This window comes from Solanum stenotomum, chromosome 7 (assembly GCF_019186545.1).
Source record: "Solanum stenotomum isolate F172 chromosome 7, ASM1918654v1, whole genome shotgun sequence".
Taxonomy (NCBI): Eukaryota; Viridiplantae; Streptophyta; class Magnoliopsida; order Solanales; family Solanaceae; genus Solanum; species Solanum stenotomum.
The window spans coordinates 6,018,756-6,090,844 of NC_064288.1; the positions used below are offsets into that span (position 1 = coordinate 6,018,756).

The 72,089-nt window shown below is 32.2% G+C and overlaps 6 protein-coding genes and 1 non-coding gene across 7 annotated transcripts in view; 3 read left to right on the forward strand and 4 right to left on the reverse strand.

Annotated features, from left to right (window-relative positions):
- The first annotated feature begins 293 nt into the window (after window positions 1–293).
- LOC125871323 (NADH dehydrogenase [ubiquinone] flavoprotein 2, mitochondrial) lies at window positions 294–7,881 on the forward strand. Its single transcript, XM_049551912.1, has 10 exons — window positions 294–476; window positions 571–603; window positions 712–777; window positions 1,770–1,886; window positions 2,224–2,301; window positions 2,384–2,489; window positions 2,643–2,689; window positions 7,206–7,283; window positions 7,386–7,451; window positions 7,539–7,881. The coding sequence occupies exons 1-10, from the start codon at window positions 411–413 to the stop codon at window positions 7,647–7,649; spliced, it is 768 nt and encodes a 255-aa protein (XP_049407869.1). The 5' UTR covers window positions 294–410; the 3' UTR covers window positions 7,650–7,881.
- Window positions 7,882–9,404: 1,523 nt separating this feature from the next.
- LOC125870812 (transcription factor UNE12) lies at window positions 9,405–13,965 on the reverse strand. Its single transcript, XM_049551343.1, has 6 exons — window positions 13,292–13,965; window positions 12,414–12,521; window positions 11,899–11,964; window positions 10,686–10,751; window positions 9,936–10,013; window positions 9,405–9,829 (listed from the first exon to the last, which is right to left on the reverse strand). Exons 1-6 carry the CDS (start codon window positions 13,646–13,648, stop codon window positions 9,596–9,598), a joined length of 909 nt encoding a protein of 302 aa, XP_049407300.1. The 5' UTR covers window positions 13,649–13,965; the 3' UTR covers window positions 9,405–9,595.
- A 2,592-nt stretch (window positions 13,966–16,557) lies between these two features.
- Window positions 16,558–34,742, reverse strand: LOC125870776 (uncharacterized). Its single transcript, XM_049551288.1, has 17 exons — window positions 34,438–34,742; window positions 33,511–33,613; window positions 32,771–32,840; window positions 32,599–32,637; window positions 32,397–32,514; window positions 32,254–32,311; window positions 24,152–24,216; window positions 24,007–24,013; window positions 23,831–23,891; window positions 23,535–23,594; window positions 23,426–23,445; window positions 23,274–23,339; window positions 19,439–19,606; window positions 19,085–19,342; window positions 18,800–19,012; window positions 17,387–17,658; window positions 16,558–16,994 (listed from the first exon to the last, which is right to left on the reverse strand). The coding sequence occupies exons 1-17, from the start codon at window positions 34,527–34,529 to the stop codon at window positions 16,862–16,864; spliced, it is 1,803 nt and encodes a 600-aa protein (XP_049407245.1). The 5' UTR covers window positions 34,530–34,742; the 3' UTR covers window positions 16,558–16,861.
- A 17,876-nt stretch (window positions 34,743–52,618) lies between these two features.
- On the forward strand, window positions 52,619–54,206 carry LOC125871003 (3-ketoacyl-CoA synthase 2-like). The gene is made up of 2 exons (XM_049551571.1): window positions 52,619–53,203; window positions 53,276–54,206. Exons 1-2 carry the CDS (start codon window positions 52,658–52,660, stop codon window positions 54,062–54,064), a joined length of 1,335 nt encoding a protein of 444 aa, XP_049407528.1. The 5' UTR covers window positions 52,619–52,657; the 3' UTR covers window positions 54,065–54,206.
- A 465-nt stretch (window positions 54,207–54,671) lies between these two features.
- Window positions 54,672–55,769, reverse strand: LOC125871193 (protein ELC-like). The gene has a single exon (XM_049551793.1). The coding sequence runs from the start codon at window positions 55,735–55,737 to the stop codon at window positions 54,688–54,690; it is 1,050 nt and encodes a 349-aa protein (XP_049407750.1). The 5' UTR covers window positions 55,738–55,769; the 3' UTR covers window positions 54,672–54,687.
- An 8,868-nt stretch (window positions 55,770–64,637) lies between these two features.
- LOC125871955 (U5 spliceosomal RNA) lies at window positions 64,638–64,754 on the forward strand. Its single transcript, XR_007447070.1, has one exon. It is a non-coding gene; the product is annotated as a U5 spliceosomal RNA (small nuclear RNA).
- A 5,626-nt stretch (window positions 64,755–70,380) lies between these two features.
- Window positions 70,381–72,089, reverse strand: part of LOC125871676 (uncharacterized) — a 2,778-nt gene continuing 1,069 nt past the window's right edge. Inside the window, exons 2-3 of the mRNA XM_049552318.1 lie at window positions 71,904–72,089; window positions 70,381–71,326 (exon numbers count right to left, since the gene is read on the reverse strand). The exon at window positions 71,904–72,089 is cut by the window's right edge and continues 7 nt beyond it. Coding sequence (XP_049408275.1) covers window positions 70,620–71,326; window positions 71,904–72,089 — 893 coding nt within the window. The 3' untranslated portion in view covers window positions 70,381–70,619. The remainder of the gene's footprint in view (window positions 71,327–71,903) is intronic.

Below are 72,089 nucleotides of genomic sequence, written 5' to 3' on the forward strand. Positions count from 1 at the left end.
AACTTACAAGTTACAATTTTAGATAATGATGTATAATTTTGTACATATTAAACGACAATCTAATATTCATCGATTTCAAGTGCTATATTTGGCCAACTTTTTAAAAATATGAACAAAATCTTAATGATTGCCTAAAAGGGACATTTTGTGTAATGATCCCCAAATCAAGTTAGTTACCCAACCCACTATGAATTTAACCAAAGCCCAAACAGCCAAACATATTGTGGCCCAATGATACGATAGCCCAAATATAGTCCTTATAAATTCTAATGGGCCTGCCGGTTTAAGGCCTTGATCAGGACACGCGAACAAGGAACGTGTGTGTGGCACGCAGAACATTCATAGTGAGACTTCCGATTCTCCATTTTCTCCGACCACCGTCTGCTCGGAGCAATCGCCGGAGACTAAAAATGTTCGGTCGACTCGCTGCCCAACGCCTGAACGAGATCCGAACGGCCATCCGCCGAACTACTCAGGTCTAATCTTCATTAATATATTTTCCTTTTCACTTTGATAGATTGGTTCTTCCTGCCTTTCAGTCTAAATCTCTTCTATTTTTCGGTTTTACAGGCATCGCGATCTTTTTCCACTGCACTCAACTATGTGAGTTGTTGTCTAATTGTAATTTCGGAGTTCTGAGTTTAGATTCGAAATTTGAGTATTCAATTGCGTGTTTATGTTTTTATTTGTTTGGATTTTTATTGTACGCAGCACATTGATACACCGGACAACAAGCCGGACCTTCCTTGGGAGTTTAATAATGCAAACAAGGAAAAGGTTAGCATTGCTTATTATCCCCAAGAATACCAAAGACATACTTCTTTGTCATATCACTTGCAACATTTTTTAGAATTTATATCAAAAGGTTGAATCTTTGCTATGCCTGTTCTGTTTTTCTTTCAATTTTGTGTGTGGAAATTGAGAGCTCTTATTACCAGGATTTATGGCATCTCCTTTACTAAATGTTTCAAACTTTTTTGAATCAGAATATGCTTTCTTTGTATGTTTTGATGAAAATGTATTCCGCTGTAATCTTTATCTGTATTATAATCTGTGTAAGCTATTTAAGTGCCTATCTAGTCTTTGAATATCTGAACTTGGTTGAAAAATTGCATGAACATAATCTAGACTGACTCAAGTTTTGAGCTTGGCTGCGAAATGAATAACAGCCCTTTGAAATGATGTACCTTACACCATAAATTCAAGCTACATCTGTATGAGAAGATTGTCTAATTGAGCATTCAAACTTAGTTCTCATTTGGAAATGAATGGGAGAAAAGTTATTATTCTTAAAAGAACCTAATGGTCAAGTCGGTCCTGCATATCCAACCCAAAGAGAAGGCCGGAGAAGGAATAAAATGTAGAGAGACAATCACAAATAAAAAGAAAATACTTTCAAAGATAGTAGGTTATTAATGTTGTTGTTCAAGGCAAAATACATTCCCTGTTTGTTGCTTGGGCCTATTTTCATCACGTTATTCAGTAGCACTGCTGATGCATTGACTCCAAAATTGCAAATGTCAGAAACATCTTCTTCTGTAGCATTCTTCAGCAATTTTTAGAATTTACTAATCGAAAAAATAGTACGAAACTTCCTGCATCATAGAGATTTTTGAAATGGCTTTTGAATGTTGATTAGCTTCAATAATTTGATTCCAGAGGATTACCATAGTAGTGTACTTAAATTGAATCTTATGCATCTCTTTAATTGGTAACTATTTGCTTACCTCTATCTTAAATCCTACTTAATCCTCCCGTGCAATGTGCAGGTGAAGGAGATACTGTCTTTCTATCCATCCAACTATAAACAATCTGCAGTGATTCCTTTGTTGGATCTTGCACAGCAGCAAAATGGAGGGTGGCTACCTGTTTCGGCGATGAATGCAGTATGTTGACACTGTTTGGATTGATTATCAGCATTTTCAACGGTTACCACTATTGAATATTGAGATTATTTGGTGCACTTCTTTACAATTTATCAGCATTTGATTGCTAGAACCAATTCGGCTTTAGTTCTTGCCATTATTGTATTGTATTATTTGTCATATGTGTATTAACTTGATATTTGTATTACTCCCTTACCCTTGTTTCCTTTGTATACCCTCAAAGTAAGCTCACTGTAATTTGCCGTTCCTTAATTAGGGTTTATTTGTTCTATGATTTTTCCACCTATGTCTAAACTGTCATTTAAAAGTATCTAATCTAATCTTCTAAATGTTTAAGGTGGCTAAGGTTATTGAAGTCGCCCCAATTCGTGTATATGAGGTTGCAACTTTCTACACGATGTTCAACAGGACAAAAGTGAGTAGTTTGTCTTGACCTTTGGCTAGTGCAAGTGCAGGAAATTTAGAGCCAATCTTTACTCAGTTTCTTGTCCCTTTAGGTTGGCAAATACCACCTTCTGGTTTGTGGCACAACACCTTGTATGATCCGTGGTTCAAGAGGTATCGAAGAAGCTATACTGAAGCACCTGGGAGTAAAGCGCAATGGTCAGTTTTTTGTGGTGATTTTTACAATTATTTTGTTAGCCTTTTTGATAGTCCTAATAATACTGCTTGATCAAAAAATAAATAAATTAGTCCTAATAATCCTATTGTTGAAAGATGTTCTTATTCTGGTTTATGACTTCTTTATGTATGCAGAAGTAACCAAGGATGGCTTATTTTCTGTTGGTGAGATGGAATGCATGGTGAGTCATTTTTCATGTATCTTATTGATGATGACCTTGATTCTATTTGGTGGCCTTGACTCCTACATGACAGCTTTTGTGAACTTGTTTAGGCGCATATGCTTTCCAAACCTAAGATCTGATGTTGAGATTGGTTTGTTATGCAATAAATCACATGACCATGCTTGTGAGTTGTGACTGATAGTAACTAAATTAAGGAGTAGAAATTGGCTTATCTTTAGTGTTGGATGGCTACTTTAGTTAATTGTAGTTTCAAGGCAAGTGTAGTAAGACACCGGAGATTTTCTCAGCTTGTGGCCTTGGTTATAGTTGTTCTGATGATTAATGTATCTTGTAGATTCGTATGCATATGCACTCTTAATCTCGAGCAAGCCTGCTTTAGTGGCATTTTGAAAGAAATCTTGATATTAAGATGAGGATTGAGTGTCACTTCCAAAACCCAGTTGTTTAGGAATCTAAGGCATTATCAACTGATCATGATTAAGTTCATCTGACACGCATTCCACGGGCTCAATGGAAAGGATCTTTAAGTATTCCTGTCTAATTTTTGAAAAGATTCCCGGGGTTACTACAGTTATATTAGAAGGGTAGGGTGGTCTCCAGAAAACACAAAGATAGATGATATTGTAAGAAGCCAATTTCTATCACTTTTCCTCTCTAGTGCTCAAGTTCATATGCAGAGGCGGAGCCAAGATTTTAATTTAATTGGTTTTGGATTGTAGAATGACAATTTCAAGTGTTAATAATTGGGTTCTAAATTTAATATATATATATATATATACATTTAATGATTTTCTTAACACAAAAATAGTGTTTGAACACAAACTATTGGGTTTGGCCAAACTCATATATAACTTCTACCTCCGCTTATGTTCTTGTGCATGCATGTGTACCAAGAGTGTTATGAAATGTTTAAGTTGAACTGAAGTGAGATCCTGTAATGTTCTGATATTTGTGGTGCTAAACGAAGATTTAATATAACCTTGTTTTCTGATAAGTTCAAGTTTTGTTAATAACGTACCAAAATGGTGTAGGAATTACAACAAGCAACAAAAAAACTATCAGGTAACCCCCCGAACAAACTAAATAAGTCCATAAACTGGTCCATATTTTCAATCATATTACCATTACACCAAAAATATGGTTGTTTGGTACGAAGGAAAATGTTTTCCATGAAAATGATTTCGTAGAAAGTTTTTTCTTGGAAAACAAGCGGGTTTCTTACTTGTTTTCTAGCTTTTGGTAAGTAAGCAAGAAAATATTATCCCAAACATTTATATGTCATCAAAAAAACACTATGGAGGCGGAATGGAATAGGGATTGGGGGTTCAGGGGTGGTGGGCGGTGGGATGGTCAAGGGGTGGGGGTTGGGAGGATTGGGAAGAGACAACAAACTTGGAATGCCACTAATGCACCTTATTTTCCCTACTTCCATTAGGGAGGTCATTTTTCTCATTTTTAAGGAAATTGTTTTCCTAGAGAAAATATTTTCCAAACATTTAGACCAACCAAACATGAGAAAATTGAAAAAAAAAATCTGGAAAAATGTTTTCCTCCATACCAAACAGGCAAACACACCCTCACATTCTTAGTTATGGAAATTTGCAATCTCTCGCAACCTTGGTTCCTTTCCAACCATATAGTCCAAAAGATACAGGATGGAATTGTTCTACAAATCTGCCTCATGTTTCTAGGCATCCATCGACTTTGCCAGCACTCCATTGAACTCCTGATCTTAAGAGGCATTACCCATGAAACACGAATCAGTCAAAAAAGCTCTCAGCATTCCCTGGAGGATCTGCAGTGCAGGAACAAATGTTCCACTGATCCCAAATCTTCTTCACATACAAAGCATCTGCTATCATAACCCCTCTTATGCAAGTTATTCCGAGTTAAACAAGCCTTCCAGGTGACAATCAGCTAAAACAGGCTGCTTCCAACCTGATTTATCTGCATCTGCACATCCCACATTCATGGTCCTTAGGTTACTTCACTTAGGTACTAGGCATATACCCTTGGTCTACAAGGGTACATTGGACTCTCGTCTAGTTTGGCAGGCAGGAATATATCCAGTGACAAACATAATTTGTCAATGAATGATGGAAACTGGCCTCCTGACAACCTAATATGATAACCCACATAAATCTGTTATTATGAATTAGAACTCCAACATATACAGTAAGACCTCTATATAACAACCCCAAGTTTTCTTCGGAGCCAATTTTTTTATGTGGCATTTTACTTCTCTATGACAGTAACAAGTAACAACCATCATTACAATGACACTCTCTGTGAAGTTAACCCTCTATAGAAGGCCTTAAATCAAATATTTATGTACTTGCTCCCTCTTTTGCAATTTATGTGATGCAATTTTCCTTTTGGCATGTTCCAAAGAGAATGATACATTTATATATTTTGAAGCAATTTAACTTTAAACTTTCCATTTTGCCCCTAACAAGATGATTTATAGCCACACAAGTATATATAACTTGTCATAGATCATTAGTTTCGAAAGTCTGTTGAACTGTGTGTCCAATCAAAGTGCATCACATAAATTGGGTGGAGGAAGTATTATTTTATAATAATTACAGAAACACAATCTATTTTTTTTTGGAGACGTGACTGTAATAAATTTTTTTAAGTTCCAAAGAGGAATTTGGAATGTCAAAAACTCTTGTGAACTTGAAATGAGATTCGATCAAAACCTGGAAGAATTTGATTTTCAAATAGTTTTGAATTATCATCCTTAGAGTTGAAGTTTTTATATGTAGAACTTGTTATGGATTTATTAATATTGTATTAGCCTTTTAAATTTTTAAATAATGACATATGAATATCTTTAAAAAATTTAAACTTAAATTGATTTTTCTTTTATAACATTAAAAAAGTTCGAAAAAAAGACGTTTTAAACAGTTTTTGTTTGTAACAACCAAATTAGATCTAAAGGTCAAATGTTGTTATAGGCATGTTATAGGCAAAAAAGGGTTCAAATAAATGAGGTTGTTATGAAGAGGTTTGACTGTAATGATGTGCATGGAGACATGGTCAAACACACGATGTATGGATGGATACATAATTAATTCCACCTATACCTAAAGTAAAGTGACAAGAAGTCTCAGATCCTGTGGAAAATGAATTCTTTTTTAAACCTGTGAAACTAGCAACTTGTTGAGGAACTTCATTTTCCTCATTGCCCTTTGATGGTTTGGTCCTGGTCTAATTGGGGCCACTAAAGCCTTGAATTCATGGATTGTTGAGAGGATGCCTTGCTTGGTTGGATGGTTTTAGATACACGTGAAGAGAAAGATGTGATGGGTAGGGACTATTTGAAGTCAGAGAACTCATCTTACTATTAATTAGCCAGTTTTCTCAAACAGTATTCTCCTATTTATGTTTGTCATGGTGAAGTTTGACTAGATATTTATGATAACTAAAAATACTCCAGGGCCACTGGGGGATGGTTTGGAACTCTATGGATAATTTAAATTGGTGCCGACAAATAACCAATTCGCAAACTTAAATACTAGGATTTTGTTTGCGTCAGAGTTTGAAAGTCCCTAACCTACACTTCACAAGCTGCACTTTTACCACTAGACATAAACATCAGAGTCTAAATCTGGCTAGATTAAGTTTGTGCTGTTACATGACAGAATATCATTGTCGCCAATGCATTGAGGTCTGTCCAGTGGACCATGTTGAGACCTGAATTGGGTGTCTGAAGGGGGGGAACTTACTATTAATTTGGAACCCTGGAGAAGTCATGAAAATTATAAGGATATATGAATATGACACACCAACGAAAAAGCATGGTGGGAAAGACAAGATTGTCTCTGCTTTCTATTTTTTGCTGAATGTCAGTCTAAAAACCTATTTTACACTAATTTAGGTCCTCCTAACCAATCTTGTAAAGGCATAACCGCATAAGGTATGATTCTGGAATTGAAACAGTGGAACCTACTGTTAATGACAAGATATCTTATCCATAAGAAGACAATTTTCAATACGCTTAAGAAATAATAATTCAATACTAGAGGAATAGTATAGAGAGCATGAAAAATGTCAACATTATTAAAATTGCTGTTCAGATCCTGCGGAGATTTGTTCTCTATATGAGAATGAGGATTTAATGGTTAGGCTTTAGCTATTGCTTATGTTGAGCAAAAGGCATCAGAAGATGCCAAGCTATATAAAAACGTGCAATGTGGTCATTAACTACAGTATACAACTATCAAGTCCTCCATACTTTTCTCCTTACACTGGTGGCCCTTGTAATCTTGGAAGCTAAAATTGTCCTTGGGGAGGAGGGGGTGGTTTCTTAAACTATCGGGAAGGCTATTAGTGTTGTTTAAACTACTGCGACATCCTTCTTACTTTCCATGAATTGGAGACTCTTCAGTAAGGAACCATTGATTAGGTCATTAGATGCTTATATTGGTTCCAGAATGTTGAACACCATTCAAGTCATTGCTTATTTGATATATAACTGTTTTAATAATATGCCTTATCTTTGTGGCAGGGGTGTTGTGTAAATGCTCCAATGATGACGGTGGCTGACTATTCCAATGGATCTGAAGGATATGCTTACAATTATTATGTGAGTTAATACGTTAATCCTGTTTTGATCACTTGTTGTTCAATCTTGTACTAATAAGTTTAAGTATTTGGAGCTCAATTGGTCTTCCCTTCCTTTCTGCAGGAGGATCTCACTCCAAAGAAAGCTGTAGAGATTGTTGAAGCATTCAGGAAAGGTGAAAAACCACCGGTAAGATGACTATAAGTTGCATAGACTAATTTTATGTGCATAATGATATTACTACCTTGTTGATTGGCATGCTTTTTTATGTTTCAGCGTGGCACACAGAACCCTGGTCGTGTCAATTGTGGACCAGAAGGAGGAAATACTACATTATTAGGTGAGCCTAAGGCTCCTCCTTGTCGGGATCTAGATGCTGCTGAATAAGTTTCTTGTTGTTCAGTTTTTTAATAATGCAAAACAATTGATGGAGAGACACATCCGATGTCATATGCAGTAACTTACCCACTGCATTGATGTTTAAAGATTGTTTTCTGTCTGTCAGTATGATTACAGGTAAAACTGATTCTTGTTTATTTTTATCGGTTAACTCGAACTGGATCCAGTGAAAGTCCTTTGTTTTGGGTCAGGATGTCATATTTTGCCTATAATTGGTTTAGTACAGAATGGTTAGTTTACAATTAGGAAGTTTGATTTAAGAAGCCAGTAGCTTTTCCAATCAGTACACTCTAATGCTGAAGTGTATTGGGAGCATTGGCAATGTTTTTCGGTGTTTTGGATGTGAAAAGAGATTTTCTACTGAATAAAAAAATTGGAACTTGCATTCAAAGCTAAATTCTTATTTTCCCTTTTACTTGTGACTATATTTAGATTCAATTTTCTTGTTTCACATTGACTGTAAAATTGGAGTCAAAGTTGCTATTCTGAGAGTTTGATATTGCATTTATACTTTCGTTAGTTAGTTGAAAGGCGGGGCTAAGATTGGTTGGCTCCGTTTGGTTTCATGTAGTATCAGTTTTTGGTTTTTAAATATGCTAAATCAAATAACCAAACCTATAAGATATCTTTTTTATTGGTTATTGATTTATCGATTTTTGGTCCATAATGATTTGATTTTTGGTTTAACCAATAAGAAAGTTTAGTTCAAAATCAAATAAAGAGTATTTTACAAACACTTAATCCAGATCACATTTATTAATCAGCCAACATTTCAATCTTCCCAAAGTCTTTGATGAAAGTTGTTTGTTGAAATTTGAGTCTAGTAATTGAGAGTCCAAGTCAAATAACTATCATCAGATAGGACCAACCCAAAAATATTATCCAAGTTATTATTATGATAACGCAAGAAAATACTATATTGTATAAAGCAAAATGGGAAACAACTTTCCGTCAGAGCCGCCTTTTTCATTCTCTCTCCAATTATGCATCTCAATAATTATTCAGGAGAAAATTTAGAGAATTAAGTCAAACCACTTTCACAACCCAACCACACACGCTTTCAAAATAATACAAAACAAAAAAAAAAACTTGAAGTTAAGAACTTTTTTTGGACTATAATTGGTTGGAAATAGGTTATCTCAAGTTCAATTAATCTGGGATAAGTTATTTCATCATGTATATAAAATAATTTATCTCATCATTAAGATATAAACGGTGAGATATATAATTTTAGAACTGTCTAATACCTCCAACCAAACAATCTTGCATTTTATCTCTAAAATTATTATCCCTTATGCCTAGTCCTAAAATCTTATGTCATGGGACAACAAAATCTAGTATTAGAATTAATTTGGAACAACTCAATTACTTTGCTACTTCCTTCAACAAGTGGAAAAAAAAAATCATTTCTTGTTAAATTTTAATCTCCTATAAAGCTACTATTGTTACCACTAGCACTGAAATAGATTATTAGTTAATGTGTCAGTCTTAAAGGGCCCCAATTTCCACTAGGAAAACATAGAGCCCCCACCACAAGTGCTTCTACATCCACCACTATATTATCCTAGTCCCACCATTCATTTTCTTCTCTTTCACACTTAGCATGAAGAGAAGTTTGACAATTTCTTTTACTACTTGAATATATCAAACAACGACAACTTACTCAGTATAATTAAGATAATCTTTCTCCGTTAGACTCTCAGTTCAAGTAAAACATATAAAAAATTAAGTATAAGAGCTGAAAACAAAACTACTTGAATATATCAATGATAGAAAATGGTTTACTTTATACATAAACATTAAAAAAAAAAAACCCTGTTTCTTTCAACAAAAAGCTAAAATTACTTAAATAGATAAAAGTAGGAACCATCCACTTCAAGAAAATTCTTAAGGTCATTAGCATGTTATGTCACCTTTTTCTATAAGGGTGTCATCTATGAAGGAGGATTTGTTTCTGGCTTAACAAGACTTGATGTATCTGGTGGTTGAGAGTGATAAATTGCTGATGCAAGAGAAATAGGCATTATACATAGTGCCTTAGACTGAAGAAATTGCATTGCAGCACCAACATTTTCTTCCATAAGTTTAGCCACTTGCCTTTCTGTGCCATCACTTGACCACTTTTCCCAAGCTGGTTGGTTATTATTTCCACCTTCACTGCTCTCTTCCTAAATAAGACAAAGCCACAAGGATAAAAAGTATTAAGAAATTAATAAAGTGGACAAATCTTCCAGAAAAGAAGTCTAATAAGTTTATTATAATTAAAAAAAGTACCTCTACTGATGATATTGGAATGTCTGTAACAAGTGGTGCTACTGCACCAGCTCCTCCTAACCTACTCATGCTCAACACCTGTAGTGTCAAATATAATTTTTAACTTAGAAAAGTACCAAAATGTTCAATAATGCAAGGAAAAAAGTATTGATTCAAAAGGAGGAGAAAATCTAGTGCTATACCCTCTAAAGAGGAAAGGTAACTTTTCCATGATGTGAGTGGGAGATCCTTTATGGCATTTCTCATTTCACTATTAGTTTCTTTTTCAAGTTTAAATTATTTGAGAGGTTTCCATCCAGCAAAACTTCCTTTCAACACGAATATCCGGAGGGAAACTGTTTACTAATCAATTGATTTGAACAGATAGACATCGAATTCAACTAACCATAAGGAAAATGCTGCGCAGAAAATGACATGGGAACATTTCTTGAATGAAATGAAAAGCCATTGAAAAGAGCAATGCAAAAGCACAGTGAAAGAATATTCAGTGGAGAGTACATTTTAAAGAATTTTATGCAGAAAATCCAATCATGCCAAGATGCTAGTTTCTGCACCTTGGAAGTATTACATTCATGACATATTTTTTTAAAAAAATTAATAAGTAGCAGTTACATGAAGCTCTGAGTATTATCAGTAGTACCAGAATGCATTTCTGAAGAACCTTCACAACCAAAATCAACATCGATAGGTTCAAAATGATTTAGAATGACCCGTGATTGTAACTTTCGAAAAGATTCTATGTTAACTCACCTTCACTTGCAGCCGTAGGAATTTGACATAATCTACAATTTCATCAAGCATTACAGCTCTATCAGTCTGCAAGACCAATGAACAAAGGAAACAGTTGATGACTACTGATATGACAAACTTAACAGAATGATACAGCATAGTAACTACAACATGCCAAACATTGTTAATGCTTTAATTTATTGCACCAGAAGAATTAGAAATGGGTGGTTGAACGTTTGCATTAACCTATAGATGCATATAATCTCTCAAGACCTTCTAAAGATCACTTGAGATAAAACATACATAAACCTGTTTTACTTTGTCCCACAATCTCTGATGGGGATGTGGAAGTTATAGAATAATCAAAGAAAATGATGCAGCACCGTTTTTACCTATTCATAGATTTTGGTCTACTAATAAAATAAAAGATCAAACTTCTTTTCCGTGACATTTGTTGGCAATTTCAAAGCACAAGACACCTTGTTTAAGCATGCATAAATTAATTCTCGTAATAATTTTCATAACGACCATCATTTCTATCATATTCTGGTTTGGCTTCTGCGTGAATCCAAACTCCCTTAATCATCAACAGTAGAACAAGTGGACTAAACCAAATTGAAGATCTGCTTCAGTTAACGTGTCGAACTATATGGAAATAAATTCTCTTTAACCAGTAGATCTACAACTATGTCTTCTAATAGTGATTATCAAACATGAAATAAGGACCACAATATAGGTCATGCAGTATCCTCATAATACGATGCGTATCAGCTACTCTGTACTAAACTTTATGGAAGAACAATAGCAGAAGGAAAAGTTACCTAATGAATCAACTTCGACTTTTTACATTCTTTCAGGCAGACTAAAAAACACGGGAGAAAAGTTGAAAACTGTACACATGGGAAAGTCATATCCATGTGACCCTACTATTTTTGAAAGAAGTCTCTTTTGGTTTTTCATTTTGAAGTCCTTATTGCTTCTCTATCAATAAAATAGCATCATAACTTGAACAAACTGAGAAAGTTGAAGGAGTAGTGATTTTAGTTTTTCATTAATTCTGCAAATATTGCTCCATCAAATTCCTGAATTCTTTGGGTACGTAGGCACAAGCCCACAAAAGAAAACTGTGAAAAGAAAGGGGTCTCAATGTTTAACCCTCTACCTTTCTATCTTTTTAAAAGGATGCTCACAGTAAGTGAAGCATAGTTCAGTATATAGAAGAAAGAAAACTAACCTTATTGACACTGGGAACCAACTCTTGCAATGCTCTAATTCTTTCTGCTATCCTCTCTCTACGTAACTTCAGGAAAAGAAAAAAATCAGTTAGAATGGTAAAGTAACAGCAACTGAATACTAGGAAACAGGCCTTTATACATAGTACTCAACCTTGCACCGATGCTCAGAACTAGGATGTTATTCTACCTAGCATATTACTGAATTCTACAATAACACATTTTTGGCAGCTTAGGAATTATCAGTGTAGTATCAGAACATCTTATGCTCGTTGAAACTATGTATAACCCAAAATAATATGAACTCTAGATGATCTCCAGTGAAAAAATTAGTGTTGCACTTTGAAGAGCTTAATTCAAGCTCATTCATTTACTGTGGACAGTTGCAATCAAATTAAGAGAAGGGATATTATTTTTCTTCTGTCCAAATGCTAGAAGCAACAGAAAAATATTCCCCTTGTTAAACAATCTGAATAACTTTAGAATACTCTTCGCTGCAAAAAGAAAAAAAACATACCCTCTCCGCAATGCTGTGTGGATCAGTAGCTTGTCCTCGCCTAGCTCTCACCCTTGGACGTATTGCAGGGGGATGCGGCATTGAAGGCATGGGTTGTCCATGAAAACCCTGTAAAGATAGAACCTTGTCATTACTTTTGATTGTATTTCAAGGAAGCAATTGGTAAAATCACTTAGTAAATGGCCAAATTTCTTCATATTTAGATCTCGGACCATGGTTTTGCTTACATCACCTTGAATGGAAAAAAATATTGTTACATGTCAATCCCCTTTTTCTAGGCGAGTCTGCAATTCCAATTTTCTAAAGCTAGCAATAGTAGTCTTAAAATGAACAGCCTACATGATCTCTAGCTTGAATACACAAATATAAGCCTTATTTTTAAAACACCTCATTCTTAACTCCAAATTATACTGGACTCAGGCAGCCAAGTCCAGAAAAGGAAAAGAAAGTCAGAATTGAATGTCCCATACACCACCACCATCAACAACATACATAGTATAGTCCAACCATTGGGGTATGGGGAGTGTAGAGTTTACGCAGACCTTATCCTACCTTGCTAGGTAGATGGAGAGGTTGTTTCCAATAGACTCTCTGCTTAGGGAAAGCAAAAACACAACTTCCCATATACCAAGCACATACACATATCCCAGAAATAAGGTAGAGTTAACATATGGTAGTTTCAGGGGAGAAACAAATTCAGAAAAAACAAACAACTTTCTAGTGAAAACTTCTTAGGTAACACTCTACACCGATTTGCACAAAAAAGGAGATAACTTTCCAAGAAAAACTTACAGAATGTCACAGTATAAGTTTTTATATGGCAACCAAAAAGAAATCAAGAAACTAAATAACCAAGAAAAGATATAAGTAATAATTACAGGTTTGACAGAAGAAGAAGCTCTGCTATCAACAACATCATCTCTAAACCTCCTTCCAGGTGCTGAAACATCATCCATCTTCAAGAACCCACCTTTCCCTTGTTCTAAACTCAACCCTAAAGGAAAAGAAGCACCCCCACCATGACCATGGAACCCCCCACCACCTAACCCAACCCCAAGACCCACTCCAGTAAACTGACCCGACCCATCACCGGAGTTAAGCTGGAGCATCATCGCCGGCGGTATAGCTCCGGCATCATTTCCCGCCAAATTAGTTTCTGCTCCATTGTAAGCAGGAAATCCCAAGATTTGGTCAAAGAAATCATCAGAAGGTCCCTCAGAAGGGTTGTTAGCCATAGCAGAACTATAAAGATTCAATCTTTCTTGGATCGGAGCTGTTTTCGACCACCTTAATTTCTCAGAAAAGCATTCAATTGAACAAATACTACTTAAAAAAGTGTTCTTTACAAGTAAAATGATAAGATGGTGTACAAATTAGTACTCTCACAAGTACTTGTTACATATATATATATAGGCAAAAAATGGAAATGGAAGTGTGTGTTTTGGGTGTTTGTGTGTGTTGCTACTTTCTAAAGAGCAGTGAGAGCCATGAAGAAAATGAAGGAAAGGGTGTCACCTAAAGCTTTGCTTAAATATATTGTGTCATATTGTTTGTTTCAATGGTGTCGCTAAAAGCAATTGTTTAAATATTTGAGAGAAGTATTTTGAAAATATTTCTTAAATTTGAGGCAAATTATTATTTTTATTTTTGAACTATTGTAAGCTTTAAAAACATTTTTCTATTTGATTAACTAAATTTGTACAGCCTGATCTACTACCTCACATAGCAAGTGTTTCAAATTATTGTAGAAGCATAAAACTCTTAATAAAAAATCGAGAAGTGTTGAAAACACCACTAAATTTGGTGAAAATTCAGGCGTGTATTTAACATAAGATTGTGATGTATTTAAGTTCAGTTAGTCAAGTAAAAAATATTTTTAAGATTGTTAATAGTTTAAAAATGAAACTAATAATTCACATCGAATTTAGGGGGTGTTCTCGCGTAAGAAAAGTATTTTTTTTCTTTGTTAAAAAAGACTAGCTTAAATATATTCTCTACTGTTTCATGTTTTGTATATTTATATAATATTGGAAAGAAAAAGACATTCAAGTGGGACTAAAAAAGTTGTAAAAATTAATACTTCTATGACTTTTGCATAAAGATGATATGAATAAACTAGGAAATTATTTAAACTCTTTTCTTTTGATTTGTGGATTAGATTATCTCAACATTATAGTTTTAAAACTATAATATTTGGATTAATTTATTTCACCTGAGACTTGAGAGATGGATAAAATAATCTCAAATTTAATGCGATAAACAGTATATATGTGATTAAGTTTGAGATAATTTTTTTTGATATGTTTGATTAACGATATAAATATCTAATATCGTTAACCAAATACACTATAAATTTTATTGCAAACTTAAACTTGGCATATCATATCCTATCCTGCATATCAAACAATTTCTTTTACTTGAAAAGCATTTTTAGAATCTTGATCATTAATATATTATTGCTTTAATACTAATAAAAATATTTTTTCAATTAATTAATCAAACATAAATTATTTAGCAAATTTATTTTTCCAAATAAATAAATTTTAAAAGTTAACCAAACAAACTAAAAATTTGTTAGTACAATTTTGAGTTATTTATTAAAAATAAAATTAGAAGCAAACAACTAGTATGACCAAAAATTACATCCATGCCAAGTGGCACACTAGATAAATTTGAGAAAGTGGTTATAAAGTTGTACATAAACTAATAATTTGATGGAATTTGACCTTACTTGTTTGTCCTAAGCACTTCCACTTTAACTAAACCTCTACTTTATTATCTATTAGAGATTAGTGTTATAAACTAACTCATGTATAACATCTTTAAAATATGCCAACAATACCTAACTCAAATTATTAAAAGTTGATGACCTTACCAAATCACATGGGAGTTACTATACTGTTATTATAATCACTCATAACTAAGCAAAACATAATAATAATAATAATAATAATAATAATAATAATAATAATAATAATAATAATAGAGAGTTCGTTAATAGATAAAAACTGACATAAGAACATGGATGAATTAGGTAAGTAGCTATTTTTAACACCTCCTATCAAATATTAACCACTATTTCAAAAGTTCTTAATAAACATTTAACCATATTCTTTTGACATGAATAAAATTTGGATGAAAATATCCCCAACAAAAATATGAAACAAGTTCAACATTGCTTGAATATGAAGGATTAACAAGTTGAAAATACAAGGAACGATTCACCGGGTTCAAGAAATTACTTGAATTTCAAAATCAAGAAAGGATTCAGGAAGTCCAAACCTTTATAAGTTCAAAATCAAGGAATGATTCATACGTTCAGTTTTTTTTTGTATGCCAATAGGAATATTTCCACATTAAAATATAACTATTTCCCTGCTAAAATTCAAACAACTGCTAAAAGCTCGTAGCAAATCCAAAAAGTGACTAAAAGATACATAAATAGAGAGAAAATAAAGACCAAAAATGCATTTCCTTGAGGAAAATATGCAAGGTTTTTACATAATTTTCATGTTTGTAAACGTATTCATGCAGTCAAATTATTATGTATTATACAGTTACTGAGCTAATTGAAACAAGCTATCGTTTTTAAATATATGCTAATTAATACAATATCGTTAACATTTAACATTATATATAGACTCAGCCTGGATTATTGTTAACAAGACATTTTAGGCATCTAGTATCTAGTACCAAAGAATCTAGTTTTGCTAGAAAATATATAACATTACTGCTTTTTTGTAATTTAATCTCTTTCTAATCAAACATTTATGTCACTAGCACAAATGAATAATTCCTTATTAATAGAATATGTGCTTCCTGGATTGTATAAAAGAACCATCAATAATGACATTCAACAAACATATTCTGTTTAAAAGGATCTTAACTTCTTTAAATGAGATATTTTATCATCTCTTAACTTTATATCTTGCAACATTTCGACATAGCATTGGACCAAAAAACAAGTATATAATAATGTATGAATTGTGTTTATACACAAAAATGGGCTAAAACAGTAACAAACTCAGAATATGGGCTAAAAAACTTACTTGCAATCAAGGTAAAATATCAGTGATCTCACAAATCCCCTTTAACACCTAAGTATATGTGGCTGCTAGTATACACAACCATTAAAACTAAAGTCATCATGTAAAATTCTCTGACTACATCTTATAATTGTTGAAAAATAATTACTCCAGTTTTACAGTAAAAGTTAATGAATGATAAAGATACAGATATTTCCAACTTTTACAACAAAGCTCAAGAACCTGTTTAGATCTTCTTCTGGTTCTCACAACATATTGAACTGGGGTATACTGAGGTACAAATATCCAAACCTCGCGTGCTTTTGAAGTAAAAACATAAAGCTCGCGCTGATTGAATGGACATGATAAGCTGCCATTTGACTATTCGCAGTGATTGGATGGACATGATAAGCTGCCATTTGACTATTCTGTTCTATGTCGGTCTTTAGGATTGCTGTACATGGGTAACAACAACATGGGGCCGTGTTTCCGTCTCCCATAACATCGCCAATAAACCACAAATATTACAGCCATTACACACACAGGAATTGCCCACCTGCAGCAGTAAACAACATAGGAAAGGAAATATTATAAAACATCCTCAGTCCAGGTCATGTCAGCTCATACTACTCTCACATCAAGCTACAGAAAATTCTTTCACAGTGACTATGGAAAAAGCATATGCCCTGATACGCAATACAATCTCAAACTCATTATCAAAGACTGCTATAAAAGATAGAAACTTTGCTTCAAAAACTTAGTCTGGAGAGGCAAGTCTAATGGCTGCTATAAATCTTGTATTGCTTCTACTGATCATCACAAAAAGAAGAAAAGAGAGCAACCCTCTTGTACTGCTTTAATTACTAATAAATTGTAACCAAATAACAAAAAAGTTCACAAAGGATACTTGAAAATAACAGAATTTTAGAATAAAAAGGTATTTCGTACCTGTCCAGATCAAGGATTGGACTATACACGAGCGTTTCCCAAGCAGCTACAATAAAATGCCACACTGGATTATAGTAAAGTGACTCTGCAGACCAAAACATTCTTGTATATGTTTCTAAGAAAATAAAAAGTATCCATGCGCCAATCTCGACCAAAATAAACTTTATGACGAACCGCCCGACCACCACCATGAACAGTGAGAAAGCCACCAACCAATTAAAGAGTCTGTGATTATAGTCCTTAATAAATGAAGACTTTGACTTCTCTAACATCTGCATAATTTGTAGATATACACAATTCATTGTAGGCCATATGAAATGGACAACGGGAAAGGAAAAAAAAAGCAACGTAGTCGGAGTAATGCAAAACATCACAAAAAAATTATTAATAAGTATGTATAAACAAGACAAACGGGTAAATCTGGAGACGAAGACTGATACTGATACTGCTTAATTCAAATGATAATTTATCATCTGACTCTTGTTTATACATTGGACAGGTAAAGGATAATTTATCATCTGACTCTTGTTTCTACATGGACAGGTAAGGAATTTTCCTATGTTATTGCTAGCATAGTCTTAATAATAAAACTGGCAAATCAGTTTCGCAGAGTTACTCTGCACATAAAGTAATAGAGAGGAAGCAAGAGAGGTGAAACTCCTGTTTCTTAATTTCAACAAAATATTCACCGAGAGAGCGAATAGAAGTCACCTCCAGCTAAATTGATTCCAAAGGCTGCCTACAAGTTTTCAGACCACGACTCTTTCTAATACCCTTTTTGTCTTTTTTAACTGGAAGGGGGATGTAGTCTACAGTCTACTAATGTTAACTGGTCCAGAAAGAAAACCTACTGGAAGAGGAGGAGCAGGCAAATGAGTTCATACAAGAACATTGATGTGACGAATAATGTCCATATTCAAGAGTGGCTGTGCAACTAGTGAATATCAAAGCAAGAATTCAAAAGCAACAACATCACTAGACATTTTTGACTAATTTCCAGGGATAAGGGATGGTGGAAAGGATATTTTCATTTACTGCAAAGATACTATGGTTTCTGTCTGTTCATTATCCAGATTTGTATAGTCAATTATAAGTAAAAATGTATATTTGCTTAGCTTCCTGAATGGGTTTTTTCTCATCTGTTGATCCAGCATGATGCAATTAACCTACATATTCACCAGCAGATGGTAAAGTTTCAATCCATGGTTCACCTTTTGGGTTCAATAGTATACTGTCCGTTACTTAAGGTAGGGGCTTCCTGATAAAACACATCCTATTTCTTTCTCTTCCTCAACCTCCCACCAACACAACCAAATGCAACATTATCGTAAGGGCTGAAGTGTACACTCAGTATATTGAGAAAAATCTTGTTGATAAAAAACAAGCAAGTACTAAAAACTAAATATATTAAACCTTCATCATCCGCTTCTCATAGTTGATTTTAGAAGGTCCGACACATTCACCGTGAAAGCTTTGGTTACACTGGATGAAGCCAGCATTGAACTTTGCCATCGAAGGAAGTCTGAGGACCTGAAGATGGTCCATTTTGTCCTCACATCTAGTATACAGGGCCTCACACAGCTTTGAGGATTGATATTCATTCGCCAGCATTATATTCTTGTACACCTGCAATTGATGTGGCAATAAGCAAAAAATTGAGAATTACATAAGACTATGCTTGTTGTAATCAATTAAAACCTTTTCAATCTCTTCATCCAATTTATCAACTGATTTTTTTGCATGGTGACGACCAAAATGCTGTTCATCAAAGATGTTCATCGCTCCCTGTCTGTGCTCTACATGAGCCTTTTGCAAAGACTCCCCAGACATTGGCAAAACCAATTTAGCCATCCTCTCATTGTACAGTTTTAGACACCGCTCCAGGATACCCTTGTTGAAAACTTCCACAAGGGACCCTGTGGATGGAATCTCCCCTTTATTCAACGCATCAAGAATCTAGAAACAAAGTTGTCATTTAAGAGCAAAGGTTAAAAAAGGTCATAAGTATACAAAAGCAATTGATTACAATCAGGACAATCGATGGACAATCACCTGCTCAAGGAAAGATACGAACTGCTTCCCGTTGAGAGATTTACCCTGGACAATTTTTGGACGAATAATAGATGTTACAACTTCTTTTAATCGCTCCCTCTTCTTGACATAGAGAGGATCAAGCTCAGCGTCCTTCATGTCACAAAGCTTTGTGCGCTGAAGATGGGGCTGTAAAAGAAATATGCATGTTATTATATCTTATTCTATCACTATGGGAAGTTCTTATACAAAATGCTCAAATCTAAAGGCATACCAAGTTTGCTATAATACCTTAGCATGCATCTGTACTATCCAAAATACCAATGCAACTACATAACAAACAAAAATTGTTTTCCTTCATTTTCTGGGGAAAGGGTAGATGGGGTTTGCCAGGTAGGAGTCTAGGAGATGATAAAGCCATCATTTAGCAACCACCTACACTTATGGACATTCAATGACCTTTCACATATAAGTTTAATTGGTTCCCAATGAAAGGCATGCTTGACACATGAAGTCTTGAGGAAGAAAAGAAAGATCATACTTCCGTGGTGCTCTTTATGTGGCAAGACGGGGGAAACTAATAGTCACCTATTCTTACATTGTACTTTCACAACAGAAATATGGTCCATGTTTCTCAACTATTTAGAAGTGAAATGGACTATGCCCGAACATACAGCTGATTTACTTAGTTGTTGGATCAGGAGAGGAGGTAGCAAGAGACAGAAGACCTGGTGGAATTTGATTCCACATTGCATTTGGTGGACAGTGTGGAAGGAGAGGAATAGTAGGAATTTTGAAGATATATCCAATTCCATTCACAAGGTTAAATGGAATAGCATTGTATCTCTATATTTTTGGTGTAAAGAGATAGGATTAGAGGATTCAGATCAACTTTTAGAACTCTTAGGATCCTTGTAAGTATTATGCTTTTTGTTCTTTTCTGAATTTTTTAAAGGTCCCCAGCATATCCTTAATGCTGAAGAATACAATGTTTACCAATTCTCAAAAAAAAAATTGGTTCCCCACTTCTCTTAAATCCCCACCTGCTTCTGGAAACAAGAGGGGGTGGGAGTGGGAGTGGGGGGAGAGTCCAATATGATGCTATAATTGTATGCCGTGACTTGCTTAAGCAAACCAATGTTTTATCACAAACGAAAAGTGCCAAGGTCTGCTATAAAGCGCATCCAAAAAGCACATGGTTTTACAAAGAAAGTTGCAAATGAAGAGAAAATGATGAATGTGTGAACAGGGTTTCGCTATAAGTAGATTAGCAGTTGAGTTCACTTTCTTATTCCAACTCCTAGCAAAAATAATAACCATACCAGAAAAGTTAAACCCAATTATTTTCTCTCTTTGTATCTTGCCCCCTCTTATTTTCTCATTGATTTGTCAGTGGCTGCCAGACCTCTGACTAGATTGGCCCCTGTTATACTACGGCAGTGACCTTGACAATCTTTCTTTGCAGGAGCTCTCCTGATGGGCTTTGCTGCCAAATATAATGTATTTATCATTGACTGAATTCCCAAAATGCGGTTGTAGATCTGAGTTATGCTGATTTTTTGAAGCCTAGTCAGTCATCGGTTACTTTGCATTTCTGAATGGAGAGTGTCAATTGGAAGCATACCATGTCAGCTCGGACTACGGGGATATCAAAAAGGAAGTGAGACTGGAGGCATAGATAAATGGCTGATTTAGAGAGCTAAGGGAGCTTTCAGGAGGGAAAGAGAAGAATAAATGGGCAGGAAATAGCAGCTGTAAGTGCAGGAAGTTGAGATGGTAGAGGTAGTGATAGGCTGATAGCATCTGAAAATGGGCAACAGTAGAGACAACATTGGTGACAGCATTGAAGAAACCAATGGGAGGAGAATTGGGTATAAAAGAAAGGACGAGGGGTGTGTTTGGTATGAAGGAAAATGTTTTCCTTGAAAATGCTTTTTTGGAAACTGTTTTCCAGTTTAATTTTAGAAGGAAATATTTATTAAAGCTTGATAATAATATCAGCAAATTGGATAGCACTTCTATTTAGAAAATCTAATGAAACTTTTGAGTGTTAAAGATTGATAATAAACTCTACATAAGAGTTGGAATAGTTGCAAAGGATTTTCAGCTTTTTGATGGAATAAGTTTTCCTCAAAAAATATTTTTTTTAAACTGGTAAGATTGTATTCTTCAGCATTAAGGGCATGCTGGTCACCACCAAAAAGTGTCAGTTACAAGCTTCCTATCAAATCTACAATTTGTTCTGTATCTACTATACACAACTGTTTACACCAAAAAAGTAAGGATACTATACAATTCCATTTGACCTTGTGAATGGAATTGGATCTATTTTCAAAACATCTACCATTCCTTTCCTTCCAAACTGACCACCATATACATGATGGTATTAACCTCCACCATCTCCTCTGACTCTTGCTGCCTCATCTCCTTACCCAGCTCTTTTTCTAGGAATCAAACACCAAACAATGACTTCCTTGTGGATAAAATTTTATTGGAAAAAGAGTACCGACATGTTAGAGACACCTACATCATATTCCTTTTAATGTCTTGGTGGCTATTTATTGGATTAAAAAAAGTGGGAAGAATTTTAGCAAACTAATGTGTGTTGTGTGCATGCACGTGTGTGTGTGTGTGTGTGTGTGGAGAGAATAATCCAGGAGAAAATAACTACAAACCAAACAACAATTATATGGACAAAGAAACTGAAAAAGTAAAATTCAGTGAAAATAGTGTAACCTCAAACGTTTGAGTAATGGTAACTTCCTATCAAAATAAAATATGTTTATCAACAATGAGCAATCATCCTTGATCAAAATTAAAACCAAAAGGAATAACGGAAGAGAAAAGAGTTGGAAAATCTTAACTTATCAAAAAAAAAAAAAAAGAGAAGAAACTGGAGTTGGAGAATCTAGTAAATATAGTACAATGTACATTGAGATACATATTTTTAAAAAACAGTGGTGGTCGAGCCAACTTGTGCGCACTTCAACTATTCCTCTAGGTTCCTGCCACACCAGTATAGGTACCAAATAACTCTTCCTACCAAGACTTAGATAGGTGGGAAGATATCACCTGGTGTTTTTTGTCTTTGCTAGGATTTAAACCTGGTCTCCAAGGTTTGCACCCACCTCATTGACCACTAGGCCACACCCTTAGTGCTAGTCACATTGCGATATACACAAGGATAACATGAAAGAAAATTCAGATTAAACTAATATTGGTAAGGAGCAGACAGCACTAATCTAAGTCAACTTAGGAGCATAGTTTATTGATCAAGGATTAGGAGCAAAGTTATAGCAGGCCATTGCCGGAAAGGGATGTAAGCAGGTTGTAGTTGAAGAGTGTGGAAACTAGCTATCAATATGATTTAAGGAGATCAGGAAGTAGTGTGAAATTTAATAGTAGAGTAGGCTACTTCCTATTATCGTCGGATGGCTGGGTGGACATCTTGTTGGCGGCATCGGTGCATGCTCGATGTATTCAGGTGGTTCCTGGACTATTTTCTAACAAAGTTACCAAGAAAAGATAAAACTAATGGCATCTTCTTCAAAAGCAAGATACCATGATCATAAGAAGAGTGGAGATAGATGATATAATAGCCTGGATCCTTGCACCAGTAAAAAAGGTGCACATGGACAGCGTAGAGAAATAATACATCCCAAAAGGTGCACAGATCATGTAGCGGAACAATATTTATCTAGAATTATAAAGGACGCTTTCTTTAGGTTAAGATATAACATCTCGTGATTGTTGCAGTCACAAAATTATTGAAATGACAGTTTACTGCACTAAGCTGTGAAATGCAAAACTCAAGGAAGAAGAACAAGATCAAAGGACAGAAGTAGTTAGGCCATACTTGTGGTAAGCTGAAGGCTGTGCTATTATCACCCATTATGGCTAAAGAATCTCGAATCTGATTCACCTGAAACCATGCATTACAATCAAAACTAATCCATTTAGTCAAGTTTCTTCATCATGTGCAGAACTCAAGAGTACAACAAAGAGCACCTGATCAATATTTTTATCACCTGTGGTAATAGAAAAGGCAACCATAGTTAGCATATACTAGGCTTCATAGTTATTTATTAAGCATGCATATAAAGGTGATTGAACTAACCATTGCTATTAGGGACACGTCTTAGAGCTTCATCAACCATTTCTTGCACAGATTTTCCTTCTGTAAAAGGTACAAGCTCAGAGAAATTACAACAGAAGGAACAGAAACAAAAGCATTTTGTTATTAGATGGAAGAGTATTGCGAAAACTCTTGTGATAATTGTACATTAAGCAGATAATATTAAGCACTTCAGTTCATTTTGTTCATTTACATCCCCAAGTCCATATAGGATGTCACATTCACAAATGTCAAGCAATTGCACTTAAGAAGTTTTGAGGCATCATTTCCCTACTTACGCAGAAAATCACGTTGGATGAGCCATAGTAGCTTTGCAGGTTCAAACGCAACATCTTGCCCCTACACAACATCCATCAACTGAGCATGTCATATAACTTGTTAAGTAACTCTTCTTTCGTTGCCCCTTTCAATGAGGCAGATATATAATAGCCTTCATGACTCCAAAAATGCTTACCTTTACTCTGGCCACAAGGAGAGAAGAGATACAAGGATGAAACAACAGAGAGTCAGAAAAGAAACAGAGAGAACGAGAAGCTGACCAAGAAACCAAAGGTCAAACATAAACTAGAAACTTTTGAAACAACTAGTTAGAGTTGAACCTTCCATAGAACTCCTCCGCAAGTTCAACTGCGAATGACAGCCGGGATATGTCAGCTTCACGTATCTAAAGCATACAACACAACGCAAAAAAAAATATATATGATTAGGGAGAGCCCTTATACATTAAAGAAAAATAGGGCAGGAAATAAGCTACCACTCTCAGGGCCAAAGCTTTAACCATATTAGGATGACTTAACAGTTGTCCGACCAATATGTAGACAAGAATAGGCAGAGCAACAACTGATTTTTATACAAATGGGTAGTCAACCATTACATTTGTTGGTTATCTTCTACCATTTGCTCGCCACTTGTGTGATTAAATGAGCTTAAAGAAAATTTCTACATGATAGCAGTTATATTTTGCTCACTCTTTATAACACGACTCTTCATCAATTAATGTTGTGCATCACCTATTTACCTTGGATAACTCCAACATTGGAGTAAAATGTCAACATTATATACTTCAATATATTGTTTGTACTTGTCAAAAGAACAAAGAAATGCAAATTACACACAACCCATCTCTAGTTTATTAGTAAGTAAAAATTGCATTTTTCATCCATGTGTAATTGGGTTAAGTCCCCATGCTGACATGTTTCCCAATTAGCACATGATACCTTCAATTATTATTCAGTTAGATGGTGGTGTCCAGACCAGCTTGCATGCACTTCAACTATTTTATCGCATAGCAGCTACCTCCCACCAGTGTAAGTACCGAGCAAGTCGACCACTAAGGCTTAGACAGATGAAAAGAGATCACCTAATACTTTTTTTGCCTCAGCTAGGATTTGAAAAATATAAAAGTAAGAATAATCAATCATTTGGATGGTGAGGTTTTCTATTTCTATCTTGACTAGAAATATCAAGACAACATTAATAGCGCATTTAGTTAGTAGAGTGTATGGTTATTCTCGTTTACCATGTTGGCGTGTTCTCCACTTAACACATGCAGATGTGGAGCCATGAGATTTAGTTTATGGGTTCTGAATCCAGTGTTGTCAAAGGCACACCAAAAGCGCATTTAAGCCCCGAAGTTAGGCTCTAAATAGGTTGAATGCTTCACATCGCTTAATGTGCTATTTAGTATCATCTTCAAGGCTCTCAGGCATACTTTTCCTTGCCAATGAGCCTCTTCCAAAGAGGCGGTACTAAACCATTGACATTTGGACAAAACATATATATTTGTATTTTTTTTCTCCCTTTGCGTCTTTTTTCAAGAAAGCTCACGCTTTATTCGCACTTGAAGTCCCAACAGACCTTAGAGCTTGTTTGTGCATTTTTCTTTCAGTAACACTGTCTGAATCACAATTCTTTCTGTTTACTGGATTCTAAATAGATTGTTTGTCCATATTAAATGACTTTTTCAATGCAAATACAGGGTTTGAGACCTAAGCTATTGGATTTATCGAACCCATAACAGCAATCCTGAATGGGATTTTTCGCATAGAACTAGTAGTATCGACAAGAGGCCACATCACTAGCTGAACTTTTCTCAGGTAGGGTAGGCTTGCTTGGAGTCAGAAGTCATATTCTTCCTAACCAAATAAGCTCTTTTGCAAAGCTCATCGCAGTCAAAGCAAGACTTACGATAACAATCACACCTCACCAGGGGCAGGGACCAGACTGCCCCTGAGCACATGACACCTTCAATTATTTTTGCCACACATTTTCAGGACTTCCTTGCTCGAAAAACAAAAAAAAGAAGTAAATAAATACTCATTTGGGTGTTTAGGTTTGTGATCATTAATCTTTCAGTTTCCGCCTTATGAGATCCTGAAAGCACACACTGAAAACGAACAAAAGTATTATATGTTTAAGAAAACATGAGGACTAAATCGCACTAATGCTATAACACAAATGGAAACCAGAAGTTTGCCACATTAGCATTTTAAATCATAAAATGTTATCAGCAGATGATAGAAGCATCAGTTGCAGTCAAGTTCTATTCCGTTATCTCAATCACAGTATGAGTCAGAAGAATCACTACACATGAACAAAAGAGCTTATCAGAGGAAAATGAGGAGTATTATTCTCTATTACAGTAACTGTTGTATAAGAGCTGATCATTTCAGGTAAGACAGTATCCACCCTCAATAGGTACATCCAAAGCATTAAAAGTTCATTCATGTGTATAATATTTCACTCCAACAAAGTTTGCTGGCAATGGTTTTACTGTCAAAATTATTTCAGCATCACTGAATAAGAAACCCAAGTACAGTGAACATTCACATAAGATAATTTGAAATGATTAAATACTTGCATGCCAATGCTAGTGATGTCTGAGGCACCCTTAAATGGCATTTCAGTGCAGGCACTAACACATGTCTCAGAGACATGAGCTCTTTCATGAAGAGAGCGGCACTAAATAAAGTGATGCATTTACTTGTTAAGAGAAAATGTTATAGATAAATATATAGGTGGTTAGTAAGAGGAAGTTTAGTTTTAGTACAAAAGAGGTAGTCATTAACTATGAACTAGAAACTTAAAGTTGTATTTGCATCTGAATCAGGTATTAGAAGTAGGTTTGAACTTGATTGACAAGGTTTAACTCCATATTTGCCAATGCAAAATTTTCAAATACTTTGTCCACATAATCATTATTTGTGTTTATAACCTTTTCTTTTGCACTACATTTATATTTTTTTTAAACTCTGCCTATGTATGTTTTGCATCACGTGCGAACATGCCTTGTCAGTCCCGAGCCTAGATTAAAAAAATTGCAATAGGTTGATTGCCAGCATAAAACTAGTCGATTTATGATCAAGCAAAATGGGTATTAAGTATGCATATAACTGACATCATCCAAGCGAGATTGAAGTGTAGTTTTTGTTCATTTACATTCTTTTTCTTTTCTTCATCCGTGCATTTTTCACTAAACCACGTGCTTTAGTTGTGCTTTACACTTGTAGAAGTAACAAATCTTGATACTTTTTTACGTTGTTTGCCATTGACATCACTGGCTAGTGTGATCCTCTACCTTCTCGTCCCATCATGTCTATAGACAAAATAATATCTCTCAAGAAATTTATGATGACATGGTTGTTAAATGTATGAGGCTGTTCAGTATAGTCCCATCCTCTCAGGACATTATGGTGCATGCTTCTTTACCACCTAAAAACCTACTAGAAGCTATATCAATGTGCTTTGAGTATCAAAACTTATGGCCATTTTTTTTTCTAACTGCAGAACTTGTGCCATTTTTCCTCAAACAAATGCTCAATTCAGAACGATCCACTACATCTCATACATCCTATGGTTATCCTCACTAATGATACTTGTAAATACATTCAAGAAATCCATTATCCACGTCAATTGTAATATCAATATTTGCAGTAATTCAAAAAGGACATAAAAATGCCCATTCCTATCAATTATCTATTCAAAAGGGGAATGTCATAAAAATCCCAAGACACAAGAAAGTACGACGAGAAGTTAGATAAAAAAATGTTAAATTCTGCTAACTACAAAAAAATTCATAACTTTCTACCTATTACATGTGTCACTCTCCTATTCCAGCCTCTCTTACAGACAAAATCAAAAGCTCCAAGAAACCTTATTTGGGGAAGAAATCTTGGTGTCGGAAGATTCCACTTGTTGAATAGGATTACTCCACTTCACCTGTAGATGTCGGGGTACTGGGAATAAGACTGCTAAAGGCCTTTAACAAGGCACTACAGGCAAGTGATTGTGGAAGATGAGAAGAGAAACCCTTATGAGGATGATGACAGAGGATAAGTACTAATAAAAAGGGGAAGTGGAAAATCTAGGAGGCTACCTCACCTTTTGGGAGGAGATTTTGAAGAGGTTGGCAGATTTAGCAAGAACGTTAAGTTTGCTATTTTTTTTAAAACAAATAGAAACATAAATTTTTCGAATGATGGTGTTCTCTGGAGGGGAACTTTAAGGATAGAAAATTGCTTCCCGTTGCAGATTGCAACAGTGCAACGGCTGAGAATGTGGTCTCAGGGATCAGGGTATGATGATGCTATTTTATTCGGGACATTCGTTTTAGAAGAGCACTAAATTAGTGGGAGTTAAAAGACTTGCTAAATAATTGGTTCATCTCATTCATATGAAAGAAGGATCTGATGGAGATGGAAAGGGACAGCAAAAGGACATGGGAGCTTCACCTCAAGTCATTTTTTTTTTTGATGAAGTAAATGTTCGCTTCACCTCAAGTCATTATATGATATACTTCTTGTAAGAGAGAGGAAGAGCTTCCACATGGGGCTATTTGAGTACCCAGTCACCTGAGAAGTTAAGTATTTTGAACTATGAGCTGATTGGGAAGCTAGAAAATTGGAGGGACTTCAATATTGCCCCAACACTATAGAACTTGATACCATATTGTCCCTCCATCCCATTTTATGTGGCACCATTTGACTTGGCACGGTGTTTAAGGAAAAAAGGAAGACTTTTGAAACTTGCGGTTTAAAACAATCCTTAGATATTTGTGTGGCTCTAAATCAAATCTTTAAGGATAAAAGGAAAATTTAAAGTTAAATTGTTTCGGTGACATTTAGAGGAGGAATAGAAGTGCTTTTGGGAAGGAAACAACTGCCTCCCAAATTTAAAACATCATTTTTGCATCTCTTGAGAACTTATACGGTGATACTCATCGAATGTAACACATTTCTAATGTGAATGTCTCATCTAAAAGCTTAATCCACATGTGAGCCAAAAAAAATTCATTGGTCAAGCACGTGAACATTTTTTAACCAAGGATGACAGCAAGACTTGAACTTAAGACCTATGTTTCTCTGATTCATGACGCATTTTGTGAAAGCCTCATCTAAAAGCTTATACTGTTACTGAAGGCACGCGTCTATTCACTTAATTTCTTTGACGCATATAGTTATTTTTGCTTTGTATACATCTTGTATCCCCGAAGGTTGCATGCACCTATTCTACCAGGTATCAGCTACCTCCCACTGACTCATGTCTTGGGTAACCTTACCCACCTAGACTTGGACAAATAGGAAGAAATGACCAAGGACTTAATTGCCATGATTGGAATTTGAACCCTGTCTCATGTGGTTCTCATCCCACTTTATTGAGCTTGCAGACGTACAAAGACCAGAAGCTATTCTGGATAATGACAGACGCATAGGAAAACAAGATGTTATCTAACATCAGCGTCAAACCCTGCTTTTCAGCTAAGTATCAACAGCACAAAATAACTCTCCAAGCGTCATAAATCACACCCTTGGGGAGTTATAACACTTACACCCTTAGGGGTCGTTTGGTATCTAGCAAGGAATTAACCTATTCATGTATCAATTTATGATCAAGTTATACAACGCTTGGTAGCGAGTTAAGAAATAAGTTATAAATGTATAAATTAATACGACGTTTGGTCTGCAATTTAGAAACCCGCATAACTAATACATGCATAAGTTATGAGTGAATTGGTGTATTATCTTATGAGGAGTAAAAGATGGAATAACTAATACCTACATAACCATTACCCACATAACTAATGTCTGCATAATTCCAACCAGCTACCAAACAACCCCTTAATGTTTAATCACAATTTGGCAAATAGTTATTGAATAGACCAATTTACCCCCAAAAGTAATGCTTACGCAAACCAACTACGTTATCACTATATTTCTAATTGGCATCTTAGTTTTTCTCCACCAATAATACCAAGAAAAAGTTTTTTCCTTCTTTCAAATTCTCTCAAATGTTTGTGTAATCTTTTGATCTATGAACTTAGGATGTTGTTTTTGTGAGAAATATAGGAGAAGAATATTATAGAATTGTTGTTGTTTACATTATTACAGAGAGACCCTATTTATAGACACTACGATAGACACCTTTTCCAACTAGGACACTGCAATACAATCCTTTTCTAAGTAGGACACTATATATTATTCCTATTACTATTGCTATTATTGTTTCTATTCTAAGTAGGATTGTATATATGGTATACCTATTACTATTCTAATAGGATTGTATAAACCTATTCCTATTCTAACACTCCCCCTCAAGCTAGTGCATACAATTCATGTACCTAGCTTGTTACAAATGTAATTAACACAAGGATCGATGAGGGGCTTGGTAAGATATCTGCAAGTTGATCACTCGACTTCACAAAATTGACAATCAATCTCAATGTGTTTGGTCTTCTCATGAAATACTGAATTTGATAAATAATGCCGATAAAACACAGAGTGATAAAACTACACTGTTGGAACTTCCCAAACCAAGCTTGCAAAGACTGTTTCAGACCATAGAGTGACTCACATAATCGACATACAAGGCTACTAAATTCCCTCCGAGCAACAAAGTGCTCAAAATCTAGTGTAAAGTATATGGATCATGTTGGAATCAATAGATGAGTCGATATTAAACAAGTCACCGAAAAATTGGCCGGAACAGGCTCATATGCCGGAGTATTAGATTTGATGGCTAAAAGTGGTCACAATCTAAAAAATAAAATTATATGGGTAGGGTTGGAATGATGGCACAACCCTACGCAAATCAGATTTGAGGAGTCACCGGAAAGACGAATGGAACTATGCAAATCAAATCTAAGGAGTCACTGAAAAGAGAAATGATGCTATGCAACTCAGATATAAGAAAGTTGTTCGGAAAAATCAATGGTACTACACAAATTAAATATGAAAAGTAGTCTGGAGAGATGCACGGTGCTACGCAAATCAGATATGCAAAAAAAAAGTAGTCACCGGATTGATGGCACGGTGCTACAGAAATTAATTATGAAAAAGTAGTCACCGGAATGATGGCACGGTTGCTACACAAATTAATTATGAAAAAGTAATCACCGGAATGATGGCACGGTGTTACACAAATTAAATATGAAAAGTAGTCACCGGAATGATGGCACAGTGCTACACAAATTAGATATAAGAAAGTAGTCACCGGAATGATGGCACGGTGCTACACAAATTAGATATGAGAAAATAGTAACCGAAAAGATACACGGTGACCCAACTTTTGCTAACATAATCATTGGCCGGACGGGTGGCATATATGGATAATAGCCACCCGCCGGCAGCGGAAGCTCTTTGATTCTGCTCTTTGATTGTTTACCAAGATCGTAGAGGCTCTGATACTATGTGAGAAATATAGGAGAAGAATATTGTTGAGTTGTTGTTGTTTACATTATTACAAAGAGACCCTATTTGTAGACACTACAATAGACATCTTTTCCAACTAGGACACTGCAATACAATCCTTTTCTAAGTAGGACACTATATATTATTCCTATTACTATTGCTATTATTGTTTTTATTCTAAATAGGATTGTATATACCTATTACTATTCTAATAAGATTGTATAAACCTATTCCTATTGCAACAGTTTGCACATGTTCCTTTTTTGGGATAAATGTATATGGTTATACATGTTATGATTTGCTTTTTACTTTTCTATTTTACTAACCCAGGTTTTAAATGTTCTTATACTTACTTTAAACTCACCATACACTTGAGGAAATACATGGAGCCAAGCTTTCTTATGATAGCTTAATTGTCTGAGTACATCATCATCATTACATTATGGAGTCAGATTCAATAGTTCAGCAAGAATTGAAGTTCTTGATCTATCCTGTAATTTAAAATTGCATACTCATTCCATAATCTGTTAAGTGTTAAGCAACATCTTTATACAGCAAAACAGAAGGAAGATACATATTTCGCTTTCATTCTTTTACTTTTTGAGATGGATAGAGGAAGAATAAAGTAGTTTTGAAGCAGAGAACAATATCATGCAGATGCCTCACTATCAAGAAACTAAGCCTGATTATAATTTGAGAGAGAAATAACCTATCTAAAACATGGTTTGTCCATCCCCAACCCTTCCTCACACCCCTCTTTCATAGGAATGGCCATCACATAGTTTTGTGAGATAATAATTGATACCCTTCTCCCACGACTCATCTCTATAGAGGGAATACATTCTCCATATTTCATCAGTCAACACTTCAGGGACAACTAATAACTAATCGGGTTCTGTTCAAATTTTACATGTTTCAACAACTTATATTGTCATGCCCTGAATATAAATTTAAATTGGGATTAATCTGTACAATTTCATAGAAAGAGAGTGGATATTATAGGCAGAGTAACAGACCGTCTCAGGGAGATTATATATAAGCACAGAACTCATAACAGCTGCAAGGGCAAAAATCCTGAGAAACAAGAAAGCATCAAGAAACAACCACGTTTAGTCAGATGTATATGGTAGACTGCGGCATCTGAAGATTAGCATATTACCGGTCATCATATACATTAGATTTTCCAATGCTTTCAAAACCTTCTGTGTCAAGGTAAAAAACAGAAGTTTTTACTCCATTGATATCCATCTCTACTGGAGTACCCCAAACCCATATCCCTGAAAGAAAAGGAAAGGAGGAAGTTAAATGATGTCCAGATCTCCTAATGAAACAACAGTATCCAGAAAAATCTTGCATATGACCTTTTGTCTTTGTATCACGCATATGCCCAACACCAAAACCTGCAAAAGTAGAACTCCATTAATCAGTTGCTTAAAAACCTGCAGAAAAACCTTGCAGCCACCAAGGTAACAGCAAACTTTAACAACTAACAAATAAAGTGACATCAGCTATCAAAAATATAGGGCACCGCACCTTCATCACAAGACAGGGAAAGGAGCTGATTAAGAGTAAATGATTTTCCTGAACGATACGGACCAATTACCTGGTCAAACATTTTGCAGAAATGTCAATATACCAGAAAAGACACTGCTGGCAAACAAAATTTAGGTAAGAAACAGCTCCGCTAGAAACTTCTCCAAGAAAACCATATTCAGTTGCACAAAAAGACAGATACTTGATAATCAAAACCGGTGCATGCAAGATTCCAAAAAAAGAAGAAGCAGCTAACAGTACTCCCTGCGTGCCAGTAAAAGTAACCTAATTTCCTTCTTGGACTATTCTGTAAAGAAAAAAGTGACCTTATTCTTTTCAATAGAGAATTTTTCACTTCCTTTTTATCCTATTTCTCCCTTTCACAGTTAGACAAATATGAATTACATCTACTCAAGATCATTTCAAATTGATGCAATTTTTTTCTAAAATGGAAAGTAATAAAACTTGATGCAGAAACCGTACCAACTAATTATTACAGTTTTCCACTTCAAAACAGTTATTTCGAATATTTTTTTAATCAATGCGGTAATCTGAACACCACGTAAGTCAAACCAAGTATAACTGAAACTGAAACAAGCAACCCTTAAACATAATAACTGAAACTTCCTAGCAATAACAGGGAGACTCAGACTTCCATAGAGCTGTGCAAGAGATGATAACTTATTATTCCTAAAAAATGACAGGTTATAACTGATGCCAGATACAAATGCAAAACCTACAGCAACAGCTGCAATGGGTGTAGTTATCTTCTCAATTGCCTCCAATCCTTCTCTTGAAAGGCGAAGTTTTGTGTGACCTGGATCAGGCTCTATAATAGGAAACCTGTCAAGCAGAAAGATAGCTATATGTTGAAACAGCAACCAGCATTCCAGTAACAATAGAAAGATAGAAAACTATGTACATGCATCCATACACAGAACTGACAAACAAATTATTTACATCTAACTAACCAAGGCTTGATGAGACAACATTGCTCATCAGACATAGTACGAATAAATAATCTAATTTCTAACACAAACACAAAAGAAACAGTATACAGCAAAGACTCTGAGTATTCATGTTTTATCTGTCTAAGCTGTAGAGATAGAGATACTCATTAATACTGCTGCTTATCTTTCTCTATGCAAGGAAGTCCATGCCAACTTGCATGTACATCAATTATTTCACCAGGTATCCATATCCTCCCACCACCACAAACTCCATCTTAAGCATATCGAAAAAAATCACCCAGTTTTACACTTGACTGCCATACTAATTATGTATAAACTCTATATGACTAGCAAGCTGGTCTAGGTAAAAAGAAATGGCTAATGAGGATTGGTATAGCCCATCCCAACTAGCTTATAAAGTTAAAAACTGAACCCCACCATATGAATATCACGGATAAACATCAGTGCTGGTTCAATCAGTCCTAGATGGGCATTACACTTAAACATGTTAACAGCCAAGAAACAATAAAAAGAAACAAACCCAACTTCACAATGTGCATTCTCATTGTTTGAGCATATGCCTCACTGGGCAAAACAATTTACAGTAACATTACCACAGATCACAAGAAAACGCAAGGATTTTTAAAGCCAAATAACTCAAGAGTAAGATCATGAACAAAAAGGGTATATACAAAAAATCTGTGAAAAAAGTCTTACGCTTGATGAAAATTCTCAATAGAAGAAAATGACCCAGATGCGAAAAAGCAAAGAAATGTGTAGAAAACCGCGATTGGCCAAGAAATCTTCATTCTTGATCTGGGATTCAGCTGTAATCTTGCAAATGCCGTAAAGTTACAAGCATTGCAAAGGGTAAAACAACATAGAAAACTGAAAAAAAATGGGATTTTCCAATTCTCAGCCCAAAAAAGGAGAAGTCATGTGCAAGGGTGCACGTTAAGGATCGTGGAGCCGTTTCTTCAGGGTTGATTTTTATTGATTTTTTGTTTAAAGATTAGGGGTTTCAGACTTTTGAGATTCTTGTCCGAACACAAGGAAGAATTTGGAAGGTATAATTAACTAAAATAAACTTTTGTTATTACTATTTCCTCCGTCTCATATTAGTTGATGTAGTAAAAATATTTATCATATTAGTTGTTCATTCATTTTATCAAATTAAGAAAATATTAATAATTTTTTTCTCAAATAAAATCGACGGTTAATTTTTTGTAAAAGTATTTATATTAATTTATAAAATTTTCCCAATTAATATAAAACGGAACGAGTATTAATTTTCTTAGAGTTGACCCAAGAATGCAAGTGGACGACACTCTATTGGTCTAAATTGAATGGGATGCCGTCAACTCAACTAATAACGCAAAGTAGTCATTCGGCTCTTTACTTTGTAAAAAAAAAAAGGAAAAATTACAAAAATTTCACATTTTAGTTTACTTATTACTATTATTCCCTATAAGTTTTACAAATCTTCAAAATCCCCCATTTTTGCGCATCAAATTAGTGTATCAGCGCTTATATTATTGTATCTCGCGCATCAGATTAATGTATCAGCACTTATATTATTGTATCTCGCGCATCAATTAATGTATCAGCGCTTATATTATTGTATCTCGCGCATCAGATTAATGTATCAGAGTTATATAAGTGTTGATACATGCGCGAGATAAAGTAATATAAGCGATGATACATTAATCTGATGCGCGAGATACAATAATATAAGCGCTCATACACTAATCTGATGCGCGAAAATGAGGGATTTCTGTAATTATAAACTTTTAAGGGATAAATTATAATTTTGCCTTAAAAGTATGTGATTTCTGTAATTTGCCCAAAAAAAATAGCTTAATTTTTAAAATTAATGAAATTGGTCAGATACTACTTCTTTCTTCGTTATGAATGGCTTCCTCTATCATTTTTATTTTCTTCTTTGACCTTTTTAAAAAAAAAAAAAAATCAACGCATCGAAAATATGAATTGTTTCGAGTGAATTATATACCAAAAGATTCAAAGCATCGAGAGGATTTCATATCTAAATATTGGGACAATTTAGAAGTGGTTTTGAGCAAATTGTCTTCCTCATTTTTGTTGGTATTCTTCGTTTTTTTTTTTTTTTTAATTCAACATACCGAATGAATCTTTTGAGTGAATTGTATATTAAGAAACTTGAAATATTGATAGGATTTCATATTTAGTTTTTGAGACTGATTAGAGGTGATTTTGAGTTAATCAAAATAGAATAGTCAATGTATACTTCATGTATAGTGATCAGTGTATAAGTTCATGTTTAGTTAAGTTGTATTCGATTTTTTAGTGTGTCATCATGTATGTTCACTGTATAACTCATATATATGTAAGATATATTGTTTAGTTAGTGTATAACTTGGGTATAAGTAAGATCAGGGGCGGATCTAGGATTTGGAGGTAGTGGGTGCCACAACGTTCAAGTAAGATAAAAGGATCGGTTACTTTAATTTGGGTTACAATTCAGGTTATTGATTTTTTTTTTTTTATAAACAAATCGATCAAATATGCATGTTAGTAATATTTTCTTTTAGATATTCTGAGATTAGAGATAACTAAACAATTCAATATTTTTTCCTTTTTGGAATTAGATGTCTTATTTGCTGAAACTTTGAGAAAAAAAAATTTCACATTAAAATTTGAGCTTGTATAAATCATCTAATAGTATTAACATAATATATTCATATTACATTGACTTTATGTGTTGTTGGAGATATATAATAGGGAAAGAATAAAAATTGTAGTTTCAGCCTAGTCATCTTACTTAGCAAGAAAGTCGGTGAAGATTTGAAAGAACCTTTAAAAAAAATTTTAAAAAAGCTCTAATAATAATATTCATCATTTTTAAAACATATTTTTAAAAACTACTATTTAAATATATTCTTAATAATATTTATTTGACGTTCATAATTCAGTACTCATTAATTGATAAAAATAAACATGTAACACCCATATCAAGAGATTAATAATTAGTGCAAGAGAAAGTAAAAAAAAAATTAATGATGAAAAGGAGTCAATTTGAATAAATAAAGAATAGTAAATAAATAAGAATGAATGGAGAAAAATAAAATTAAGCCCTTTACATACTAATGAAAAAGACAAAAAAGAAGAAAAAAAAATTAATCATGAAAATGAGTCAATTTGAATTAATAAAGAATAGTAAATAAATAAGAATGAATGGAGAAAAAAAAATTTAAGCCCTTTACATACTAATGAAAAAGACAAAAAAGAAAAGTAAAGAAGTAAAGGAGCAAGCAAAAAAATAAGCGTTGGCAGTGAGGATCGAACCCACGTTGGCTGTGTGATAGACCAACACCTTCGCCAATTGAGCTGTTCCGCATTTCAGTCACTGGGTGGCAAAAGTAATATATATTGAATTATTATGAATTTATACATATATAAACGACGTTTTTTCCGAGATCACGGGGTGCCGTGGCACCCCCACCTGTCCACGTAGATCCGCCCCTGAGTAAGATATATTGTATAGTCAGTGTACACTTCATATGACTTTTGACTATTTTTTACGTAAATAAAACATGAGTATTTATTGTAATTACCTTATGGTATATATTTGAAACTAGCTCATTGATGTACTCTATTTTTTTCCCGAAATTCTTACATATCAAATTTCAAGTCGAATATACTACTCCTTCAAATTTCCCCTTCGATATATATATATATATATATACCTTTGATATCAAATACATTCTGAAAATCAAATACACAAAGAAAGAGGCGAGCCAGAGGATAAACATATATCTTTAATAATTGATGCATAAATTGTTGATATTAGATGTATTTTAAATTACAAATATATAGGAATAGAGGTAAGCGAGAGAGACAATGTATTTCAAATACAAGCAACTCATGTTTGAATATAGTGTATTTTAAAAATAGCATCAAATTCGATCCGCATGTATTCTAAATACATGTATCTGAGTGTGTCAAATACATGTGTTGGCGAAGAAAAAGTGGTATGAAATGTAATTTCCTAACTGATGTGAGCACACATAATTAGGATCTAAACTAGTAGAATTTGTGTTGTTTACTTTAAAAAAAACCGAACACATAATTTTATGTATATGGTATAGATAGTGTATAACCATGCATATATAAGTGATAATTAAGTATTATAGATGTTTATACTCGCATATACACTACTCATACTAGATTAAAACATTGCAACAATTTATATTTGTCAATTAGTTGAATTCTTAAGGAAAAACTACATAAATAGGCCATAAAATCCAAAATAATTACAAGTTCATATTCAAACCCAAAGTAATTCTTGATATATTCATACTCTCATAAATAATTACAGTTCATACCCCCATTAATTAAGGCTGATAATTTTCGCTTAACTGATACTAAATCGGTATCATATACTCTATTGGATTATTAAGACGGATAATTTCGCTTAACTGATACTAAATCTGTCACGCCCCAAACTCAAGGGGCTCAACTGGCTCCTAATGCCAAAACTCAGGCCCGAGCCGACCCTGCTGAACCATTTGCTACTAGTGCATGGCAGCCACATGCAATCGAGAAAACAAACAAGTTTATCTCGGCTTAAAACTAAGCCCTCGGCCGGCAAGGCCCCTGTCAACTGATCTATAAAAGAAACAGCTACTCCCAGAAGATCATATAAATAAATAGTCAACTAGCACAAAAGTCCTGATTGGGCCGTCGAGGCCACCATGATATTTATACCAAAACTGAAAGCAGGTAAATATCAAGACAATACATCAAACAGCTCACAAGCTTCAGCAAACCAACAAACTAGGCCAATATGGCCATAACATAGCTATACACCCCACACACCAGTTTGCAAGCCTCTAAGAGTAGTAAAGATTGGCGGGACAGGGCCCCAACCTACCCATAAAGATATATACAACAAAAGATGACAAACCTCCCAACTCTGGCAGCTCCGGAGGAAAGGGGCTATCCAATCAGATAGAAGTCAATCTTGTTGCTGAGGAGGTCTACTGAGTCGTCTGTCGGGACCTGCATGCATGAATGCAGCGCCCCCAAAGCAATGGGCGTCAGTACAAAATAATGTACAAAGTATGAAAGGCTATAGACTAAATGAGCAAGTATCATAATATACCAAAAGAAATCACATAAGGAAATCAAAATTTTAGATAAGGATGCTAACCCACTACTGAATCTAAAAATACAAAAATGATCAAACATCAACCTAACCAAGCCCCCATAAGCCCAGAAGGTGCCACTGCATACCCCTATTGGTATCCCCTTGTCTTTGTAAGAACTCACATAGCCCTTTTTGGTAACGATATAACCTTGTAGACAGCACATAGCCCTCTTATGCAACATCATAGCTCTGCAGACTACACATAGCCCTCTTTTGCATCAACATAGCCTTATAGGCAACACATAGCCCTCTTTGGCGTCAAAATAGCTCCGTAGGCAACACGTAACACTCTTTGACATCAATATAGCCCCGTGGGTAACACATAACCCTCTTTGGAAATAACATAGTCCTATTAGACAACATCATAGCCCCTATAGGCAGTTCATAGCTCAACAACTAACCACAATAACCCCAAGGGAGACAACAAACAATTGAATAGGCTAAAGGCGAGTAATTTAGCTATAAACAATATATATGAATAATCTCCAAGTCGTTCCTAACTTAGGGTCGTTCTTAACAGATTATGAGTCCCTAAAATGAAGGTTTATAACCACTCAATCAGCCAACCACTTACAATTACATCTACAAGATCACCAACATTAACTACATCTAAGGAAACATGTCGAACGAAAGGAATAGCCTTAACATACCTTTCCAATGAACACTCGAAAGACCGTAGTTCCTTCACGAAAGTTGTTCCTTATGTCCTAAGCTTCACAAACACTATATATACACAACTAGTATGCACCTATAAAAAGTTCATAATTAATCTTAAATCGGCAGATTTGCCATATTGCCCCAACTTGTCGAAGCGTCCGTAGAAATTCATAAAAACAATCATAAATGAGTCCCGAGATGATTACCTTAGTTAACCAAGTTTAAACCTTGAAGAAACACCAATAACTACAAATTTATATCTTCAAAAACCAGCTCCAAACGTAGTTAATAGAAGGAAAAAACGATTGCCACGTGTAGAGTCACGTTTCTAGGCACGGGGGAAACCTTTAATGGTAGAAATCGTTAAAAACTAACCTTCATCATGCAAGAACTCCGTAGGAACCTTCTCTTAAGCTTTCTCTCTGGTTTGGAAGTGAAAAGAAATGTTTTCATGGCTTAAAACGTTGAGTAAGCCGACATACCACATTTTTTATCCGACCCGGATTCTACTCCGGTAGTCCATAGTAAAACGCTCATAACTTTTTACTTCGATGTCAATTGAACACGGGGTTTTGTGCGTTGCAAACTAGACTCGTAGGCCTTCGATTTAATGCAGGCCTTCTAACTCTTTATATATTGGAAGAAAACATCCAAGACATTTGACCCAAATTTTAGAGAAATCTTTAAAAAGGAACTTACAATAACTTTCGTCAACTTTCATTTTGCCACTTACCTAACTTCAAAACTTGAGATACAACCCTTGAACACTTAAAATATGACATACCACATCATTCTTAATTTATTACCCACCCTCCTTGTCTTTCCACGAAGATACGGGTTAATTTAGACATTTTGAAAAGTCGAGGTGTTACAAAATCAATATATATATATATATATATATATTGTATTGATATCATTAAGGTTTCTTATTCAGAAATTACTCATTAGTCAATGATACTATAAGAGTATATACTTATATATATACTTTAAAAGAAAAAAAACACTGAAATATATATTTTTAATTCCAAAAATTAAAAGACTCAATCCCAAATATAAAAAAAGAAGCCCTCGAATAGGAATATGGATTCCCAAATCCCAAAATCACTTTTTTGTTTTGAACCCTGAGTGAAAATTTTGAATCCGCCACAGCTAATAAGTTGTATAGATTATACCACATATATAATATTATAATAATAATTAATATCTGAACATATAAAGGATGGAAACATGGAATCATATCTCCAGGTTTCTTATATTGGAATGGTTATTCTCATTCTTAAACAAACTGTCATAATAAGAATATTTTTTAAGAATCAAATATGTGAAAAGAAAAAAAAATCAAAATCAAATAATCAAATTAGTTCAGTCCAATTCATTTTTACGGTATTTATGTTTACCCATACTTGAATTATATATATGTCCAAATGAATTCTAAACTCAATATTAACTAGTTGGGCCTGCCTATGATAAGGTCCGGCCCAACCCAACCAAATCCAAGAGTATTAATAGTTATTGGAATCAATAAACTTAGAAAAAATTGTATATAATAGCAAACTATTAATTCAAATTAAATGATATAAATATAGTTTGATTTAATTGTACCCCATAGCAAGTTGTTGCTATTTCGCCTCTCTCCTGGTGAATCTCGCTCGCCACTCTCATTCTCTCCCTCGCCTTTCTCGCTTTTTATACAATCGCAAATGTATAAAATGTGTTTGTATTTGTATAAAGCAAGAGAAAAAAATATATATACATATATTTTCGTTCCCCTCTCTCCCCTCTCCCAGATCTTGCTCGCCACTCTCCCAGATCTCGCTCGCTTACTCGCCTCTCTCATTTTATACAAAAACGCAAATGTATAAAATGTGTTTGTGTTTGTATAAAGTGAGAGAAAATTGTATATATACATATATTTTCGTTCCCCTCTCTCCCCTCTCCCAGATCTCGCTCGCTCACTCGCCTCTCTCACTTTATACAAACACAAATGTATACATTGTGTTTGTGTTTGTATAAAGCGAGAGAAAATTGTATATACAAATACAAATGCATATATTTTTGTCCTATACACTTATGATTATACAAATACGATCTTCCCCTACCCCTATTATAAATTGATCTTTTGTATATGTATACCAAAGCAGATTATACAACTGTTTTCTTTTGTATAGTATAGCAAAATTATACAACTGCTTTCTTTTGTATTTGTATAGCGAAATATACATATGTATGTTTGTTATGGATCGCAATTATGCAAACTATAGATATAACATACAAATATGATTTTTGTGTTTGCTATATGTGAAAGTTGCTCATAAACTTATTAGGGGTGGATGTTCGGTTATTCGATTTTTTTAAAAGTGTATATCAGATACGAGTCAAATTAAGTTTTGTAGAGTTCATTTTTGTTCAAGTTCAATTTGATTTGATTTTTTCCTATACGAGCCTAATTAATAGTATATTTTTCTGCTTATAAAATGAACTTATTTAATATAAAATGTCTTATGTGAACGTAAGAGACCTAGGAAAAATATGGGAAAACTATACAAATTGGACTCATTAGGTAACGTATTTACTCAAATTTGATCTAACCTATTACATTTACCCTAATTGGACCCACAGTCCAAACTATTTACATGACTGTCTCCTTGTTCTATTCACTGAACCATGACTGATACCATCGGAGTATATATACTGTGATGATATCTATAGACTCTGATGGTATCAAACAGTAATTGAGTAGTCTTTTCATTGAAACATTGTTTCTTCCTCCCTTGATGCCTATATATATATATATATTATAATGATATCAATGAGTAACTGAGTAGTGTTTTCAATAAAGCATTGTTTCTTCCTCTTTGATATCATCAGATTTTATATTTACTTTGATGGTATCAAACAGTAAACACTTAATAGTTAAAAATATGGGGTATGATAAAAAGAGGATAATTGCTCATAAATAGTTTCTCTTTTTGGATACAAGTGTTCTTTTCCCAAAAACTATTGGTTGTCTACTATATATCCTCCTTTCAACCCCTCATTGTTTGGTAATTTTAAATGAGTTTCAAAGTTGTACATACTTTAAATCTATGGGAACATGATATACATATAAAGGTGTACATGATTGGGTTATTTAGGTTTTTTTCAGTTTGATTCGATTTAGAATTTGATTGATATATATATATATATATATATATATAATTTTGTAGACCCGATATCCATTTTCACAATATTTGAATTTTTCATCACTAAACGCTAATTTTCAATAAGGTAATAAATTTTATTTTTTTAAAAAAAAGTGAATTTCATGTTCAAACGGTAAATTAATTTCAATACTAATTAATGAAGGGTAATATTGGAAAAATATTTTAAAAGTAGTATTGAGAATTGAACAATTAAGTTAATTTGATAAATAAAAAATATCTCAACAATTCATTTAATATGAAATAGAGGGAGTATCATTGAGCACTACGAGGAAAAGATACAAGTTATAGAAGTGGGCATAGTTTTATGGACAGTAAATTAAAGTATTAGTTGTCTATTTATGGATGCTAGTATCATTTAATTGCAATGTGTTGAACTGGATATAGTACACTTTAACATAAAAATGGAAATATTTATGAATCCTTTTATAGCTTAGTAGGTAAGAAGTGACAACACAATTCTACTACCTAACTACATTAATTATTTATTGGCTTTCAATTTCATTTTCATTTTCATTTTCATCTTCATCTTATGAATATTATAACATTTTTTATTAATAGTATGTTTGATTAAAATTCTAAAATTTAATCTATTTTAAAAAAGTATTTTTTGAAAATGTACGTTTAATGAGAAGAGTTCATGTTTGACCAATAAATTTAAAATGTATTTTTAAATATTAATTTAATGTTTGACCAGACTTTTTAAAAGAGATTCTAACAGTTTATTATCAACCAGTATATGTGTGTCACATGAATCTACATGTGGAATTAATTGTAACTCCTGTTTAATTCTCCTTACATTTAATAGTAGAGTACTGTTTTTTCAATGCAAAAGACTTGTCATGGGGTTTATAAAGCCAATATTTTTGGTAAAAAAAATTATTTCAATACATGCTGTTCTTTTTTCCATATTTGGAGTTTCTTATTCATGGACCATATTACATTATTAATCTTGGTGGACCATGCCTAACAGTTGTTGAAAGATGAAGGGATTTTTATCAATCGTATATTGATTATTTGTGCAGCCATTAAAATAGGGAAATTGGTGTGTAGGTACAAGTCTTACGTAAAATTAATGTATATTTGACTCAAAACCTATTTATTAAAAGTAAGCTTCAAAATATTGACATTATGTAAATTTTGTATCAAGTTAATAAATTAAAGCGTAGAATAATTTTTCTTCTAAAATTGCGTTAAGCATAATAATTTTCTCCTTAAAATCATGCTATATTAGGTATACTTATTAGGGGAAACTTACAGAAATCTCACTAGTTTAGGAGCTAATTACTTAAATACACTCTAGTTTGCAATATTCGTATTTTATCAGATTTTGGTGCCTCAAGATACGTCCAGATACATGTATCTCAAATACATGGGGCCAAATTTAGGTGTAATTTGTTCTAGATGCATTACACCCAGGTGGATTCACATGTATCTGGGATACATAGCAAATCTCACTTGCCTCTTTCACCTCTCTCCCATCTCGCTCGCCACTCTCCCTTGTTTTTGGTATTCGAGATACATGTGAATCACTCCAGATATATACAAATACATGTATTTATAATTAGTGTATATCCAATGTAATTTGTTCTAGATATATTGTATTCAAATTGATTCGCATGTATTTGGGATACACAACAAATCTCGCTCGCCTCCTACGCCTCTCTCCCATCTCGCTCCACTATCCCATGTATTTGATTTCTCAGATACATGTGAATCACTCCAGATACATTCATATACATGTATCAGGTGTATATCCAGTGTGATTCGCATGTGTCTGGATACATATGAATCTCGCTCACCTCTCTCTATTTTTGTGTATCTGATAGCAAAATGTATCTAAGTGTAAGACACGGAGAAAACTCTTAATTAGTGATAAGATATGTAATATTTTAAAAGTATAGGTAATAATAGTATATATGATAGTGAAGAATGTCTAATTATGTAGTTTTTCCAACTTAAAAATCAATAACAACATGTACAACGACAGAATTCAAAGTTAGTTCACCTTTTATGTATAATATTAATTAATACATGGTATACATTGTGTGATATAAATTGTATAATTTTGGTGCATTTTTATGTGTATAAATTAGTATTAATTTAATTAAACTAGTAAATTATTGAGTATAAAAAGGGATATATTGTCTTGTATATATTTTTATATATGTATATGTTAGATTAGAATTGACTTACTTTATTTATACGCTATATTGTATATACTCTTATTATATACATAATTGAAGATGATTACATTGAGACTAATTCTTCATAATTGTATCCTAAAGTTTAATTAGTCCTTCGAAATATGAATATATTACTATATATTACGTGTATTATCGAATATAGCAATCAGAGGGGACAATAAATATCAATACAGATTTTTCTGATCTTGCATCACATGCTTATCTTGTTACATTAAATTTGGTGGAGTTCGGCTCTTCGGTTTGGTTTTTTAATTTTTGGTTTTAAAAAAGTTTGCAGTGTATATCAAATTAAATTAATTTAATTCAGTTTGATTTTTCTATTTCAGCTTGATGTTTTTAAATTGATTTTTCGTTGTAAATGAAAAATAGAATGAAGGCAAAATCAAAGTACAAGATACTCAAAAATTTACAATTATGTTAAGGAATTATGTGTCTCGCCATGGAACACTTATTGTGCTAACTAAAAGACTATATTTGTTTGAATCAAAACATTGTGCCTCCGACTACTTCTCGAGAAAAACAAGGACGAAGACAGTTCCTTTACATAACGTACATTGATAAAAATATGTTTGAGTTGTTCATAAATGATTTAATTGTTGTTGATTCTTATTTTTAGTTAAGAGAATGCCCATAAATATATATTTTTTTAATTTTTAATTTTTTTAAAAAATAAAAGTTTGATTCTTCGGTGCGCCAAAGTTCTGAGACACTTACACCTAATATCGAATCAATGAATCAAACTTTTGAAAAGAAAAAAATAACACCAATATCAAACGGAAAAACTGAAGAATCAAAATCAAAGAACCAAATTAGCTCGATTCAATTCGATTTTTAGATATTTATACCCACCCGATTTGATTTCCTTGTGCGCCAATTAAATAGAGAAATGGGCATCTAGATTCTATATGAAAACTTTTATACTGTGTGTACTTTATCAAATTGTCAATAAAAGGAACCTCACACATTTACATGATATGATATGTCTCATTCATCATAGGATTATGTATACGTAGCGAATCATAATTTACGTTTTAAGATCTTATATGACGCATATCTAATTTACTTTTTCTTTTGTTTCAAATTTTTTGTTATGATTTTAACTTAATAGAGAGTTTAAGAAAGTGAATAAATTTTTTGAAATTGTGTTGGTCTTAAATTAAAGTACATGGAACATATTAAAATATTCTTTAATTTTATTGTTTCAAAGTGAATGTTTAAAGTAATAAGTTGTAGATAGAATATATATATATATATATATACATATTCCTCAATCCGTAACTCCGTCCATCTTTATTTGTTCACTATAATATTTTGAGATGTTTGATAATATTTTCCAATTTATATAATTAATGAATAATTTATCATAATGTATTTATTTTACCTTTGCTATTCAATACTATTTATTTTTTAATGTTTAGAGGACTTGTATGTAATAAGGGTAATTTAGTAAAATTACTCCTACTATTTACTGCTTCTTAATCTCTATATCAAATTAATAATGGACAACTATTATTGAACGAAGAATATTTTTTTCTTCTTCAAATTTCTGGACCTAAAAAGTCAAAAGTTGTTTTAATCATTTAATACCTTGAATTCTGTAAAAAAGACTTTTAAGCAACTAATAATAGTTGTAGTTTAGTTGGTTGATTACTTAAACTCTATTTAGTGGGAGTTCGATTTCTCACATTGTAATCCTCTCTCTCATTTCTCCTTCCCTTACACCAATTTTAAGAGAGAGAGAGAGAGTTTATGGGGAGGGAAAATTCATTTTGATACAGTGTATTTAGATCAAATTACTCTTATACATTTAGATAATTACGTATTTTAATCACTAATTAAGAGTTTACTATCATATATTAAAGAAGATATACCTAAATATATGGATTTTTGCTACCAATTAAACTAAAATAGAGAGAGATGAGCGAGGTGAGAGGGAGTCGAAGAAGGCGAACGAGATCTGTCTATGCATCTCAAATACATGCAAATTCATTTGAATACAGTGTATCTAGAACAATTAAACTTAATCTTGACCTCATGTATCCGAGATAGAAGTATCTGGATACACAAAAATTTAATGTTATTATAAACTAAAGTATATTCAAATAATTAGTTTATGAACTAGTGAATTTTTTTTTTAAATTTTCTTTTTATTTATAAGATAATCTTATGTGAGCTTAAGACACGTAGAACAATTAATTAATTGTCTCACTTGTCTTTTATCTTCCTTTCAACCACTCTGTGTTTAATAATTTTAAAGAATTTTGGAGTTTGTGTGTGCTTTAAGGATATGGGAAAATGATATATCATATTTGTAGAATAAAATGCACAGTACGATCAACCTTTTTAAGGATACATGAAATTAGGATAATAATGAATACTGACAATATATTTCAAATGAAAATTTTTGTTTTTTTTTCAACATGTTGGGCTGGCTCATTTATCATAACTTACAGGCTCAATAAAAGTTCGGTTCATCAGAACGCTATAATCGTACACAAAATTGAATCAAAATTTTGGAAAATAAAAAATAAAAAAACTGAATTAATTTGATTTAATTTGAGTTTTCAAAATAAATCAATAGTTAGAGGATGAGATTAATAATTTACGTTAAGTTCAAAGATGTTTTCAATATATTGAAAACACTCCTAAACTCGATGCGAAATATTAGTTTCTTCTTCAAACTATTGACAGCTTTAAAAACAGTCATTTACTTGACTCCACTGAACTTAAATACATTCCCGATCTTGTAAAATGAGTTAAATACACCCTTATTTCTCGTCAAGTTTAGGGGTGTTTTCAATACTTCTCTTCACTTTTTATTAAGAGTCTCATGCTCCTACAAGAATTTGAGACCACTGTTATGTCATGTGACAGATTGGGGGTATCTAAATTTAATTAACCAAATAAAATAATATTTTTATGACTGTCAATACTTTGATGATGATACTAATAATTTATGTTAAATTCAAATATGTTTTCATTTCCTCTCTTATTTTAAATTTAACCTTTATATATAGCTGATGCCTGATCTAGATGAAATATAAGTTAACTGAACAAACTGCTACAACTTAATATATTATAGTTTGTTCAACTTAGCTTTAGAGTTAGTTATTAATCCATTGTTCAACTTAATTAGCTTACTAATTTTAGTAGTTTTGTAAGTGATCCCATTTACTTACTATATTTAATACGAAGACTTAAAAGGGTAACCAACATTTAAGTGCAGACACATGAACATGTCTATAGTAGAGGTAATTTTGGTTACCTACTATATAGGATCGATAAGTTAAAGGCCTAATTTTTCTTATTTATATTTATTTATGTCGAGTTTTTTCAATATTATTTTTAATAAAATATTACTAGACACTCGATCACCAAAAAATAAAAATAAAAAAGTGCAAGTATTGATAAGTGACACTCCTACCTAAGTTTTACCTTCGAGAGTAGGCAGATTTAGTTGACTTTGAAAAAGTTGAAAGCAAATCTTGAATAAGTAATTGATTTTTTTAAGGAAATACAAACATAGGGCTTATATTTACTCCTTAAAACTGTATTTTAAAATAATTACCTAACAAAGGTATAATTATTTTAATAGTAAATTTATACGGTTATATCTAATCTAGCTCTTATTTTAGGCATACTTAGAAAATATACTTGACTAAAAAAAATTCTCTCATCTATACTATTTATATTTCTCTCCATGTCCCAACTCCACCAAGTTAGCACTGCTTATTTTTAATTTTTTTAAGTTCGAATCGGAGATTTTTCTAGATTCGTGTTTTTGTGATTATTCATATTCGATAAAGATTTTAATTAATGGTAAGTGTATCTACATATTTCTTCTTTCAATGGCAAGACTATTATTGAAGGTAAGTCGTTCATGTTAGTAATTTTTATTATGTGGACTCACATACTAATATATTATACATAGATATGCTGTCATTAAAGTACCCCGTTGTATGATCTAATAAAGTATCAAAGTTTTGACCTTAAAGTGAATATCTATTAATATGGATTTAATTTAAATAACTTGAAATTCATAGACCTTTTCTTAAGTCTGATGGAGACTTATTGAACGAGTACCAATGGCGGATCCAGAAATTTTATTTCATGGGTGCTCAAATATTTTTAGTTTGAGAATTGCTATATAAAGTGGGTGCCTAGTTAATACATTTGAATAAATTATTAGATATTACAAACAAATATTAGTGTTTATTGCAAAAAGCAATGGGCGCTTAAGCACCCATAATTCGTAACATGCATCCGCCATTGACGAGTACCATTTAAACCTAAAAAGGCACTTCGAAATCCTTTAAAGGATTTGGTCCATAAACAAGAAGACGTACTTTTCTCTTTCTCTCCATTTCAGAAAAAGAACACTAAAAGAGTTATCTTCAAAGTTTGGAAGATCAAGTTCATTAATCAAGTTATTGTCTTCTTCAATCAAGTTATTGTGATGGAACAATGTTAATGTTCCTATTATTCTCTAATATTGATGTTTATGTCTAATGAATTACTTGTGATCTTGGATAGATTGTTTAAAGTTTTCTAACAATCCAAACACAAGGTATCAAAGAGGTATGTCCAAAAATAAGCTATCAAAGAGGTATATGATTTCTTTAATGTACAATGATACATCTTGTAGTTTCAAAAAGATATCATGATACATCATGTATTGAAAAGATATCATTATATCATTATATAATGTAGCAAAAATGTATCATGATACACCATCTATGAGAAAAGTTTCATGATGTAATATATCAAAATGGTATATATCATAATACATCATATATCAGAGAGGTATCATGATACACCATCTATGAAAAAGGTATCATAATGTAATATATCAAAATTGTATATATCATGATACATCATATATCGAAGAGATATCATGCTACCATCAATTACTGTGTAATGCTCTCTGCACCAGATCCCGATGTGTCGTATTAGAACTTGAATGGTTTATATCCACAACTCACAATAAACCAAAAAAAAAAAAAAAGCCAATGTGGTAATTAATAAAAATCATCATTTACTTATTTTTCAATCTATTTTGGAATAAGTTGTTACTACATATATTTCATTTACAATTCTACAACAAATTTCAATAATGTAAATTTAAAAAATTAATGTAATTGATCACATTAATTACTAGCATAAGTCAATGAATTGTGCATTTAATGGCAACAACTTGGATTGTATTTATGATATACATTATGCACCTATACTATGACCACCTTTTAAATGAAATTTTCTCTTTTTTTAGTCATAAGTTACCATTCTGATTATACAAAGCTATTATTGTTAGAATATTTCAAAATACTTGCAACGAAATTTTTTTGGTACAACTTTTAAGAAGTTAAATTAATTTAATTACTTAAATTTTAAATACTGATAAGATATATATTGTTTTAAATGTTGCCCTCTACTATAAGTTAGATTAGTATTAAACTTGGTGACTAATCAAATATACCATCATTTTTGGATTGATTTATTTTTAAATATTTTTATAATAAAATATAAGCTCTTATTATTAAATTAAAAAATTAAAATAAATCAAATATCATAAATTAAAAATCCTTTTTCCTTTGATAAAATCTGGCAAGTTGAAGATGTTGTAATAAAGATGAGAGAGACTTTGGGTATTCACTACAAATCTTGGCAGTTGCAACATGCCTTCATTTACTTTCCTCTTTCATAATTTGCTATAGAGTAGTAGTTTTCCACATTTTCCATAGGTCTCTGCTTTTGGGATCAGCCCCTCTCCATTTTCTTCAAATTTCTATTGGAATTGCTGAAACATGGCATATGTTTAATTTAATGACTAAGATTTAGTTAATTAAAATAAGGGAAGTGCTAAATTGCCAGAAAAATAAAAAAATTATAATATTTTTTTAATTTTAAAATAAACTGATTCTTTTTTCATTTTTAATTAAAAGTTATTAAAGTTAAAAGGGTAAAAATGTTTAAAAAAATAAAATAACATAGATAAAATATCATTCTGGCCAAACAGATTTTTTCTTAAAATAAATCCCTAACTATGGTTATTTGGAAAATTAATTACTTCCAAATATTTTCTCCCAAAAGATTTTTATAATCCCACAATTCTAAATCAATATTATATTTTTCTTAAATATATATTAAAAAGACTCTTTCTTATTTTGTGTAAATTTCTTAAATATATAATTATGAGTAACTAAATATTTAATTACTTTGTCTTATTTTGAATATATTATCATGAGTAAAAATAAGACAAAGTAAGTAAATATTTATTCGGATATTACTTCCCAATAGAAAAAGGATAGGCAACTATATTTATTCGGCTTTCAAGTTGTCCGAATTAATAACAATGCATTGATAAACGCTACAAATTATTGGAGGACCAAAATGTATGATTGGAAGGATAGTAATTAGAGTAGATATAGTAGTTGGACAAGTAATTATGTCATTGTCACAAATTTAAATAAATTAATATTAGATTTAAAGTTAAGGTTAAAGATTAAAATTATTATTGTATAAATTAATTTATTCCAATCATAACATTTGTCATCGTTTTCTCCATCTTCTGAGTCGTAGTCTCGTTTCTGTCGTATCATTGATATCTCCGTGAAATGAGAGGGTTTAGGATTTTAAAGAAGTCAATCAAAAATAGTATTAAAATAATTGATGTGTCAGCAAATAGAATTGTTATATATGTTAGGTGGACGAATATTTTATAGACAAACACACCATCAATCATTTTCATACAAATATTTATTGTAGTTAACGTCTAGGTGTGTTTCGCTAATTATTGGGTGATAGTTCAAATAAAAAATTTACAATCCCAATTGTTTAAATATGAAACTCAATAAAATGAAATAGTTTAGATGTATTATTGATCTTTTAACTCTATAATTTATGATATAAAGGATTTATTTAACTGTGCTCTTTTGACTAACTTGAAATTGAGGCAGTATATTGAAAATGCATTAATTGATCACCTCTTCGAGATTAAGGCCAATCAAATTCATCGTAAGACTCATAATAATCAACTTTACGAAAAAATTCCAATTCCATTCTGAAAGCTCGTAGCTTCTTATATATCGTCACTATATGTAAATAATTCTTACACCATCAGGTAATCCAAATAATATCTACACATTCTATAAAAGTGAAATCCGAAATGTCAAAAAATGCATTTGGAATAAAGGTATTTTTGACTCATCACATAACAATAAGAGTATTTTTAATCCAAAGTATTGACGACAAGGGTATTTTTAAACTATACTTAAAAAGAAAGATATTTTTATTCATCTCACATAGTTTAAAGACATTTTTAACCCTTTTTATTTTGAAAATAAAATATATTACTCCCTCCGTCCCATTTTATGTGGCATCTTTCATATTTTGAGATTCAAACAAGTCTATCTTTGACCGTAAGTTTTTCATAGATCTTTTAAACATTTTGAATTATCAATTATTGTGACTTATACTAATATTTTTCAAGTCAAACATTTCCTGTCAAACTTGAACTTTTTCACTCTCGAAAAACGAAAGTGACACAGACACATGCCATACCTATTAGAACACCACACGAAAATGACTTGATAGTGTAAGCTATATACTATATAGAGAAGGGAAAGAAAGGTATGTTGAGATCCAAAATTATCACTCTTCAACAAGCTAAGGCAATACTTTCAACCATGGAATTGATCATAACATACCCTAAGCTTTTCTTCATTACATTAACATTAGTAGTACTATTTTTCTTCCGCAAAAACAATAAACGAAGAGTTTTCCTTGTAGATTTCTCATGCTACAAGCCCCCGAAAAATCAACAAGTTGATAGACAAACGTTTGTTGATAAAAGCACCAAAAGTCTTTGTTATAACAAAGACTCACTAGAGTTCATGGACAAGATGTTGGAACGATCCGGCTTAGGTGATAAAACGTATCTTTCTAAAGGTTTGTTGAAAGAACCTATAGATATAAGCGCGGAAGCTGCTAAGGAAGAAGTTGAGATGGCAATATTCGGAGTCATAGATGAACTTCTTCTCAAAACTGGAGTTCAATGTGAGGATATTGGGATATTGATTACTGTTTTTTGTGGATACAATATTATGCCATCAGTGTCTAGTGTCATTGTCAAACGTTACAACCTTAGACATGATATACGTACATATAATGTTACTGGAATGGGATGTACTGCTGGCCTTGTTGCCTTAGGCCTTGTCCAAAATTTGCTTAAGGTAATATACGATAAACAATTTTTTTATTCGATTATCGTATTATTATTATTATTGAACTCTATTGTTATGCAGGTGCATGATAACTCTTGTGCACTAGTAGTGACCAGTGAGAGCACTACAGCAAATGTATACAAAGGTAATGACAGGTCAAAATTGTTGACTAATTGCATATTCCGTGTGGGTGCTGTAGCTCTTCTCCTCTCCAACAAACCGTCTGATCTAAATACATCAAAGTATGAGCTCATCCACACCGTCCGATCTCAAACATCGGACGATGATCGCTCATACAACTGTATTTTCATGGAAGAAGACGTTGAAGGACATCGAGGTGTCACAATCAATAAAGATCTATTGTACGCAGCTATAAAAACCATTAGATTAAACATATCCACTGTAGGTCCTTTTGTCCTTCCTCTATCTGAAAAATTTCGATACTTGGTAAATCTTATTAGTACAAAAAGCAAGGTAAAGCCTTATAGTCCTAATTTCTCAAAATCCATTGATCATTTCTTCCCACATGTCGGTGGGAAGCCGGTGTTGGATGACTTGCAGAATAAGTTAGGATTTAGTGATGAACAAATGGAAGCTTCTAGAATGACATTGTACAGAATTGGTAACACTTCAAGTAGTTCGATATGGTATGAAGTAGCTTATGCTGAGGCAAAAGGTAGGGTGAAAAAAGGAGATGCATTGTGGCAAATAGCATTTGGGTCAGGTTTCAAGTGTAACAGTGTGATTTGGAAGGCAATTCGATCTGTTAATCGCGATGAGATGAATCCATGGCGCGATGAAATTCATGAGTTCCCCGTGGATGTAAGTGATATCGAAGTAATCCCGGACCTATTCGTTGCTTCCAAATAGGATAAACTCATGTGTTACATGCTCATTTTGTTTTCCCTATTCCCCTGTTTTATTTTTGTTCTTCTAAGCAAACTTTCCATTTATAGAGAATGGTGTAATTTTTATGTACTAATTTTTAACCATCTATGTCACTTCACTAGAAGCTTTCTTTATATCGAGGGGATTCAAAAATTATATACATAACGGTTGTTCTTATCCTGTTCAAATAGTATAATTTTCCAACAAAGGAGGTTCAACTGAAGCCCCTTCGTTGCAATAGCTCCGCCCCTGCTAGACTCTTTCTGGATATTCAAGACTACGAAATCTGAAGAGTTAATATAGTCAAGCTACAGAGGATAAAAGATTATGAATCAGGAAGGATATTAGAGTAACATAATGCATTTCATTAACTTGGATAAGTCAAATAACAAAGTTTGAGGTTGATTCAACTTTGGCTTTCTATACATGTAGTTAGGGGCTGAGCCAATGTAACTTTGGTTCAAACTCTAAATTTGTAACAAGAAATTCATTGAATATGTACAAATTATTAATTCAGAACTTAGTAACTTGAAAGAATTAGAATTCTGAATCCATAAACTTCAAATTCTGGCTTCGCATCTGCATATATCCCTGGAGGAATTCAATCAATGAAGCCATTCGAGAGATATTCCCATTTTTTCAAGCGTAGCTCTACCAAAGTATTGTTCTTTGGCCAAAAGTCTCACTTGTTTTATATATGTACCAAAAGGCATTACACCTTGCTCAACTGCCTTATCTAATGAGTACATCAAATCCTCTGTTGCTTTATCTGCTGCTATGCTATCAAGTAGTATCTTTGAATTCTCGTCAATCGCTTCAAATTCATCCTCAATTTTATATTCTGAACTTAAATCTTGATCCTTATCTCTTAGCCAACTCGACAGTTTATCCGCTTCATCTGTCAAGATTTTCACCCTTTCCTTCAATTCCATCATTTCATTTTCACTCTCATCAACCGAAAACTCAGCAACAATTACCCTTCTAACCATATGTTCTTTAAGGCTTGAAAGCTCCTCAACTTCTTCATGAGTCTTGGAGAGTAATTCTTTCATGTCATAATGAAGTGTGCACGAGAGACGGTCAACAGCCTCCCTCCTAGAAGCTAAAGAAGGGTGAAAGAAATCGTCAGTTGAAGGCGAATAGTAGAAAGGATGATTATGTGAAAAGATCTTGAAAAGATTGTGTACAAGGTCAGAGAGGTTGCAGCCAGGGTACTTCCAATTTACCAAGTAAAATGTTGAAATAGCACCTGATGAAGAGTCAACAAAAGGATGGTTGTCATAAATTGGATAAGTAGTATTTGTTGACATGAATACAATAGGGGCTATAAAAGGGTAACTTTCATGTAACCAAATGGTAAGAGGGATTGAAGGGGTGGAGGAAGAGAGTTGCAACTCTCCGTTCACGTTGAGTAAGTTGACACTAGTGCCATCGTCATGCATGAATGCATCGATGGAAGGTTTGAAAGAGAGATAATCTTGAAGAAAAGAGACGAGATGCCTTCGAATTATACGTTTTTGGTTAGGATCTGTGTAAGATGGTGCAAAATGTGGACTTGTACAAGAAAGTGCAGCATCTATGAATTGGATTGAAGATGGAGGTGTTTCAAAGTTTGTGGAGAATAACTCTTGAGCTAATGATTTGAAGTAGTCCATTTAAGTTCAAAGATTGCTGATTTTTAGGAGTAATGATCAATCACTATTTATAAAGTGAATTGAAAAAAACTAGTTTGAATACATCAATACCCCTTAAACTTGTCAGTTGATATGGTCTGTTTCAATTGAGCACCTGAACATGTGATAAAATGTTTTTATTAGACACTTCTGACTTGAATTTTGGAAAAGTTTATGCGCATGTTCTCAAATGTCTATTATATAAATAAATTAATCACTTAAAATATGTCACTTTTTTAAAATATACATATTAGTCTCAATAAGTTGTTAAATCCTTGACATGTTCCAATTGATGTTGATGTGTATGGTTAAAAGAGGTTACATATTTTTTGTCATATACTTATCTACATGATATGTGCTTGCAAGAACACACGTTGAATCTATTTCAAATTTACGTTGGAAGTTTCTAACATGAACACTTTATCATGAATTCAGGTACTTAATTAGAACAAATCATAGCTCAAGGGTCTAAATGTAATTTACCGTAAAACTTAAGGGGTTGTCGATGTATTCGGCCAATAAACAACACTTCTATCCTCTAGACTCTCCTATATAAAAAATGACCCATAGACAATGAAGTCAATTGCTTATAATGTTTTTTAAGTGTTGTGTAGTTGCTTGGAACTTTGCTTTTGATGTAAGTAAAGGTGTTTTCTAGCTTCAATCTGTTCAATTTTGTGAGTCAACGAGTAACAAAATGTTATAGAAATGCAAATATTACATTAATAAGCAGATTAGTTGGGATAGATAGTCACTTATGCATTAATAAAACAAAACTTGTTGACCAAATTGCTTGCTCCACAAGTGTTGATTTGCTTCTTTCTCATTGTTTATTATGCACCCTATGGCTTGGGAATTGGCATGGAAAATATGCAGGGGGGCCAATTATTAGGTGATAAGATTTACTAATAGATATACTTGTTTGACTAAGTAAGAACAAAAAAAACAGAAAACAGAAAACTGTTTTTTTGGGGGTATATAGTTGCATTAAATTAAGAAAGATCAAATTGGCATAAAAGAGTGGGAAAATGCATGCTCAATTGATTTTTTTTATCTGATTAAGTTTTGATGGATACAATTATTTGACATCTATGGTGATGAGAAATAACATGTACTTGTAAAATAATTCAAAGTTTCAAACACCATCATTATGAGAAAATAATCTATGGAAGAAGATTAAACAAAGTGAAAAATGAGCAAGAATAGTACAAGCGTTGATCACCGACTTGATTATTATAAAGTAAGAAAAAACTATTTGATTCGAGTACATTAAAAGTTAATACTTTTAGAAATCATTGATTAAAAAAACTTTGCGTCTAAGACTGATTTTAGGACTGGGTAGAAGATTTTTGAGTTTAATAAAAATAATATTTAAAGTTAGATGAATTTAGGCTCAAAGAGTTCTACACTAATACACACCATATGTTTTTATGTAATGTTAGGTAAAACAATTTAACAGTTATGATAAAGGGTAAACTTGGGAATAAACATTTGGCGGGTGTTTGTTAGCAACAATTTTTTGAGTGCTGAAATATTAACTGCAATAAAAAATAAAAAAACGATAATTTGATGAGTTTTATCAAGTACAATTATGTTGTTCTCTTGATTGTTTTTTTAAAACTTCTCAGAGTGATTAGAGGACTTCCAATTGTGTATTTCTCGAATTGTAGGATACTTTGAACCTCGTAGAAATATAGTGTGTTTGATGTCCATGAATGTCGAAAAATATTAACTTTGAACCTCGTAGAAATATACTTGTTGAATGTCCTCGGAAAGTTATTTAATCTCCATATTTATAGTTGTAGGCAGTCCAAGTGTAAATTGATATTCTTGTCTCATTTTAATTGTATCATATAAGTCATCAAGATTATCACAAATATATGTGATAAGATTTTTTTGATTGATCAAGACATGTCATTTTAAGCACTTAATAAAAAAAAAATCTGATACTTGAATTTGGTTGGGATTACCGCATCATTTGAACGCATAATATCATCTTATTGGTCTTAAATTTTACTGAGATGTCATGTCAATTGACACGCAGCATGAATTTGGGCCTCAAAATGAAACAGTCTTTGGGCTTGAAAATGATAAAATAGACTACTATAGTTAATAAAATTCAAATTAATTATTCAATTCAAATAATTCAAAATTTAAGAATAGCTATTAATATATTGTGTAAATTTCATATGTGACATATATTATATTAATATTTTCGAGTTATAGCAGTAGATTTAGACTTTCAAGTTATAACATTAAAAATTTCAGGTTCTAACAAATTATAAAAAAAAAATGTTTTTAATAATTGAAAAAAGTTGTTTAAAAAAAAATAATAAGAGAAAAATTAAAAAAAAACCGGAATTGATGGTAAAAAGGTAAAAAAATTGAAATTGTGGTGTTAATTTAATTTGAATTTAGTGTAGATAATTAATAATTGGCACGAAATAAGGGATCCAACCTAATTAAGATTATTTAGTATCCTTAATTCACTCAAATTAGTTAAAATCAAATAAAAATCAGATTTTATCTCTCTCTTTTTTCAACGTTTCTCTCTCTTCATTGTTCTGCCAGAAAAAATTCCCAGTATCGAGTAATTGAAGCTTTTTTTTTTTATATTTGAAAATTTTTTAGTTTTGTTGTGATGGACAACAATGTATCAATATAAATTAAACATGGTGGAAGATGAGATCCTTCAGGTTAGTTTATTGTTTATTGTTTGTTTTTAAATTACAGTGAAATGAAAAAAAAATGATAAAACTGTAAATTGTCAATATATTTAAGGTGATATCACTTTTTGTTAACTGTTGTGAAATATATAGTATTAGTGATTTTTTGTTTTTGTGGTTGTTTTGAATATTGTTTTTTTTTCTTAAAGTATAAATTAAATGTATATTTTTGAATGAATTGATAGAATAAATGGAAAGAAATTTGTATGAAAGTGTGTTCAGTAATCTATTAAAAAAGTTATTTAGAATTTTGACGAATTGTATGAAAAGTGATTTAAGTTGATAATGAATTTGATAGAATAAATAAATTGAAATTTGTATGAAAGTGTGTTGAGTAATCTGTAAAAAAAAAAGTTATTTGGAAGTTTGACGAATTATATGACAAGTGTTTTAAGTTGGTATTAAATTTGTAATTTTAGTGTTTATATTAGTTTTGTCATTTCTGTATAAAGTTGTTTGATAGTAATGAAGTATTTGGTACGAACGAAATGTATATATTTAGAATGAATGATGATTGTTGTATGAAATGCGTATTAAGTGAGTATGAAATGTGTATTAAGTGAGTTTTAAATGTGTATTTAGTGAGCATGAAAAGTGTTTTGTAATGTACTATCTGAATGATATTTGTATGAAAAAATAAAGACAAGTGGGTATAATTTTGTTGTTATTATAATGATATTTATATATGAACCTATCCCTTGCGAGAGTCCAAAGAGAACGGTAGGAAGACCGCAACTTGAACGCTGGAAGGGATTTGCTGAGTGAAATTCAAAAGGTCTAAAGTTACCTGCAATAGATGTCATCAAGTTGGCCACAACAGAAAGACATGTTCAAATTATCCTGTGCAAAACTAATGACTGTTTATTTTGTTAGTTATATTAATGTTTTGTTTTGATATGAAACATAATTGGTTTGAAGTGCATTATAGCTTACTGTTTAATATACTGTTCATTCTTTAATCATACAGAATGCATACTGTTACAAATAAAATTTATTCTAGTTTAAAAATATTGTATATATTAGTGATAATTATAAGAAGGTAATTATGGAGTTCATTTGGTATCTCGAGTATTTAATGTAAGTTATCATGAATATTAATTTGGTTTTCAACTGGTGTCATATTATAAATAAAATTATAACAAACTGCATGCTAATTGTATTCATGTTTCATTCCAACTCTAGCTTAAGTTATGGTCATACACATATTAATCAAATTTAATTCAGTTATCATTCAAACATGTGTAGAATAGAAAATAATCAAATGTGAAAACACAATTCATAACATTTGTATATAAAAATCATATCACGATTCATACAATATCCAAGATTTAAAATTAAAGTCATAGTCATATTCATATAAATTAGATTTCATACACGTTTCATCCAATGAGTGTACAATTTAGAAACACACTGATACTTTAAAATAATGTATCCGAAATGTACGAAGTCTGTATAATACTGATTACACTATGTATATAAAAGATTGAAAGTTTCGAAGATCTCACCTGAAAGAGCAGTCACTCGCTCTAGGTCGACCCCGTTGAAAAAATTTCTCGCCTCCTTTTCTTTCTTCTTTCTTTTGCAGATTCTTTACTACTCTAACTATTTACAGACTAATTATAAAAGTGTAAAAGTGACCCACTATTAATTTTAATGCTATCTTCTATAACCACCAACTAAATATATTATTAAAACTACCCCACTAGTTTCATAATTGTAGTTATGAATAGTCCAAAATATCCATTTAGAATCTATCGAAAAGTAATTTTTGAAATAAAAAGCTTTAGTACTCAAAACGACCAAATGGGTTGTTACAATGTGACATTTTTAGAAAAAATCACTAGTTTGACAATTGATATCATTTTCATACCAATTTAATCATTCATACCATATGAAGATTCAAAAGAAAATCAGACAAATGTGAAAACACAATTCATAACATTTGTATATAAAAATCATATCATGATTCATACAATACCCAACCCCTTATATTAAAATCATAGTCATATACGTATAAATCAATTTTCATACATGTTTCATCCAATGAGTTTACTACTTAATTAGAAACACTATGATTCTTTAAAATAGTGAATCCAATTTGTATGAAGTCTGTATAATATCAGAGTTCTGAAATTATAATAGCCAAATATTAATTCATGTGTAGATGGTATCTGAATAGAAGATAACATATGATATTATATATCATTAAATACTTAAACAGAAAAAAATTATCCAAAAGCTAAACAGAAAAAAATTATCCAAAAGTTAAAAATAATAATATGTAATTCTTAAAAAGGAGAAGCTGCAATGAACTATTTTAAATTTCTTGTCGGTGGTCTTGGTGTAGGATAATTGGTGGTATCCGGAACATGTTCTTTTGTTATGCGAGGTCCACCAAATTTGCTAGCGACCGTACCAGTAGTGATCGCGCCATCCTCATTCTTAGTTTTTCCATAATGCCACAGGATTGTGGCATACCTTTCATGATGGTACTTTGCATCGATTTCAACAGCTCCCATGTCAAAAACACCATTGCTGATAATTCATATGTTTATACACAATTAAGATACAATAACATTAATGTTAATACATAATACATACCATTTTATAGTCAAATCCATAAACATTTTTTTCATAATTCATACAAAATACATCACCCAAATTTTATAGTCAAATCCATAAACATTTTTTTCAGATTTGGAACAAATTTCACACAAACAACTGTTTTGAAAACAATAATAAGAATAATGTGATATAAAAAAATAACTATTTTGAGTAATGTGAAAATAAATTAAATAAAGTACTTACCCTTACAACTTTTTTGGAGTTTTTGTATTTTGGTAATTCCAATTCCTTCTTCTTTGATTTTCTTCTTGTAGATGGTTTTGATGTCTGAGCAACTTCAACATTTGTTGATTTTTTTCTTTTTTTCTTTTTTATTTGACTAACAAAATTCAAATCGAAATCGGAATCAGAATTTGGAGGGGTTTCAACAAGTGTTTTCCCCTTCCTCTTCTTCCCCTTTTGATTTGCCGGAATCACACTTTCCTTTGCTTCATTATTTTTATCTTTTTTATTCTTCGATCGAGAGGAACCACCGGTCGCCAGAATTTCAACAGTTTTAGGCGGAGGTGTTTGGGATAATATATTGAACGATGGAACATGAACATCATCAATTGAAGTTCCATCAAATCTGGGACTCTTTTGAGGAGTTTCAATGGGTTTCTTAAACATGATGATGAATAATCGTGGGGGAGGGGGTAGACTATTTTGAAGTTAGACTTGATGAGAAACAATAGTGAAAGTGGGATAGTGGGTTGTGGCGTGTAGGAGTGAATAAGCGTGGGGGAGGGGGGTGGGTTTGACGAATGGGGATGGTAACGGTAAACAAGGAAAGAAAATGTGTACGGAGGAAATCCCTAAAATTGGGTAACTGAAAATTTTAGTTCTAAAAAAAGGAAGTGAAATCAAATTAATTACCTATTATTAATTAATAATAAAAACCTTTAAATATATTAATAATTTATTAAATAAATATAATTTAATTTTTAAATAAAATTAAATTTAATTGATATGTCATAACCCGTAAATAATCTGTTATAAGCAAGAATTTTTTAAAAGTAGATTTAAAACCCGTAATATTTACTCTTAAATGTGTATATGGGGTGATTTTTCCTAATATATACTATTCAGTCATCTAATTTGCCAAACATAGCCAAAGTATACACTATATATACATTCGATAGTACGTATATGGTGCGTATATGTTATGTATACTTATATACATTATATGCATAATATATGTATATTAATATAAATTATAAAGTGTATGCTATCAATATATTGTCCGAATGTTTTGTAAACAAGATGGCCCAAAAGTATTGGACTGTAACTTTTTAAAAACTTTTATTCAAATTTTGTATGGACCAAACTCAATAACTTTTTTGACATGTCTACAGTGTCCATTTAGTAATATATATTTTTTATTTCCTATTCATATTTAAGTCAATCCCTTTTTGTTGAGTTTCCTACATTTTATTCTTTTGTTTCTGACTAATTAGTTTGCTTAAGGATGAATTTATGTGTTACACTTCCTTAACTGTAATAATTTTATATTATACAGAAGTGATGCTAATCTTTAGGTGGTGCAAAGAAAAAAAAAAAGGGACATTATATTAGTGTATTTACAGTAGCTAAGGGTGTACAAAATCGAACTGAAAATTGAACCAAATCGCAAATTGAGTCAACCCGGAAAAAAATCCGACTAGTGGTTTGGTTTGACTTGGTTTGGTTTTGAAAAAAGAAAACCGACTATATTTGGGTTGGTTTGGTTTTAACTAAAAAAAACCAACCCGAGACCAAACCAACCCGAATTTATATATATAATTTTAAAATTTTATTTTATACATAAAAATATTTATTTTGATATAATTTTTAAATATTTCTTATTCTTTTCCATAGTTTTTATCTTTTGATATATTATTTCAAGTTTGAAACTTAAAATTATGAATGAACCAATAAATATCATAGTCCATAGATGATGGTAATTATAATAAAGCTTAAATCAAAATCAAATTAATACTAATGCAAAAAGAAAATCAATTCAACACTAAGAATGACAATAATATTGAATATTTGTTCTTTAGTTTTACATTGGTTTAGACAATTAAAATACATAATCTAATTTTAATTTTCTTTAATATTTAGTCATGTAACTAATACTTATTAAACTTAATTTTAGCATGATTTAGTACTTTTAAATTATGATCGTTTTCATTATGACTTGTTAATTTGCAATATTTGTTTTACGCGATTTCATTATTATTATTTTTGTTGGATATTTTAGTGTCATTAATCATATCATATTGTGTTATATTTTTAAGAATCATCTTAGATAGTTGTATTTTGGTAGGACTAAATAAATATTTGAAGTACAAGTAAATCATATGTTTGTATGAATACTTTACTGGAAAAACCCGAAACAACTTGAAAAACCGAAAAATCCGAAAAAACCCGACGTTGAAAAACCCGAGTTTTATTGGTTTGGTTTGGTTTATAAATTTAAAAATCTGACACAAATGGTTTGGTTTGATATTGAAAAACCTGAACCAACCCGGCCATGTACACCCCTAGCAGTAGCATTATATTTTCACCTAAAATTCTAACTGACACATTTGTTTTCATATCATTGATTGAATTCAATAATGTACTCTCTCCGTCCCATTTTATATGTCATCCTTCTCTATAAATAACTGGACCACAATATTTGTAATTTTATAAAATTTATGCATAAATTATCATATTTTGCCTATTATATCCTTGATAGAATAGTTAATTAATCTTGAAAATGTATTCATCATTTATTATAAAGTTGACTTAAGAAAACATTAAATAAGGATAGAAGGGTAAAATTACATCATTTATTAATACAAGTGCAAAGTAAAAATGTGACATATAAAATGGGACGGAGAAAGTACTTGTTTTTCTAAAATATGTGTCCTTTCCCAAAAAGGATTGGGTCAAATTTGAATCGCATAAAGATTTGATTCGCCCAAAGTTGCTCGGATTAATTGTTCATCGATCAGGTTGTGAGCATATATTATTCTTCAGAATCACTAGAAAACTGAAGCAAAATCAAATGGTAAATTAATCAGACGAAAATTATACATGACAACTTAAGTCGTTTCTATGTGAAAAACATCTCAATATATATATACATAATACATAAACATGACCCTTAACTTGACGTCATCTAGCAACTTTGATCTTTAACTTTGGATGTGCACAAGTAGACACTTAAAGCTGTATAAAATTGAACAAATGCACACATTCGTCCTACATGACAATTTTGTGTCCTACGTGTTGTCCTACATATATTATGTCATGTAGGATACGTGTGTCTACTTGTTTAATTTTATACAAATTTAAGTGTCTCCTTGTGCACACTCAAAGTTGAAAGACATAATTATCCATTAAAACCAAGTTAAGAGTCATATTTATATATTATAGCTATTGCCTATATACATTGAAGGGCTAGTGAAGAAGCTGAGGAATAAATAGAAAAAGAGTGGTAAGTACCACATCGTTGAACAATGAGTAAATACAAACATTATCGCTATATTAAAAGGCAGCACAGATCATTAGCGAATCTTACGCAGCCACGCAGTGAGCACAAAGCGAACTATTCTTTCGCCTTTTACTAAAGAATACCGTGTGCGCATTGTAATTAGTGGCATACGCCAATTTTTGGAGGGGTTCTCTCTTTTGAGTACCCCAACAATTCTAGTTCAATAATTATATGTTTGACATAACATATTCCTTAAAATGCAATAAATAAAATAATAACTTACTATTGTTCATTATTAGTAGTATATAAGTTATCTCATAAAGAGAAAGTAATTAATTCTTGCATTGAATTAAAAATACAAGAATACATCACTATTTGTAAGTAATAAAATAATACAAAGGCATGCATAATTAACTTGACTCAGTTTACATTTATGCTCTTCAATTTTGAATTGAATATGTACAAGTAGATACTTGAAGTTAATTAGACTTCAATTTACATTTATGTTTTTCAATTTTGAATATCTACAAATAGATGCTTTGAGTTGCAAAAAAATGAACAAATAAACACACGCGTTCTACGTGGCATTCTGTGTTCTACATGGTGTCCTACTTGTATTATGACACATAGAATTCATTTGTCTACTTGTTCAACTCTATATAAGTTCAATGTCTATTTGTACACACCCTGTGGAACATAAATATAAAATAAGTTCAAGTTAAATAGCACTCGTAGGTGTTAAGTCTAATACAAATATGTTTATTTTCCTTAAAAATCTAAACTACTAAATAAAAAGTTAAAATTAAGGAAAGTGAATTTTAACATGTGGGAATCAAAATCTTTCAATTATTTGAAACTTTTGACAAAGTGAACCTAGAGATGGCACATTCCCACCAAAATTAAATTAGAAGAGGAAAAAATAGAGGCAACAAGAGAAGATATGGTGGCCTTGTATGGTCCATTGCTACTCTTAGATACTACTAAAAAAGTTGTTGAATTGTCTTGTTTTTCCTATCCTATTAGTAGAATTTTTTCTAATCCTAATTCTATTTATGTATAAAAAAGAAACTAATCCTTTTGATTTTTTTATAAAATTGAAGATCGTTCCTTCCTGCATTACAAACAAAATAGCATTCACAATGTAGCGTGTTCAAAAAATCTTGTTTAGACAAAAATTAATGTGTTTGTGTGTATATTTATATATAAACAACTTGTTAATAACCAAAACCCAACAAAGGATTGTGGTGGGGTGATAGGTATTCATTCACCTATCGGGTTCAAATCCCCTTGGGTACAGAGTCACCTTTGTTAGGGAGCGCTTTACTCCTAATATGGGACTTTCCAGTGGTATCAAACACCGGACGGAAAAAAACAAAACTTGTTAACCAAATAGAGAAAGAAAGATATAACTTAATGAAGTTGATCAGAAAATTGTAGTTAACTGTATACCACTGTAAATTTAAAGGATTAATACTTGAAAACTTGATATGTTAATCATTTGCTATTTTCATGTTTAAATAATACTCTAATTTTCTTTAATGTAGATAGATAGATAGATAGATATAAATAAATATTACCTTTATCAAAAGAAGGTCCTTAATTAAATAGTGAATTAACAATTGGGATTGTTAATAGTTTATGGACTATGGTATAACAGGATTAAAGTTTTGTTATAAATTGATATACTTTTAAGACCATTTGTATTTTCTCACCTACTTTAGTCACTAACAAATCAAATGGCAAAAGCAAGTAAAGTAGTAATAAACACGTTAAAGAAAAATAATGAAAGCAACCCTTGCTTTTCTAGGTGGTTGAAGTAAACTCGAATAAAGACAATCATATGTCATGTAGAAACAAACAAAAAAGCAATTTTTTTTTTTTTTATCATACTCAATATTTGATATTTATATTAAAATTTGATTAATCTAAATTTTTATCGTGTATGACCTCATTTGATAAGAAGCGTTCTTTATGTCCTATGAATGAGTTTTTCATACACAAGTCTCAAATTCAATATATTTAATTTTTTTTAAAAAGCGATTATATTCACTGTATCATATTTTTTTTAATGGTATAAAAGCAAGCATAGGAACCTAGTGGACCTTTTTTCACCGACCTAAGACTAGGGCAGTTTAAGAAAAGAAAAAAAGAAAGGGATTTTAAAAAATTGTAAAACAAATTAAATCGATGATAATATATATTGCTTAGGACTACTGTCCTATTTTGTTTTACCTTCTTTTCTTGGAAATAATAGTGGAGAATTTCATTACTTGGGATGATCGACATAAAAAATTAGGGATGGATCTTAATATTTTTGTTAACTAACATACATATGATGAATACTTTCTCCGTCCAACAATAATTGTCCATTATATTATTTTGGGATGTTCAATAATATTTTTTTACTTTATGAAATCAATGGATTATTTTACACTTAGTTCCTAATTTACACTTATCATTAATTATAGTCATTTCCTTATTACACTTTTCAATACATTATATTTATTATATTCAAAGGGTGATATAGTAAAATTACCCTTTTATTTATAATTTCGTATTAAGGGATGTGTCAAGTCAATAATGAATAACTATTGTTGGACAGAGAAATAATGAATAACTATTGTTGGACAGAGAGAGTAATTTGTTCTCGAATTGAAGCATCAACTAGAGCTGATAAGATAATCCTATTAAATAATGATGGTATTTATCGGTATTTGTTATCTTTTACTAATTATGTATTATTAAATATTTTTCATTATTGAGTAACTTTATCTACTAATGCATAGAAGAAACCACTTAATAGTACATTTATTGAATTTTAAAACTCATATTTTTTATTGACCATAAAATACAACATTGAGTGTTTAAAAAAACTAATGACATCTTTAATTTGTATATAGTAACTAACAAAAGTAAAATATTATTGTCATTGTCATGTTGCTTATACACACTATTTTTGTGAAGAGTCACACTCAAATAACTGTTCTTGCTCACCTAAGTTACCATCTTCTTTTAAATCAAATTTGGAAAGAAAAAAAAAAAAGATACTGTAGAAAATACCTCATAATTCAACTTGCCATTTGTAGAGTTAGGTTCTCAAGAGGATTGAAATGTTCATAAAAATATACATAGGATAAATAATTCTAAAATTAATTAATACCTTTAACTAAATGTAGGATAAAATACCTATATATTTTATAAAAAAATTATTATCCTTTATATCCTTAATTCATATATGATGACCTCTAACAAAATTTTGTTGCGCCAATATATATATATATACCAATTCAAATTTTAGAATTTGATTAGTATTGTGATTTATTTTTCTCAAAATCACTATATGGGTGGAGGAGGTGGGGAGTGGGGCTCTAGGTGGTGTGATAGGTAAGAGTTAGAATCATAAAGCGTCACTTATAAAAAAAAAAAAAAATTTATTAAAGAAATTATTTTTCATAATTTTTTAATCGACTTATTTTTCTATAGAAAGTGTTTATCAAAAGTTTTGTTCAATCAAACATAAAAAGAAATAAGAAAATACTTTCTTTGTATCAAACAAACTCAAGGTGTTTGTTTAAAAATTTAAATTAAATTAAATATTTTAACAAATTTAAAAAGTTAATTAATACTCGTTAAGTCAAAAGAAAATTAAGAACTTCTCCGTAGCAAACCAAAAGTAACTTGATTTAAACAAATAAAATAAAAAGTATTTTACCCAAGACAACAATTTTCCTGAATAAGTTGCAGAATAACTTTATTATAAAATTTAATAATAAAATAACAGGTCACGACAAAAAGAACACGGAAATTCATCAAATAATTAATTCCTCAAGTCAGCAGCTTTTTTTTTATCCAGGAGTAATCATTATATTCTCTGCAAATTACAAAAGAATTAAACCATCGAGTATAAGATCATCCCTTTATATAAACTATACTATATAATTTTTATATTTATATTTATACATTAAAAGTGACACGTTCTAAATCTAGAATGAAGTGATTTAATTCATTATTACCTCAATATTATAATTTTACGGCACCTAATCCATTTGTTAAATGAAATTTCTTTTAGTGCCTAAAGCACCACGACTAATGGATCGATTAGAGATTTTAGTCACCAAAAGGATAAATGACACTCTCTCTAATTTAATATAAATGAATTGTTGATCTAAAATGAATAATTTTTTCAAAATTTGAGAATGTATTAGGATATATATTTTTTTCAGAATCAAACTCTTTTTAATGGGATTTTCAATTAGTTTTACATTTTGGAATAATGAAATTCTCTATTTATAAGAAAAAATTGAAAAGAATCAAAGGCATAACATCACAAATTACTCTTTGATTAAAGAATATGTCACATTCCAATAATTCATTTATATATTAAATTAGAGAGAGTACCATTATTAGCTTTTATTTCTATGATGAAAAATGAATAGTACGAAAATTGATTATGGCTTGAGTTGTTAGCCCAAAATGCTAGTATGACTTTACGACACACTAAGCTCTTGTTTGACAATAACATGAGACTTGAAAATTTCAGTTTTTTAAAGTTAATGTTTTTTTAAATTTAAAATTAGTGTTTGGAGATATATTTTATTTGAAAAAAAATAATTAAAGTTCTATGAATAAAAATTCCAAAAACTGACTAGAGTCAATTTTTGAAAACTTGATAATATTCTGCTCAAATTTCAAGGTCACTCCTAAAATCTATGATCAAACGCTAACTAAATACTTTTAGTTGTAATCAAATATCTTAACTTCAATAATTCATTTTTTGTTTAATCAAAAACATTTTATTTCGGGCCATACTCATATTAAATCGTAAAAATGGAAGTGATTAAAGTTGAAGTTCATTAGCCTTAAATCCTCTCAAACAAGATTAATTTTTTGAAGAAATTTAGCCCTATACAAGAGAAAAAAGGAACGCTCCTTGATGATATTTGAACTGCACTTCACTCACCTCAAATAGCTTCTTTTTATTAATGACCGTGATATCCGAGCTAACTTTTGCAGACCTTAACCTCCCACCAGTATCAAGTAGTTCTATCCACCAAAGCTAGGACAAATGGAGGAATCACTTAGTGATTTTTGTAATTTTGAACTCGAAACCTCAGAGTTCTCAACCACCTCATAGACCACTTAGAGGGTGCCTCAACTCAAATAGCTTATTAACAATTCATGTTTACACTTCACACCATTACTAATATAGTCAAGATTTATATCTTATACATACACTTGTAAAAACCAAATTGTTTTACATAGAGAGATATCCTAACAATGTCAAAGATTACCAGTCTAAGTCATTACTATGATAAGATAAAAGAGTTAAAAGTGGAAAAATTGCACCAAGAGTTGTGAAATTTTACCTAACGGCTAACGCACGCATTAGGCTGTGAGACAAAAAGGGAAGGTAAAATTTCACCGAAAGTGTAGCTCAGTATGGAGTAAAGTTGCACCTCCATTCTACGCAACGCATCAGACTTTAGCCAGCAGTAATAATTATATTCCCCTGCACCTACTAGAATTTCATGTCTCTTTCTCACTAGTCGCCACTTACACTAGTGGACGATAAGAAAATACTTAAAAAGTATCCAACATTATTTTTGGTTTCTCCCATACCTGAATGAATAAAGAAGAGAGCAAGCACGATGAACTTTCAACATCAAATGAGGACTCACAATGTATAGAGAAGGTACATAAACAGAAGCTTATACAGCAATAGTCCCAGACTTTATTGTCATTATATCAGTAAACATACTACAAGCTAACAAGCGTTTGCTACGATGAACACTTATGCAAAACACTTTGTTGAAAAATATCCAAGAACTGAACTGACAACACAATTACCAGTTCTCCTTTACTAGTCTCTTGATACTATGTAAGTTTGTATTAGTGGATATGGACTCATAGACCCTTACTATAAAATGCGAAGGGAGACCGCCGAGACAAACCAGTAGGCAGTTGGTCCGTAGTTTCAAATAAGGCCCCAAATACTAAAACACACGGGGCGTTTCAGCTCGAAACATATAAAAGCAACAATAGACAAAAAGGTTAGGAAATAGGTCAAAATTTTAGGTGTGGTCTTCAATCAGAGAAGTTAAACCAGTTATCTTCCTGGCACAATTGCTTGAATCCTTGGGTTTGATCTCCAGGGGTTCACCTAGCTGCGCCATAGCATTCTTTTCATCATCACAAGCAAATAGAGGAGATGTACTCGCTCTCTTGGTGTTATTCTCCGCCAAAGGACTGCTCTTTCCTCCAAAAACATCACCTAGCTTCACCGTCACGTTCTTTTCATCATCACAAGCAAATAGAGATGATGTACTCGCACTCTTGGGGTTATTCTCCACCAAAGGACTGCTCTTTCCTCCAAAAACCAGATTCAGCTCACCGTGAGAATCTTCTGAAGTTTCTTCCTTTATGGCTTCTTGTTTGGTTTTACAAGCAGTTCCAGGTTCCGAAGCAGAGTTTGATGCTATTGGCATTAGAACTGGTGTCATACGGGTGTAGGTAGACAGCCATTTAGCTTTCACGTATTCAGCTTTACGCCATGGAGGACAAGGCATCCCTTTCTTCTTTAAGCTCAGTTTTGCAGCATCTGTTAGCAAATGAACAATCTTCTGAAGGCGATCTGCTTTGCCTACAAAAATGTTAGGCAAAACTTGGAGAAGACATTTGTATGACCTAGTCGACCTTGCTATTTCAAATTCTGATCTGAAATCGATGTCGATTATAAGTCTTTCTCCTTCAGTCACCACATCAATATATTCATAAGCTCCTGCATAAAGGATTCCGACTTTTGCTGAATTCTTAACCCCAAAATGAGCAAAAAAACATATGATTCGTCTATAAATTAGAACAAAGAATAAAAGGCAACCAAAGCGAATAGCCTACGGCAAGCAGTAACTGATAGACTGATAAGTAGTTTTCAAAGGTAAAGAGACATTTCAAAACCTAAAACAGAAAGTGAAGTGCTTCTGATTCTTCTCCTGTGCAAAAGACCAAGTTTTTTATCACTAGGGTCCTATAACCTCTAAATATTTGGGATCATCATATGAGTGATTTGTATGTATGAACTACTTACTGGTACCTATTATATGAGTCTTTTTGAATCTTTCTGCCCCATTTCCATCATTTGTAATTATTTGCCAACTCCTCAAAGAAAACAACTCAGGCTATTCACCGTTACTGGTGTACAAATCTTTTAGCAAACTAAAGTAATTTATAAGTCTACACTCTGATAAGGATGAAATTCATGGATTTTTCTAGTTTACCTATACACAACACAGCAATAAACTATAACTACTAAATGAAAAAAACCAGCATATGTGGTGGTGTTGAGATTGCGGATTTACCAGCAGGAGTTGAAGGAGTCTTCTCCCACCGAGACTCGCAGATTGAGGCATCATATTCCATAGCTAGAAGGCCATCAACAACCATCTTTCGAATGAAATTGGCCTTTCGCTTAACCATCCTGTTTTTCTCAATGATCTTTGTAATTTCCGCCAAGACGTTCCTTTCAAGAAGGGAAGGACAAGACA

Coding starts and splice junctions, on each gene's coding strand:
- LOC125870812 (XM_049551343.1), bottom strand. CDS start 13,648: ATGGCTAACAACCCTTCTGAGGGACCTTCTGATGATTTCTTTGACCAA. Junction 12,522..13,291: donor CTTCTTCTTCTGTCAAACCT/GTAATTATTACT, acceptor CTATCTTTACAG/GGTTTTCATGGACAACCCAT. Junction 10,014..10,685: donor TCCTACGGCTGCAAGTGAAG/GTGAGTTAACAT, acceptor TTGACACTACAG/GTGTTGAGCATGAGTAGGTT.
- LOC125871323 (XM_049551912.1), top strand. CDS start 411: ATGTTCGGTCGACTCGCTGCCCAACGCCTGAACGAGATCCGAACGGCC. Junction 477..570: donor CCATCCGCCGAACTACTCAG/GTCTAATCTTCA, acceptor TCGGTTTTACAG/GCATCGCGATCTTTTTCCAC. Junction 604..711: donor TTTCCACTGCACTCAACTAT/GTGAGTTGTTGT, acceptor TATTGTACGCAG/CACATTGATACACCGGACAA.
- LOC125871193 (XM_049551793.1), bottom strand. CDS start 55,737: ATGGACTACTTCAAATCATTAGCTCAAGAGTTATTCTCCACAAACTTT.
- LOC125870776 (XM_049551288.1), bottom strand. CDS start 34,529: ATGAAGATTTCTTGGCCAATCGCGGTTTTCTACACATTTCTTTGCTTT. Junction 23,595..23,830: donor CATCCAACGTGATTTTCTGC/GTAAGTAGGGAA, acceptor TACCTTTTACAG/AAGGAAAATCTGTGCAAGAA. Junction 19,343..19,438: donor TCGTATCTTTCCTTGAGCAG/GTGATTGTCCAT, acceptor CTTTGTTTCTAG/ATTCTTGATGCGTTGAATAA.
- LOC125871003 (XM_049551571.1), top strand. CDS start 52,658: ATGGAATTGATCATAACATACCCTAAGCTTTTCTTCATTACATTAACA. Junction 53,204..53,275: donor TTGTCCAAAATTTGCTTAAG/GTAATATACGAT, acceptor ATTGTTATGCAG/GTGCATGATAACTCTTGTGC.